The sequence below is a fragment of the Coloeus monedula genome (assembly GCF_965178545.1).
Source record: "Coloeus monedula genome assembly, chromosome: 37".
In the NCBI taxonomy this organism is placed as follows: Eukaryota; Metazoa; Chordata; class Aves; order Passeriformes; family Corvidae; genus Coloeus; species Coloeus monedula.
In genome coordinates this window covers 1,909,783-1,978,965 of record NC_138817.1, presented here as the reverse complement: position 1 = coordinate 1,978,965, position 69,183 = coordinate 1,909,783, and the positions used below count along the sequence as shown (strand labels likewise).

General features: G+C 61.1%; 2 protein-coding genes across 2 annotated transcripts in view; both read right to left on the bottom strand.

The window, feature by feature from the left end:
• The window catches only part of LOC309584186 (serine protease 53-like), a gene marked incomplete at both ends in the record, with an annotated part of 19,361 nt that extends 3,688 nt beyond the window's left edge, over positions 1 to 15,673 (bottom strand). Inside the window, 6 exons of the mRNA XM_082300130.1 lie at positions 2,321 to 2,471; positions 5,797 to 6,025; positions 6,902 to 7,068; positions 11,381 to 11,805; positions 13,182 to 13,350; positions 15,670 to 15,673. Of these exons, the coding sequence (XP_082156256.1) occupies positions 2,321 to 2,471; positions 5,797 to 6,025; positions 6,902 to 7,068; positions 11,381 to 11,805; positions 13,182 to 13,350; positions 15,670 to 15,673 (1,145 nt within the window). The remainder of the gene's footprint in view (positions 1 to 2,320; positions 2,472 to 5,796; positions 6,026 to 6,901; positions 7,069 to 11,380; positions 11,806 to 13,181; positions 13,351 to 15,669) is intronic.
• Positions 15,674 to 21,026: 5,353 nt separating this feature from the next.
• LOC309584197 (integrin alpha-X-like) lies at positions 21,027 to 68,683 on the bottom strand. Its single transcript, XM_082300142.1, has 30 exons — positions 68,615 to 68,683; positions 65,609 to 65,726; positions 65,409 to 65,512; positions 65,234 to 65,298; positions 64,797 to 64,911; positions 64,573 to 64,703; positions 62,201 to 62,346; positions 61,977 to 62,130; positions 60,341 to 60,491; positions 60,155 to 60,228; positions 59,289 to 59,436; positions 57,541 to 57,680; positions 56,156 to 56,293; positions 55,112 to 55,318; positions 52,305 to 52,435; positions 48,299 to 48,456; positions 44,407 to 44,561; positions 40,141 to 40,272; positions 38,093 to 38,166; positions 36,698 to 36,839; positions 34,048 to 34,155; positions 33,208 to 33,287; positions 32,994 to 33,071; positions 30,139 to 30,214; positions 29,923 to 30,030; positions 26,807 to 26,881; positions 25,880 to 25,993; positions 23,921 to 24,004; positions 22,235 to 22,345; positions 21,027 to 21,165 (listed from the first exon to the last, which is right to left on the bottom strand). The coding sequence occupies exons 1-30, from the start codon at positions 68,658 to 68,660 to the stop codon at positions 21,067 to 21,069; spliced, it is 3,462 nt and encodes a 1,153-aa protein (XP_082156268.1). The 5' UTR covers positions 68,661 to 68,683; the 3' UTR covers positions 21,027 to 21,066.
• Between the last annotated feature and the right edge of the window lie 500 nt (positions 68,684 to 69,183).

Genomic DNA, 69,183 nt, shown 5'->3' with positions numbered 1-69,183 from the left:
ATTTGGGGTTGATTTGGGGTTAATTTGGGGTTAATTTGGGGTTGATTTGGGGTTAATTTGGGGTTGATTTGGGGTTAATTTGGGGTTGATTTGGGGTTGATTTGGGGTTAATTTGGGGTTGATTTGGGGTTGATTTGGGGTTAATTTGGGGTTGATTTTGGGTTGATTTGGGGTTAATTTGGGGTTGATTTGGGGTTGATTTGGGGTTAATTTGGGGTTGATTTGGGGTTAATTTGGGGTTGATTTGGGGTTGATTTGGGGTTGATTTGGGGTTGATTTGGGGTTGATTTGGGGTTAATTTAGGGTTGATTTTGGGTTGATTTGGGGTTGATTTGGGGTTGATTTGGGGTTGATTTGGGGTTGATTTGGGGTTGATTTGGGGTTAATTTGGGGTTGATTTGGGGTTAATTTGGGGTTGATTTGGGGTTGATTTGGGGTTAATTTGGGGTTAATTTGGGGTTGATTTGGGGTTAATTTGGGGTTGATTTGGGGTTGATTTGGGGTTAATTTGGGGTTGATTTTGGGTTGATTTGGGGTTAATTTGGGGTTGATTTGGGGTTGATTTGGGGTTAATTTGGGGTTGATTTGGGGTTGATTTGGGGTTAATTTGGGGTTGATTTGGGGTTAATTTGGGGCTGATTTGGGGTTAATTTGGGGTTGATTTTGGGTTGATTTGGGGTTAATTTGGGGTTAATTTGGGGTTGATTTGGGGTTAATTTGGGGTTGATTTGGGGTTGATTTGGGGTTAATTTGGGGTTAATTTGGGGTTGATTTTGGGTTGATTTGGGGTTGATTTGGGGTTGATTTGGGGTTAATTTGGGGTTAATTTGGGGTTGATTTGGGGTTAATTTGGGGTTAATTTGGGGTTGATTTTGGGTTGATTTGGGGTTGATTTGGGGTTGATTTGGGGTTAATTTGGGTTGATTTGGGGTTAATTTGGGGTTGATTTGGGGTTGATTTGGGGTTGATTTGGGGTTAATTTGGGGTTGATTTGGGGTTAATTCGGGGTTAATTTTGGGTTGATTTCGGGCAGTTCCGGGTTAATTGGGGGTTAATTGGGGGGTCAGGGTTAATTAGGGGAGGGGTCTCGCTCACCCGATGAAGCAGAGGGGGGGTCAGGGTTGATTTTGGGTTGATTTCGGGTTGATTTTGGGTTAATTTTGGGTTGATTTCGGGGGTCTCAGGGTTAATTAGGGGGTCAGGGTTAATTGGGGGGGGTCTCGCTCACCCGATGACGCGGGGGGGGTCAGGGTTGATTTTGGGTTGATTTTGGGTTAATTTGGGGTTGATTTCGGGGGTCTCAGGGTTAATTAGGGGGTCAGGGTTAATTGGGGCGGGGGTCTCGCTCACCCGATGAAGCAGAGGAGGGTCAGGGTTGATTTTGGGTTAATTTCGGGTTAATTTTGGGTTGATTTCGGGCAGTTCCGGGTTAATTAGGGGTTAATTGGGGGTTAATTAGGGGGTCAGGGTTAATTAGGGGAGGGGTCTCGCTCACCCGATGAAGCAGAGGGGGGTCAGGGTTGATTTTGGGTTGATTTTGGGTTAATTTGGGGTTGATTTGGGGTTAATTTGGGGTTGATTTCGGGGGTCTCAGGGTTAATTGGGGGGTCAGGGTTAATTAGGGGAGGGGTCTCGCTCACCCGATGACGCGGGGGGGGCAGGGTTGATTTTGGGTTAATTTGGGGTTGATTTGGGGTTAATTTTGGGTTGATTTCGGGCAGTTCCGGGTTAATTAGGGGGTCAGGGTTAATTGGGGGTTAATTGGGGCGGGGGTCTCGCTCACCCGATGACACGGGGGGGATCAGGGTTGATTTTGGGTTGATTTCGGGTTGATTTGGGGTTGATTTCGGGGGTCTCCGGGTTAATTTGGGGGGGTCAGGGTTGATTTTGGGTTGATTTGGGGTTAATTCGGGGTTATTTTTGGGTTGATTTCGGGCAGTTCCGGGTTAATTAGGGGGTCAGGGTTAATTAGGGGGGGGGTCTCGCTCACCCGATGACGCGGGGGGGGTCAGAGTTAATTTTGGGTTGATTTCGGGTTAATTTCGGGTTAATTTGGGGTTAATTCGGGGTTAATTTGGGGTTGATTTCGGGGGTCTCAGGGTTAATTAGGGGGTCAGGGTTAATTAGGGGAGGGGTCTCGCTCACCCGATGAAGCAGAGGGGGGTCAGGGTTGATTTTGGGTTGATTTCGGGTTGATTTTGGGTTAATTTCGGGTTATTTCTGGGTTGATTTCGGGCAGTTCCGGGTTCATTAGGGGGTTAATTAGGGGGTCAGGGTTAATTGGGGGGTCAGGGTTAATTAGGGGAGGGGTCTCGCTCACCCGATGAAGCAGCGCGCGGCCGTCAGCACCCAGGCCCCGCCCACCAGGGCCCCCCCGCAGCGGCGCCGCCCCCCCCTCCTCAGGGAGACCCCCCAGGGCCAGGCGGGGCCCGCGGGGGGGGGCAGGGGGGGCCCCCCCATCATCCCGCAGCCTGGGGGGGGAGGGGAGGGGGCGTCAGGGCCGGGACCCCCCCCCTGAGGGGTCTGGGGGAGGGGGGGGAGGAGCCAGACCCTGATTTTGGGGGGGTTTTGGGGGGATTTTGGGGGGATTTTTGGGGATTTTGGGGGGATTTGGGGGGATTTTGGGGGATTTGGGGGGATTTTTGGGGATTTTGGGGGGATTTGGGGGGATTTTGGGGGCATTTGGGGGCTTTTGAGGGAATTTGGGGAGATTTGGGGGGGGGTTGGGGAGATTTTGGGCGGATTTGGGGGGGATTTTGGGAGATTTGGGGGGATTTTGGGGGAATTTTGGGGGATTTTTTGGGAATTCGGGGGGATTTGGGGGCGTTTGGGGAGATTTTGGGGCGTTTGGGGGGGATTTTTGGGGATTTGGGGTGGATTTGGGGGCTTTTTGGGGGATTCGGGGGGGGTTTGGGGGATTTGGGGAGATTTTGGGGGGATTTTTGGGGATTTGGGGGAGATTTTGGGGATTTTGGGGGCATTTGGGGGGATTTGGGGAATTCGGGGGGATTTTGGGGGGGTTTGGGGGGATTTTGGGAGATTTGGGGGGATTTGGGGGGGCATTTGGGGGCTTTTGAGGGAATTTGGGGAGATTTGGGGGGGGGTTGGGGAGATTTTGGGCGGATTTGGGGGGGATTTTGGGAGATTTGGGGGGATTTTGGGGGGGATTTTGGGGGCTTTTTGAGGAATTCGGGGGGATTTGGGAGGATCTGGGGAGATTTTGGGGCGTTTGGGGGGGATTTTTGGGGATTTGGGGTGGATTGGGGGGGATTTTGGGGCATTTTGGGGGATTTGGGGAGATTTTTGGGGATTTGGGGGGAATTTTAGGGGGTTTTGAGGGGGTTTGTGGGATTTGGGGAGATTTTGGGGGGTTTAGGGGGGATTTTGGGGCATTTTGGGGGATTTTGGGAGATTTTTGGGGATTTGGGGGGCATTTGGGGGCTTTTTGGGGGATTCGGGGGGGGTTTGGGGGATTTGGGGAGATTTTGGGGGGGATTTTGGGGGCATTTGGGGGGATTTGGGGAATTCGGGGGGATTTTGGGGATTTGGGGGGATTTTGGGAGATTTGGGGGGATTTTGGGGGATTTTGGGGGCATTCGGGGGCTTTTTTGGGAATTCTGGGGGATTTGGGGGGGTTTGGGGAGATTTTGGGGCGTTTGGGGGTGATTTTTGGGGATTTGGGGGGGATTGGGGGAGATTTTGGGGGGATTTGGGGGAAATTTTGGGGGATTTGAGGGGATTTGGGGGGATTTTGGGGGCATTTGGGGGCTTTTTGGGGATTTTGGGGAGATTTGGGAGAATTTGGGGGGGATTTGGGGGGGGTTTGGGGAGATTTTTGGGGATCTGGGGGCCTCGGGGGGTGGTCTGAGAGATTTGGGGGAATTTCGGTGGATTTTGGGTGAATTTCGAGGGGATTTCGGTGGATTTTGGGGACGGATTTGGGAGGATTTTGGGGCTCCCAGGGGAGGGGGTGCTTGAGGTGCCACCCACCCACATTTTGGGGTTCCCAGGGAGGATTTTGGGGTTCCCAGGGAGGATTTGGGGGTTCCCGGGGGGGAATTTTGGGGTCCCGGGGGGAATTTTGGGGTTCCCAGGGAAGATTTTGGGGTCCCGGGGGGAATTTTGGGTTCCCAGGGGGGATTTTGGGGTTCCCAAGGAGCATTTTGGGGTCCCAGGGAGGATTTTGGGGTTCCCAGGGAGGATTTTGGGGTCCCGGGGAGGATTTTGGGGTTCCCAGGGAGGATTTTGGGGTCCCGGGGGGAATTTTGGGGTCCCGGGGAGGATTTTGGGGTTCCCGGGGGGAATTTTGGGGTCCCGGGGAGCATTTTGGGGTCCCGGGGGGAATTTTGGGGTCCCGGGGAGGATTTTGGGGTTCCCAAGGAGCATTTTGGGGTTCCCGGGGGGAATTTTGGGTTCCCAGGGGGGATTTTGGGGTTCCCAGGGAAGATTTTGGGGTCCCGGGGGGGAATTTTGGGGTTCCCGGGGGGAATTTTGGGGTCCCGGGGAGGATTTTGGGGTCCCGGGGAGGATTTTGGGGTTCCCAGGGAGGATTTTGGGGTCCCGGGGGGAATTTTGGGGTTCCCAGGGAGGATTTTGGGGTCCCGGGGGGGAATTTTGGGGTTCCCGGGGAGGATTTTGGGGTTCCCAGGGAAGATTTTGGGGTCCCGGGGGGGAATTTTGGGTTCCCAGGGGGAATTTTGGGTTCCCAGGGAGCATTTTGGGGTTCCCAGGGGGAATTTTGGGGTCCCGGGGAGGATTTTGGGGTTCCCGGGGGGAATTTTGGGGTTCCCAGGGAGCATTTTGGGGTTCCCAGGGAGGATTTTGGGGTCCCAGGGAGCATTTTGGGGTTCCCGGGGGGAATTTTGGGTTCCCAGGGAGCATTTTGGGGTCCCGGGGAAGATTTTGGGTTCCCAGGGGGGAATTTTGGGTTCCCAGGGAGGATTTTGGGGTTCCCAGGGAAGATTTTGGGGTCCCGGGGGGAATTTTGGGGTTCCCAAGAAGCATTTTGGGGTTCCCAGGGAGGATTTTGGGGTCCCGGGGGGGATTTTGGGGTCCCAGGGGGGATTTTGGGGTTCCCGGGGGGAATTTTGGGGTCCCAGGGAGGATTTTGGGGTCCCGGGGGGAATTTTGGGTTCCCAGGGAGCATTTTGGGGTTCCCAGGGGGAATTTTGGGGTTCCCAAGGAGCATTTTGGGGTTCCCAGGGAGGATTTTGGGGTCCCGGGGGGGAATTTTGGGGTTCCCAAGGAGCATTTTGGGGTTCCCAGGGAGGATTTTGGGGTCCCGGGGGGAATTTTGGGGTCCCAGGGGGGATTTTGGGGTTCCCAGGGAGCATTTTGGGGTTCCCAGGGAGGATTTTGGGGTCCCAGGGGGAATTTTGGGGTCCCGGGGAGGATTTTGGGGTTCCCAGGGAGGATTTTGGGTTCCCGGGGGGAATTTTGGGGTCCCGGGGAGGATTTTGGGGTTCCCGGGGGGAATTTTGGGGTCCCAGGGGGGATTTTGGGGTTCCCAGGGGGGATTTTGGGGTTCCCAGGGAGGATTTTGGGGTTCCCAGGGAGGATTTTGGGTTCCCGGGGAGGATTTTGGGGTCCCGGGGAGGATTTTGGGGTTCCCGGGGGGAATTTTGGGGTCCCAGGGGGGATTTTGGGGTTCCCAGGGGGGATTTTGGGGTTCCCAGGGAGGATTCTGGGGTCCCGGGGGGAATTTTGGGTTCCCAGGGAGGATTTTGGGGTTCCCAGGGAGCATTTTGGGGTTCCCGGGGAGGGGGATTTTGGGGTCCCGGCGGGTGGGGGTCTCACCGAGGCACATCCCGAGCTCCAGGCCGGGTTTGGGGGGGGTCTCCGGGGGGGTCGCGAAGGCGCTGGGGGGGAGGCGGCGCTGGAGCCACCGCGAGTGGGACCCCCCGAGCCCCCCGGCCAGGGCGGGGCCGTTGGGGCGAGCGCAGCCCAGGGCGAAGCTCAGCACCCCAAACTGCACCCAGCGACCCCCGGGACCCCCCCCGCAGGCCACGGGACCCCCCGAGTCCGCCTGGGAAGGGGCGCGGGGAGGGTCGGCAACGAAAAACCCCAAAACTTCAAAAAAAAAACCCCGAAAAAGCGCCCTAAACCCGCCCCAGAAATGCCCGAAAAACAACCCCAAAACCGCCAAAAACCCGCCCCAAATCCCCCCAATTTCGCCCCAAACCCCCCCCGGGACCCCTCCCCAAATCACCGGGCAGGGGCTGCGCCCCCTCGGAGCCCCCCCAGTCCCGTTTTAGCCCCCAAATACCCCCAAATCCGCCCCAAATCCCCCCATAACCGCCCCAAATCCCCCCATAACCGCTCACAGTCGCCCCAAATTCCCCCGAATTCGCCCCAAAAACCCCCGAATTCTCCCCAAATCCCGCCGGGACCCTTCCCCAAATCACCTGGCAGGCGCCGCGGCCCCTCAGAGCCCCCCTGGTCCCGTTTTAGCCTCCAAATCCCCCCATAACCGCTCACAACCGCCCCAAATCCCCCCGAATTCGCCCCAAATCCCCCCCGGGACCCCTCCCCAAATCACCGGGCAGGTGCCACGCTCCCCTAGAGCCCCCCCCGGTGCCATTTTCGCCCCCAAATTTCCCCAAATCCGCCCCAAATTCCCCCATAACCGCCCCAAATCCCCCCATAACCGCTCACAGTCGCCCCAAATTCCCCCGAATTCGCCCCAAAAACCCCCGAATTCTCCCCAAATCCCGCCGGGACCCCTCCCCAAATCACCGGGCAGGTGCCACGCTCCCCTAGAGCCCCCCCCGGTGCCATTTTCGCCCCCAAATTTCCCCAAATTCCCCCATAACCGCCCCAAATCCCCCCATAACCGCTCACAACCGCCCCAAATCCCCCCGAATTCGCCCCAAATCCCCCCCGGGACCCCTCCCCAAATCACCTGGCAGGCGCCGCGGCCGCCCTCGGCCCCCCCCGCGCAGACCATGCCGGGCCGGGCGGGCCGGGCGAGCTCCGGGCGCCGCAGGTTCGAGTACAGGCAGTTACAGGTGCGCGGCGAGAGCAGCGCCAGCGGCGCCATCTGCAGCGGGGCCCCCGCGGGCAGCGACACTGCGGACCCCGGCCCGCCTGAGACCCCTCCCCAAAATCCCCCGGAGCCCTCCCCAAAATGCCCCGGAGCCGTCCCCAAAATCCCCCCGGACCCCTTCCCAAAATCCCCCCGGGACCTCTCCCAAAATCCCCTCGGAGCCATCCCCAAAAACCCCCGGACCCCTCCCCAAAATCCCCCGGAGCCATCCCCAAAATCCCCCGGGACCTCTCCCAAAATCCCCCCGGACTCCTCCCCAAAATCCCCCCGGACCCATCCCCAAAATCCCCCCGGGACCTCTCCCAAAAATCCCCCGGACCCATCCCCAAAATCCCCTCGGAGCCATCCCCAAAAACCCCCGGACCCCTCCCCAAAAATCCCCCGGAGCCATCCCCAAAATCCCCCGGGACCCCTCCCCAAAATCCCCCGGGACCCCTCCCCAAAAACCCCCGGACCCCTCCCCAAAATCCCCCCGGAGCCATCCCCAAAATCCCCTCGGACCCATCCCCAAAATCCCCCCGGACCCATCCCCAAAATCCCCGGACCCCTCCCCAAAATCCCCCCGGACCCATCCCCAAAATCCCCCCGGACCCCTCCCCAAAATCCCCCGGACCCCTCCCCAAAATCCCCTCGGAGCCATCCCCAAAATCCTCCCGGACCCCTCCCCAAAATCCCCCCGGGACCTCTCCCAAAATCCCCCGGACCCCTCCCCAAAATCCCCCCGGGACCTCTCCCCAAAATCCCCCCGGACCCCTCCCCAAAATCCCCCGGGACCCCTCCCCAAAATCCCCCCGGACCCCTCCCCAAAATCCCCCGGGACCTCTCCCAAAAATCCCCCGGACCCCTCCCCAAAATCCTCCCGGACCCCTCCCCAAAATCCCCCCGGACCCATCCCCAAAATCCCCGGACCCCTCCCCAAAATCCCCCCGGGACCTCTCCCAAAATCCCCCGGACCCCTCCCCAAAATCCCCCGGGACCTCTCCCAAAAATCCCCGGACCCCTCCCCAAAATCCCCCCGACCCCTCCCCAAAATCCCCCCGGGACCCCTCCCCAAAATCCCCCCGGGACCTCTCCCAAAATCCCCCCGGAGCCATCCCCAAAATCCCCCGGGACCCCTCCCCAAAATCCCCCCGGACCCCTCCCCAAAATCCCCCCGGACCTCTCCCCAAAATCCCCCGGAGCCCTCCCCAAAATGCCCCGGACCCCTCCCCAAAATCCCCCGGACCCCTCCCCAAAATCCTCCCGGACCCCTCCCCAAAATCCCCCCGGGACCCCTCCCCAAAATCCCCCCGGGACCTCTCCCAAAAATCCCCCGGACCCATCCCCAAAATCCCCTCGGAGCCATCCCCAAAAACCCCCGGACCCCTCCCCAAAAATCCCCCGGAGCCATCCCCAAAATCCCCCGGGACCCCTCCCCAAAATCCCCCGGGACCCCTCCCCAAAAACCCCCGGACCCCTCCCCAAAATCCCCCCGGAGCCATCCCCAAAATCCCCTCGGACCCATCCCCAAAATCCCCCCGGACCCATCCCCAAAATCCCCGGACCCCTCCCCAAAATCCCCCCGGACCCATCCCCAAAATCCCCCCGGACCCCTCCCCAAAATCCCCCGGACCCCTCCCCAAAATCCCCTCGGAGCCATCCCCAAAATCCTCCCGGACCCCTCCCCAAAATCCCCCCGGGACCTCTCCCAAAATCCCCCGGACCCCTCCCCAAAATCCCCCCGGGACCTCTCCCCAAAATCCCCTCGGACCCCTCCCCAAAATCCCCCGGGACCCCTCCCCAAAATCCCCCCGGACCCCTCCCCAAAATCCCCCGGGACCTCTCCCAAAAATCCCCCGGACCCCTCCCCAAAATCCTCCCGGACCCCTCCCCAAAATCCCCCCGGACCCATCCCCAAAATCCCCGGACCCCTCCCCAAAATCCCCCCGGGACCTCTCCCAAAATCCCCCGGACCCCTCCCCAAAATCCCCCGGGACCTCTCCCAAAAATCCCCGGACCCCTCCCCAAAATCCCCCCGACCCCTCCCCAAAATCCCCCCGGGACCCCTCCCCAAAATCCCCCCGGGACCTCTCCCAAAATCCCCCCGGAGCCATCCCCAAAATCCCCCGGGACCCCTCCCCAAAATCCCCCCGGACCCCTCCCCAAAATCCCCCCGACCTCTCCCCAAAATCCCCCCGGGACCCCTCCCCAAAATCCCCCCGGACCCATCCCCAAAATCCCCTCGGAGCCATCCCCAAAATCCTCCCGGACCCCTCCCCAAAATCCCCCCGGGACCTCTCCCAAAATACCCCGGACCCCTCCCCAAAATCCCCCCGGGACCTCTCCCAAAATCCCCCGGACCCCTCCCCAAAATCCCCCCGGACCCCTCCCCAAAATCCCCCGGACCCCTCCCCAAAATCCCCCCGGACCCCTCCCCAAAATCCCCCCGGGACCTCTCCCAAAAATCCCCCGGACCCCTCCCCAAAATCCCCTCGGAGCCATCCCCAAAATCCCCCGGACCCCTCCCCAAAATCCCCCCGGACCCATCCCCAAAATCCCCCGGACCTGTCCCCAAAATCCCCCGGGACCCCTCCCCAAAATCCCCCGGGACCTCTCCCCAATCACGGAGCCCCCAACCCACGGAGACCCCAATGGAGACCCCCCTGTCCCCCCTCTGTCCCCCACTGACCCCACTGACCCCACTGACCCCGCTGACCCCACTGACCCCATCCCCCCATCCCCCATCCCCCATCCCCCACTGACCCCCCCATCCCCCCACTGACCCCACTGACCCCACTGACCCCGCTGACCCCCATCCCCCATCCCCCCACTGACCCCATCCCCCCATCCCCCATGCCCCCACTGACCCCACTGACCCCACTGACCCCACTGACCCCATCCCCCATCCCCCCACTGACCCCACTGACCCCACTGACCCCACTGACCCCCCCATCCCCCCACTGACCCCACTGACCCCGCTGACCCCCACTGACCCCCACTGACCCCATCCCCCATCCCCCCACTGACCCCACTGACCCCACTGACCCCATCCCCCCATCCCCCCACTGACCCCCCCATCCCCCCACTGACCCCACTGACCCCACTGACCCCACTGACCCCATCCCCCATCCCCCCACTGACCCCACTGACCCCACTGACCCCATCCCCCCATCCCCCCACTGACCCCCCCATCCCCCCACTGACCCCACTGACCCCACTGACCCCGCTGACCCCACTGACCCCATCCCCCATCCCCCCACTGACCCCACTGACCCCGCTGACCCCCACTGACCCCCACTGACCCCATCCCCCCATCCCCCATCCCCCCACTGACCCCGCTGACCCCCCCATCCCCCCACTGACCCCACTGACCCCGCTGACCCCACTGACCCCCACTGACCCCATCCCCCCATCCCCCATCCCCCTGCTGACCCCGCTGACCCCACTGACCCCACTGACCCCGCTGACCCCACTGACCCCGCTGACCCCCACTGACCCCATCCCCCCATCCCCCCACTGACCCCACTGACCCCGCTGACCCCGCTGACCCCACTGACCCCACTGACCCCACTGACCCCGCTGACCCCGCTGACCCCACTGACCCCGCTGACCCCCACTGACCCCATCCCCCCATCCCCCCACTGACCCCACTGACCCCGCTGACCCCGCTGACCCCACTGACCCCCACTGACCCCATCCCCCCATCCCCCATCCCCCCGCTGACCCCACTGACCCCACTGACCCCGCTGACCCCGCTGACCCCACTGACCCCGCTGACCCCACTGACCCCATCCCCCCATCCCCCCACTGACCCCACTGACCCCACTGACCCCCCCATCCCCCCACTGACCCCACTGACCCCATCCCCCCATCCCCCATCCCCCCACTGACCCCGCTGACCCCATCCCCCCATCCCCCATCCCCCCACTGACCCCACTGACCCCATCCCCCCATCCCCCCACTGCCCCCGCTGACCCCACTGACCCCATTGACCCCACTGACCCCCCCATCCCCCCACTGACCCCACTGACCCCGCTGACCCCACTGACCCCCACTGACCCCATCCCCCCATCCCCCCATCCCCCCACTGACCCCCACTGACCCCATCCCCCCATCCCCCATCCCCCCACTGACCCCACTGACCCCCCCATCCCCCCATCCCCCCACTGACCCCACTGACCCCGCTGACCCCACTGACCCCACTGACCCCCCCATCCCCCCACTGACCCCGCTGACCCCACTGACCCCGCTGACCCCCCATCCCCCCATCCCCCCACTGACCCCCCCATCCCCCCACTGACCCCACTGACCCCCCCATCCCCCCACTGACCCCGCTGACCCCCAGCCCCCCCTCACCGTTCTCGGCCACGTGTCCCCAGCCGGTCACCCAGCACTGCTGGCCGAAGGGTGGTGGGTGCTGGGGGAGGGGCAGGCACAGGGTGCCCACCAGGGGTCCGAGGGTGGCCGGAGGCTCCAGCCGGACCAAGGCCAGGTCGTGACCACCCCGGATCCCCCGGAAGCGCTCGTGGACCACGAGCTCGGCCAGGGAGCGCTCCTGGCCCTCCTCGTGGCCATCCCGGTGGCCATCCCGGTGGCCATCCTCGTGTCCATCCTCGTGGCCATCCCGGTGGCCATCCCGGTGTCCATCCTCGTGGCCATCCCGGTGGCCATCCCGGTGGCCATCCCGGTGTCCATCCTCGTGGCCATCCCGCTGTTCCTGCAGCCGCAGCCGCCCCAGCACCGCCCGCCACGAGGCCAGGGGGGCTCGGGGACCCTCGGGGCTGGGGAGGGGGGGGCGGTGTCACCCCCAGGAACCCCCTCGGGACCCCCCCAAATCCCCCCCAAACCCCTCCCCAAATCCACCCCAAATCCATCCAGGAATCCCCTAAATTCCTCCAAACCCCGGCCAGGATGCTCCAAACACCCCCAAATCCCCCTCAGGAGCCCCAAATCCCCCTCAAATCCCCCCAAAACCCCTCCCAAATGATCCCGAATCGCCCCCAAATCCCCTCCAAATCCCCCCCCAGGAGCCCCAAATCCCCTGAAAACCCTTCCCAAAGGATCCCAAACACTCCCAAATCCCCCAAACCCCCTCCCAAAGATCCCAAACCGCCCCCAAATCCCCCAAACCCCGCCCAAACGATCCCAAATCCCCCCAAATCCCCCCAAGTCCCCCCAAATCCCCCCAAATCCCTCCCAAACGATCCCGAATCGCCCCCAAACCCCTCCCAGATGATCCCAAATCCCCCAAATCCCTCCCAAACGATCCCAAATCCCCTCCAAATCCCCCCAAATCCCTCCCAGACGATCCCAAATCCCCCAAATCCCCCCAAATCCCCCCAAATCCCTCCCAGACGATCCCAAATCCCCCCAAATCCCCCCAAACCCCTCCCCAACGATCCCAAATCCCCTCCAAATCCCCCCCAAATCCCCCCAAATGCCCCCCAAAATACCCCCCAAATCCCCCCAAATCCCTCCCAGACGATCCCAAATCCCCCCAAACCCCTCCTCAACGATCCCAAATCCCCCCCAAATCCCCCCAAATCCCTCCCAGACGATCCCAAATCCCCTCCAAATCCCCCCAAATCCCTCCCAGATGATCCCAAATCCCCCAAATCCCCCCAAACCCCTCCCCAACGATCCCAAATCCCCCCAAATCCCTCCCCAGCGATCCCAAATCCCCTCCAAATCCCCCCAAACCCCTCCCCAACGATCCCAAATCCCCCCAAATCCCTCCCCAACGATCCCAAATCCCCTCCAAATCCCCCCAAATCCCTCCCAGATGATTCCAAATCCCCCCAAATCCCCCCAAACCCCTCCCCAACGATCCCAAATCCCCCAAATCCCTCCCCAACGATCCCAAATCCCCTCCAAATCCCCCCCAAATCCCCCCAAATGCCCCCCAAAATCCCCCCCAAATCCCCCCAAATCCCCCCAAATCCCTCCCAGATGATCCCAAATCCCCCCAAACCCCCCCCCCCAAACGATCCCAAACCCCTCCAAATCCCCCCCAAACCCCCCCAAATCCCCCCAAACCCCTCCCCAACGATCCCAAATCCCCCCCAAATCCCCTCCAAATCCCCCCAAACCCCCCCCCAACCGATCCCAAACCCCTCCCAGTCGCCCCCAGTCGCCCGCAGTCGCCCGCCGGGCTCACCCCACGAAGCAGTGGGCAGCGGTCAGCACCCACTGGGGGGTGACCAGGGACCCCCCGCAGAAGTGCTCGCCCCGCAGCTGCAGACTGACCAGCCACGGCCACTGCCCCGCGCGCGCCGCCGAGCCCCCGACCACGCGGCCGCGGCCCCGCGAGCGCCCGCACTCGGCCCCTGCGGGATCGATCGGAGGGGATCGATCAAAGGGGAGCGATCGGGGGGGAGCGATCGGGGAGCGATCAAAGGGGAGCGATCAAAGGGGAGCGATCGGCGGGGATCGATCAAAGGGGAGCGATCAAAGGGGAGTGATCGGGGATCAATCGGGGATCAATCGGAGGGGAGCGATCAAAGGGGAGCGATCAAAGGGGAGCGATCGGCGGGGAGCGATCGGCGGGGAGCGATCGAAGGGGAGCGATCGGGGGGGAGCGATCGGGGATCGATCAAAGGGGAGCAATCAAAGGGGAGTGATCGGGGATCAATCGGGGATCGATCGGCGGGGAGCGATCGGGGATCGATCAAAGGGGAGCAATCAAAGGGGAGCGATCGGGGAGCGATCGGCGGGGAGCGATCGGGGGGCGATCAAAGGGGAGCGATCGGGGATCAATTGGAGGGGAGCGATCAAAGGGGAGTGATCAGGGATCAATCGGAGGGGATCGATCGGAGAGCGATCAAAGGGGAGTGATCGGGGGGGAGCGATCGGGGAGCGATCGGGGATCGATCAAAGGGGAGCAATCGGCGGGGATCGATCAAAGGGGAGTGATCAAAGGGGAGCGATCGGGGAGCGATCGGGGATCGATCGGAGGGGATCGATCGGGGCGGGGAGCGATCGGGGATCGATCAAAGGGGAGCGATCAAAGGGGAGCGATCGGGGGGGAGCGATCGGGGAGCGATCAAAGGGGAGCGATCAAAGGGGAGTGATCGGGAATCAATTGGAGGGGATCGATCAAAGGGGAGCGATCAAAGGGGAGCGATCGGGGGGGAGCGATCGGGGAGCGATCAAAGGGGAGCGATCAAAGGGGAGTGATCGGGGATCAATCGGGGAGCGATCGGGGGGCGATCAAAGGGAGCGATCGGGGAGCGATCAAAGGGGAGTGATCGGGGATCAATCGGGGATCAATCGGAGGGGAGCGATCGGGGAGCGATCAAAGGGGAGCGATCGGGGATCAATTGGAGGGGAGCGATCGGGGGGGAGCGATCGGCGGGGATTGATCAAAGGGGAGTGATCAGGGATCAATCGGAGGGGAGCGATCGGGGATCGATCAAAGGGGAGCGATCAAAGGGGAGTGATCGGGGATCAATCGGGGATCAATCGGAGGGGAGCGATCGGGGGGCGATCAAAGGGGAGCGATCGGGGATCAATTGGAGGGGAGCGATCGGGGGGGAGCGATCGGCGGGGATTGATCAAAGGGGAGTGATCAGGGATCAATCGGAGGGGAGCGATCGGGGATCGATCAAAGGGGAGCGATCAAAGGGGAGTGATCGGGGATCAATCAAAGGGGAGCGATCGGCGGGGATCAGTCGGAGGGGAGTGATCGGGGATCGATCAAAGGGGAGCGATCAAAGGGGAGTGATCGGGGATCGATCAAAGGGGAGTGATCAGGGATCAATCGGAGGGGATCGATCGGGGAGCGATCGGCGGGGAGCGATCGGGGATCGATCAAAGGGGAGCGATCGGGGATCAATCGGAGGGGAGCGATCGGGGATCGATCAAAGGGGAGTGATCGGGGGGGAGCGATCGGGGATCGATCGGAGGGGATTGATCAGGGAGCGATCGGGGATCGATCAAAGGGGAGCGATCGGCGGGGAGCGATCAAAGGGGAGTGATCGGGGATCAATCGGGGATCGATCGGCGGGGAGCGATCGGGGAGCAATTGGGGGGGAGCGATCAGCGGGGATTGATCAGCGGGGATTGATCAGCGGGGAGCGATCGGGGGGGATTGATCAGCTGGGATTGATCAGCTGGGATTGATCGGGGAGCGGGGATCGATCAGCGGGAATCGAGCGGGGAGAGGGGATCGATCAGCGGGGATGGATCAGCGGGGATTGATCAGCGGGGAGCGATCGGGGATTGATCAGGGATCTATCGGGGGCTCTGCCGGCGCTTCGGGGGGCTCTGGGGTCAGTTCTGGGGTCCTTGGGGGTCTCTGGGGTCATTTTGGGGTCCTTGGGGTCAGTTTTGGGGTCTTTGGTGTCTCTAGGGGTCATTTTGGGGTCTCTGGGGTCATTTTGGGGTCTCTGGGGTCACTTCTGGTGTCTCTGGGGTCACTTTTGGGGTCAGTTTTGGGGTCTTTGGGGTCTCTAGGGGTCATTTTGGGGTCAGTTTTGGGGTCTTTGGGGTCTCTAGGGGTCATTTTGGGGTCTCTGGGGTCACTTTTGGGGTCATTTTGGGGTCTCTGGGGTCACTTTCGGGGTCTCCGGGGCTCTTTCGGGGTGGTTTTGGGGTCTCTGGGCTGAGTTTTGGCCTCCCAGTTCCCATTTTTGGGTTTCCTTTGCCCATTTTTGGGGATCCCCGCGGTTTTGGGTTCCCCTCCCTCCCCCTCCCCCAAATTCCGGGGGGGTTGCGACAGCGAGGGGAGGGGGGAGGGGCGGCGGCAGCGATTTTGGGGTTCCGGTTCCCATTTTCGGGGTCTCCAGCCCCAATTTTGGGACTTTTGTTCCCATTTTCAGGGTCTTTTTGCCATTTTTTTGGGGGGGGGTTTTGTCCCCATTTTGGGATTTCCGTTCCCATTTCCGGGGTCTTTTTCCCCATTTTTGGGGTCCCCTGTCCCAATTTCGGGTTTTTTTTCCCCATTTCGGGTTTTTTTTTTTTGGGTCCCTTTTCCCCTTTTTGGGATCTTTTCGCCCTTTTTTGCGACTCCCCCCCCCCCCCCCCCGCCCCTCCCCTCATGAATATTCCCCGCCTCATTTGCATAACTCACAGTCTGCAGCATCCTCGGCCCCAATTCCGGCCCCTTTTTGGGGTGGGGGGAGGGGAGGGGGTCAGAATTTTGGGGTGAAGCCGCCGCCCCTCCCCCTCCCCGCCCCTCCCCCACCCCCCCGGGCTCATTTTTGGGGTTTTTTTGGGGCCGGTCCGACCGGTCCCAAAGCGGCTCCGCCCGACGCCGGGGACCCCCCCAAGGGCCCATCCCCCCGCACCCCCAAACCCCCCAAAATCGCCCCAAAAATAACCCCAAATCCCCCAAAAACCCCGACAGCCCCAAACCCCACCAAAACCGCCCCAAAAAGACCCCAAAACCCCCCCCCAAAAATCCCAACAGCCCCAAATCCAACAGAACCCTCCCAAAACCCCCCGAAAATCCCAAAACCCCCCCCAAAAAATCCCCAAAACCCCCCAAAAAACCCCAACCCTCCAAAAAGCAAAAAAACCCCCCCAAACCTCCAAAAAACCCCCAAAAAGACCCCAAAAACCCCCCCCAAAATCCCAACAGCCCCAATTCCAACAGAACCCTCCCAAAACCCCCCGAAAATCCCAAAACCCCCCAAAAAAAACCCCAAAACCCCCCCAAAAAACCCCCAAAAAACCCCAACCCTCCAAAAAGCCAAAAAAACCCCCAGAACCTCAAAAAAACCCCCAAAAAACCCCAAAAAATCCCCCAAAAATCCCCAAAAAACCCCAAAGCTCCCCCCCAAAAATCCCCAAAAAACCCCCAAAAAATCCCCAAAATCCCCCAAAACCCCCCCAAAAATCGCCAAAAACCCCAAACTCCCCCCAAAAACCCGCCCGGACTCACGGAGCAGCAGCAGCAGGAGGAGCACGAGCCCTGTCGGGACCTGTCGCGACATGGGGGGGACCCGGGGGGGTCTCCGAAGGTCCTGGAAGGTCCTTAAAGGGTCCTGGAAGGGTCCCTGAGGGTTTCTGGGGGTCCCAGAAGGTCCCAGAAGGTCCCAGAAGGTCCTTAAAGGGTCCTGGAAGGTCCCAGAAGGTCCTGGAAGGGTCCTGGGGAGTCCCTGGAAGGTCCTGGAAGGTCCCAGAAGGTCCTGGAAGGGTCCTGGGGAGTCCCTGGAAGGTCCTGGAAGGGTCCCAGAAGGTCCTGGAAGGTCCTTAAAGGGTCCTGGAAGGTCCTGGAAGGTCCTGGAAGGGTCCCTGAGGGTTTCTGGGGGTCCCAGAAAGTCCCAGAAGGTCCCAGAAGGTCCTTAAAGGGTCCTGGAAGGTCCTGGAAGGGTCCTGGGGAGTCCCTGGAAGGTCCTGGAAGGTCCCAGAAGGTCCTGGAAGGTCCCAGAAGGTCCTGGAAGGGTCCCTGAGGGTTCCTGGGGGTTCCAGAAGGTCCTGGAAGGTCCTGGAAGGCCCCAGAAGGTCCTTAAAGGGTCCTGGAAGGTCCTGGAAGGGTCCTGGGGAGTCCCTGGAAGGTCCTGGAAGGGTTCTGGAAGGTCCTGGAAGGTCCCAGAAGGTCCTGGAAGGGTCCCTGAGGGTCCTGGAAGGTCCCAGAAGGTCCTTAAAGGGTCCTGGAAGGTCCTGGAAGGGTCCCTGAGGGTTCCTGGGGGGTCCCAGAAGGTCCCAGAAGGTCCTTAAAGGGTCCTGGAAGGTGCTGGAAGGTCCTGGAAGGGTCCCTGAGGGTTCCTGGGGGTCCCAGAAGGTCCCAGAAGGTCCCAGAAGGTCCTGGAAGGTCCTGGAAGGTGCTGGAAGGTCCTGGAAGGGTCCCTGAGGGTTCCTGGGGGTCCCAGAAGGTCCTGGAAGGGTCCTGGAAGGTCCCAGAAGGTCCTTAAAGGGTCCTGGAAGGTGCTGGAAGGGTCCCTGAGGGTTTCTGGGGGGTCCCAGAAGGTCCCAGAAGGTGCTGGAAGGTGCTGGGAGGTGCTGGGAGGGTTCCAGAAGGTTCTTGGGGGGTCCCCGGGGTCCCCTCGGTGGCTCCCGGACTCTCCCGGGGGTTCCCCTTTTTTTTTTTGGGGTGAAGGGAGGGGCCCCAGCCCCGCCCCCTCCCCAGGCCCCGCCCCCTTCCCTAATTTGGGCTGGGGGCGATTTTGGGGCGAAATCCGGGATTTGGGGCGAAATCGGCGAGTCCGAGGCGGATTTTGGGGCGTTTCGGGTGGAATTTGGGGCGATTTTGGGGTTTTTTGGGTCCGTTCCGGGCGGGGTTTGGGTTTTTTTTAAATTTGCCCCGAATTTGGGACTTTTGGGGGGCTCTTTTTGTGCAAATTCCGGCATTTTCAGCCCCCCCCCCCCCCCCCCAATCCCCCCCCAAAATCCCAAAAATTCCCAGAAAATCCTCCCCAAAAATCCCCCAAAAGTCCCCCAAAAATCCCCAAATTCCCCCCAAATTCCCCAAAAATTCCCCAAAAATTCCCAGAAAATCCCCCCAAAAATCCTTAAAATCCAAAAAAAAAATCCCCCAAATTCCCCTAAAAATCTCCCCAAAATCCCCAAATTCCCCCCAAAATCCCCCCAAAAATCCTCAAATTTCCCCAAAATGCTCAAAAAATTCCCCCAATCCCCCAACAATCCCTAAAATCCCCCCCAAAAATCCCCCAAAAATGCCCCAAATCCCAAAAAAATCCCCCAAAATCCCCAAAATCCCCAAAAAACTCCACCAAACCCCGCAAAAATCCTTAAAATCCCCCCAAAATCCTTAAAATCCAAAAACATTCCCCAGACCCCTCAAAATCTCCCCCAAAATCCCCAAAATTCCCAAAAAACTCCCCCAAATCCCAAAAAAAATCCTTAAAATCCCCAAAAAATTCCCCCAAATCCCCCAAAATTTTCCCCAAATCCCCAAGGTTCCCCCCAAAATCCCCAAAAATTCCCAAAAAATTCCCAAACCTCCCCCTCTCCCCAAAATCCCCCCAAAAATTCCCCAAATTCCCCTAAATTACCCCAAAATCCCCCCCAAAAAAACCGAAAAAATTCCCAAAAAATTCCCCAACCCCCCCCAAACTCCCGCAAATCCCCCAAATTCCCCCCAAATCCCCCTAAATGACCCCCAAAAAACCCCAAAAAATTCCAAAAAAATTCCCAAACCTCCCCCTCCCCCCAACCCCCCCAAAACCCCCCAAAATCCCCCCAAAATCCCCAAAAGATCCCCAAAAAATCCCCTAAATCCCCCTAAATCCCCCTAAATGACCCCCAAAAAACCCCGAAAAATTCCCAAAAAATTCCCAAAAAATTCCCAAACCTCCCCAAACTCCCCCCAAACCCCCCCAAATCCCCCCCAAATCCCCCCAAAAATCCCCAAAAGATCCCCAAAAAATCCCCCAAATCCCCCTAAATGACCCCCAAAAATTCCCAAAAAATTCCCAAACCCCCCAAAATCCCCCCAAAATCCCCAAAAGATCCCCAAAAATCCCCCAAATCCCCCCAAATCCCCCTAAATGACCCCCAAAAAACCCCGAAAAATTCCCAAAAAATTCCCCAAAAATTCCCAAACCTCCCCAAACCCCCCAAAACCCCCCAAACTCCCCCAAAACCCCCCAAAATCCCCCCAAAATCCCCAAAAAATCCCCCAAAAATTCCCCAAATCCCCCCAAATCCCCCTAAATGACCCCCAAAAAACCCCGAAAAATTCCCAAAAAATTCCCAAACCTCCCCAAACCCCCTCAAAACCCCTCAAAATCCCCAAAAAATCCCCAAAAAAATCCCCCAAATCCCCCCAAATCCCCCTAAATGACCCCCAAAAAACCCCGAAAAATTCCCAAAAAATTCCCAAACCTCCCCAAACCCCCCAAACTCCCCCAAAACCCCCCAAACCCCCCAAAATCCCCCCAAAATCCCCAAAAAATCCCCCAAAAATCCCCCAAATCCCCCTAAATGACCCCCAAAAAACCCCGAAAAATTCCCAAAAAATTCCCCAAAAATTCCCAAACCTCCCCAAACCCCCCAAAACCCCCCAAACTCCCCCAAAACCCCCCAAAATCCCCCCAAAATCCCCAAAAAATCCCCCAAAAATTCCCCAAATCCCCCCAAATCCCCCTAAATGACCCCCAAAAAACCCCGAAAAATTCCCAAAAAATTCCCAAAAAATTCCCAAACCCCCCCAAACCTCCCCAAATCCCCCCAACCCCCCAAACCCCCCAAAATCCTCCCAAAATCCCCAAAAAATCCCCCAAAAATCCCCCAAATCCCCGTATATGACCCCCAAAAAAACCCAAAAAATTCCAAAAAAAATCCCAAAAAATTCCCAAACCTCCCCAAACCCCCCCAAACCTCCCCAAACCCCCCCAAAACCCCCCAAAATCCCCAAAAAATCCCCCAAAAATCCCCCAAATCCCCCCAAATCCCCCTAAATGACCCCCAAAAAACCCCGAAAAATTCCCAAAAAATTCCCAAAAAATTCCCAAACCTCCCCAAACCCCCCAAACCCCCCCAAAACCCCCCAAAACCCCCCCAAATCCCCCAAAAAATCCCCAAAAAATTCCCAAAAAATTCCCAAACCCCCCAAAACCCCCCAAAATCCCCCCAAAATCCCCAAAAAATCCCCAAAAAATCCCCAAAAAATCCCCCAAATCCCCCCAAATCCCCCTAAATGACCCCCAAAAAACCCCGAAAAATTCCCAAAAAATTCCCAAACCTCCCCAAACCCCCCAAACTCCCCCAAAACCCCCCAAAATCCCCCAAAAATCCCCCAAAAATCCCCAAAAAATCCCAAAAAAATCCCCCAAATCCCCCTAAATGACCCCCAAAAAACCCCGAAAAATTCCCAAAAAATTCCCCAAAAATTCCCAAACCTCCCAAAACCCCCCAAACTCCCCCAAAACCCCCCCAAAATCCCCCCAAAACCCCCCAAAATCCCCCCAAAAATAAAACCCACACGGACACCGCGGCTGCTTCGCCCCCAGCGGGGATTTAATTTGGGGGGGGGGGGAGGGGCCCCCCCCGAGCCCCCCCCGAGCCCCCCCCGAACCCCCCCCCCCCCCGGACCCCCCGCAGCTTTTGGGGTCCCCCCGACCCCCCCCGAGCCCCCCTCAGTTTTTGGGGTCCCCCTGGGGGTCCTCGGGGGGCTCCGCGGGGGGGTCCCCGGGGGTCTCCATCATGTCCTTGTAGCGCCGCTTGAAGAACCCCACCTGGGGGGGGAGGGGAATTTGGGGAGGGGGCGGCACCCCCGGGACACCCCCGGACCCCACCCCCGCTTTGGGGACCCCTCCCCCATTTTTTGGGGACCCCTCCCCCATTTTTGGGACCCTCCCCCATTTTTTGGGACCCCTCCCCCATTTTTTGGGAACCCCCCCATTTTTGGGGACCCCCCCCCATTTTTGGGGACCCCCGGATCCCTTCCCAGTTTTGGGAGCCCCTCCCCCATTTTTGGGGGACCCTCCCCCATTTTTGGGACCCTCCCCCATTTTTTGGGACCCCCTCCCCATTTTTGGGACCCCTCCCCCATTTTTTGGGAACCCCCCCATTTTTGGGACCCTCCCCCATTTTTTGGGGACCCCTCCCCCATTTTTGGGACCCTCCCCCATTTTTTGGGACCCCTCCCCCATTTTTTGGGAACCCCCCCATTTTTGGGGACCCCCCCCCATTTTTGGGGACCCCCGGATCCCTTCCCAGTTTTGGGAACCCCTCCCCCATTTTGGGGACCCCTCCCCCAGTTTTGGGGACCCCTCCCCCATTTTTGGGACCCCTCCCCCAGTTTTGGGGACCCCTCCCGCAGTTCTGGGACCCCCCCCCCGTTTTGGGACCCCCTCCCCATTTTTTTGGGACCCTCTCCCATTTTTGGGAGCCCCTCCCCCATTTTTTTGGGAACCCCCCAGTTTCTGGGACCCCCCCTCCCTTTTTGGGAACCCCCCCATTTTTGGGGACCCCTCCCCATTTTTGGGAGCCCCTCCCCATTTTTTTGGGACCCTCCCCCATTTTTGGGGGACCCTCCCCCATTTTTGGGACCCTCCCCCATTTTTTTGGGAACCCCCCAGTTTCTGGGACCCCCCCTCCCTTTTTGGGGACCCCTCCCCCATTTTTTGGGACCCCCTCCCCATTTTTGGGACCCCTCCCCCATTTTTTGGGGACCCTCTCCCATTTTTTGGGAACCCCTCCCCCATTTTGGGAACCCCTCCCCCATTTTGGGGATCCCCTTCAGTTTTGGGACCCCCCCCCCATTTTTGGGGACCCCCCTCATTTTTGGGGACCCCCCCTCACCTTGTAGAGCCCCAGGGCCACGAGCCCCAGCAGGAGGAGCCCCCCCAGGGACGCCCCCAAAATCAGGGGGAGGGGGTTGGGGGTCTCCACCCGCTCCAGCTCCGTCTGCACCTGGAAAGGGGGAGGGGCACAGGTGGGGGACCCCCAAAAAACAGAGGGGGGACCCCAAAAACGGGGGGGGAACCCAAAAACGGGGGGGGGGGAACCCCAAAAATGGGGGGGGGGAACCCAAAAACCGGGGGAAAACCCCAAAACCGGGGGGGAAACCCCAAAAACGAGGAGGGAACCCAAAAACGTGGAGGGGGAACTCCAAAAATGGGGAGGGGGAACCCCAGAACCGGGGGGAGCCCCAAAAAAAGATGGGAACCCCAAAAATCAGGTGGGGAACCCCAAAAAACCAGAGGGGGAACCCAAAAAACCAGAGGGGGAACCCCAAAAACGGGGGGAAACCCCAAAAAACAGAGGGGGAACCCCAAAAATAGGTGGGAGACCCCAAAAAATCCAGAGGGGGAACCCCAAGAACAGGTGGGGAACCCTAAAAAAGGTGAGAAACGCCAAAAATAGGTGGGGAACCCCCCCAAAAAAATGGGAACCCCAAAAATCGGGTGGGGAACCCCAAAACGGGGAGGGGGAACCCCAAAACGGGGAGGGGGAACCCCAAAAATGGGGAGGGGGAACCCCAAAACCGGGGGGAGCCCCAAAAAAGAGATGGGAACCCCAAAAATCAGGTGGGGAACGCCAAAAATAGGTGGGGAACCCCCCCAAAAATATGGGAACCCCAAAAATCGGGTGGAAACCCCAAAAAAAGGTGGGGAACCCCAAAAGGGGGTGAGAAATCCCCGAAAGCGGGGGGGGACCCCCAAATCAGGGGGGGGAACCCCAGAGTCAGGTGGGGAACCCCCAAAAAAATGGGAACCCCAAAAATCAGGTGGGGAACCCCAAAAATCAGGTGGGGATCCCTAAAAAAGGTGAGAAACCCCAAAAAATATGGGAACCCCAAAAACCGGGTGGGGACCCCCAAAAGGGGGTGGGGACCCCAAAAAGGGGGTGCGGGACCCCCCAAAGTGGGTGTGGACCCCCCCAAAAGGGGGTGTGGGGACCCCAAAAGGGGGCGGGGACCCCCCAAAAATGGGTGTGGACCCCCAAAAGGGGGTGGGGTACCCCAAAAAGGGGGTGCGGGACCCCCCAAAGGGGGCGGGACCCCCCCAAAGGGGGTGTGGGACCCCCCAAAATTGGGTGTGGATCCCCAAAGGGGGCGGGACCCCCCCAAAGGGGGTGCGGGACCCCCAAAAGGGGGTGCGGGACCCCCCAAAATTGGGTGTGGACCCCCCCAAAGTGGGTGTGGACCCCCAAAAGGGGGTGGGGTACCCCAAAAAGGGGGTGCGGGACCCCAAAAGGGGGCGGGACCCCCCAAAAGGGTGTGGACCCCCAAAAGGGGGTGTGGGGACCCCAAAAGGGGGCGGGGAACCCCCAAAGGGGGTGCGGGACCCCCCAAAAATGGGTGTGGACCCCCCAAAAATGGGTGTGGACCCCCCAAAGTGGGTGGGGTACCCCAAAAAGGGGGTGCGGGACCCCCCAAAATTGGGTGTGGACCCCCCAAAAATGGGTGCGGGACCCCCAAAAGGGGGTGGGGTACCCCAAAAAGGGGGTGCGGGCCCCCCGCCCCCCGCGCCCCTCCCCCCTCACCTGCAGCTCGGTGCCCCCCCAGGAGTTCCGGAAGCGGCTCCGGTCGTAGGAAACGCGCGCGGAGCTGAGCAGGAGCAGCTTGGGCTGGACACGGACAGACGGACACACGGACACACGGACGGACAGAGGGACAGACGGACACGGACAGAGGGACAGACGGACACACGGACAGAGGGACAGACGGACACACGGACACACGGACACACGGACACACGGACGGACACACGGACACGGACAGAGGGACAGACGGACACACGGACAGAGGGACACACGGACACACGGACGGACAGAGGGACAGACGGACACACGGACACACGGACGGACAGAGGGACAGACGGACACACGGACACACGGACGGACACACGGACACACGGACGGACACACGGACACGGACGGACAGACGGACATGGATGGACAGAGGGACACACGGACACACGGACACGGACGGACAGACGGACACGGACACACGGACGGACACACGGACACGGACAGAGGGACACGGACGGACACACGGACACGGACGGACACACGGACAGACGGACAGACGGACAGAGGGACAGAGGGACACGGACGGACACACGGACACGGACGGACACACGGACACGGACGGACAGAGGGACAGACGGACACGGACGGACAGACGGACACGGACGGACACACGGACACGGACGGACAGACGGACACACGGACACGGACGGACAGACGGACACGGACGGACACACGGACACGGACGGACAGACGGACAGACGGACACACGGACAGAGGGACAGAGGGACAGAGGGACAGACGGACAGACGGACACACGGACACGGACGGACACGGACGGACAGAGGGACAGAGGGACAGAGGGATGGACACACGGACACGGATGGACAGACGGACATGGATGGACAGAGGGACACACGGACACACGGACACGGACGGACAGACGGACACGGATGGACAGACGGACAGACGGACAGAGGGACAGAGGGATGGACAGAGGGACAGAGGGACAGAGGGACAGAGCGGCAGAGGGACGGACGGACACACGGACACACGGACAGAGGGACACACGGACACGGATGGACAGACGGACATGGATGGACAGAGGGACACACGGACAGAGGGACGGACGGACAGAGGGACACGGATGGACAGACGGACAGACAGACAGATGGACACGGATGGACAGAGGGACACACGGACAGAGGGACACGGATGGACAGACGGACAGAGGGGCAGAGGGACAGGTGAGGGCGGATTTGGGGGAATTCGGGGAAATTGGGGTGAATTTGTGGAATTTGGGGTGGATTTGGGGTGATTTCGGGCGGATTTGGGGGGGATTTGGGGTGGATTTGGGTGAATTCGGGCGGATTTGGGGTGAATTCGGGGTGAATTTGTGGAATTTGGAGCGGATTTGGGGTGAATTCGGGCGGATTTGGGGCGGATTTGGGGTGGATTTGGGGCGGATTTGGGGTGAATTTGGGGTGAATTTGGGGTGAATTTGTGGAATTTGGGGTGATTTCGGGCGGATTTGGGGCGGATTTGGGGGGGATTTGTGGAATTTGGGGTGGATTTGGGTGAATTCGGGCGGATTTGGGGTGAATTTGGGGTGAATTCGGGCGGATTTGGGGTGAATTTGGGGTGAATTCGGGGTGAATTTGTGGAATTTGGAGCGGATTTGGGGTGAATTCGGGTGGATTTGGGGCGGATTTGGGGTGGATTTGGGGCGGATTTCGGGCGGATTTGGGGTGAATTTGGGGTGAATTTGTGGAATTTGGGGTGATTTCGGGCGGATTTGGGGTGAATTTTGGGGTGAATTTGGCGTGGATTTGGGGCGGATTTGGGGTGATTTCGGGCGGATTTGGGGTGAATTTTGGGGTGAATTTGGGGTGATTTCGGGCGGATTTGGCGTGGATTTGGGGTGAATTTTGGGGTGAATTCGGGCAGATTTGGGTCCCCCGCCCCCCTCCTCACCTGGCCCATCCCGTGCAGCCGCAGCCGCCCCCCGACCCGGAACCCCCAAATTTGGGGGGGGTCCCTGGGGGGCACCCGGCAGCGGAACTCCCGGCAGGGGCTCCGGGGGCACTCCTGGGGGGCAGAAATGGGGCGAATTGCGGCGATTTCGGGAAAATCGGCACAAACGGCGCCGGCGGCCGAAAGTTCCCAGGGAAACGTCGGGATTTTGGGGGGAATCGTCGGGATTTTGGGGAATTGTCGGAATTTTGGGGGGAGAATCGTCCGGATTTTGGGGGAATTGTCGGAATTTTGGGGAGAATTGTCAGAATTTTTGGGGGAATTGTCGGAATTTTGGGGAGAATTGTCGGAATTTTGGGGGAATTGTCCCGATTTTGGGGGAAATTTGGGGAAAATCGTCAGAATTTTTGGGGGAATTGCTGGAATTTTGGGGAAATTGTCGGAATTTTGGAGAGAATTGCTGGAATTTTGGGGAAATTGTCAGAGTTTTGGGGAGAATTGTCCTGATTTTGGGGGGAAATTGTCAGAATTTTGGGAGAATCGTCGGAATTTTGGGGGGAATTGTCGGGATTTTGGGGGAATTGTCGGAATTTTGGGGTAATTGTCGGAATTTTGGGGGAATTGTCGGGATTTTGGGGGGAATTGTCGGGATTTTGGGGGGAATTGTCGGGATTTTGGGGAATTGTCGGGATTTTGTGGGGAATTGTCGGGATTTTGGGGGGAATTGTCAGGATTTTGGGGGGAATTGTCGGGATTTTGTGGAACTGTCGGGATTTTGGGGGGAATTGTCGGGATTTTGGGGAATTGTCGGGATTTTGGGGGGAATTGTCGGGATTTTGTGGAATTGTCGGGATTTTGGGGGGAATTGTCGGGATTTTGTGGAACTGTCGGGATTTTGGGGGGAATTGTCGGGATTTTGGCACTCACCAGCCGGGGGCTCTCGCCGGGGGGTCCCGAGGGGTCCCCGCTGTGCTCGGGACCCTCCTGGCACTGGGGCAGCTCCTGGGGGAGGGGACAGCGCTGGGGCCACTCGGGGACATTTGGGGCCATTTTGGGGCATTTGGGGTCACTTTGAGGCCATTTTGAGGCCATTTTGAGGCCACTTTGGGGGCCACTTTGGGGCCATTTTGGGGCCATTTTGGGGGTCACTTTGGGGCCATTTTGGGGCCATTTTGGGGGTCACTTTGGGGCCATTTTGGGGTCACTTTGGGGTCACTTTGGGGGTCACTTTGGGGCCACTTATGCGGGTCACTTTGGGGCCACTTTGGGGTCACTTTGGGGTCACTTTGGGGGTCACTTTGAGGCCACTTTGAGGCCACTTTGGGGGTCACTTTGGGGCCACTTTGAGGCCACTTTGGGGTCACTTTGAGGCCATCTCGGGGCCACTTTGGGGCCACCTTGGGGCCACTTTGGGGGTCACTTTGGGGCCACTTATGCGGGTCACTTTGGGGCCACTTTGGGGTCACTTTGAGGCCACTTTGGGGGTCACTTTGGGGCCACTTTGAGGCCACTTTGGGGGTCACTTTGGGGCCACTTTGAGGCCACTTTGGGGTCACTTTGAGGCCATCTCGGGGCCACTTTGGGGCCACCTTGGGGCCACTTTGGGGGTCACTTTGAGGCCACTTTGGGGTCACTTTGGGGGTCACTTTGAGGCCACTTTGGGGCCACTTTTGAGGGTCACTTTGGGGCCACTTTTGAGGCCACTTCGGGGCCAACTTGGGGTCACTTTGGGGTCACTTCGAGGCCACTTCGAGGCCACTTTGGTGCCACTTTTGAGGCCACTTAGGGGCCAACTTGGGGCCACTTTTGAGGCCATTTTGGGCCAACTTGGGGCCACTTTTGAGGCCACTTTGGGGCCATTTTGGGCCACTTTGGGGCCACTTTGGGGCCACTTTGGGGTCACTTTGGGGCCACTTTTGAGGCCACTTTGGGGCCAACTTGGGGCCACTTTTGAGGCCACTTTGGGGACATTTTTGAGACCACCTTGGGGCCACTTCGAGTCCAATTTGGGGGTCACTTTTGAGGCCACTTTGGGGCCAACTTGGGGCCACTTTTGAGGCCACTTTGGGGCCATTTTGGGCCACTTTGGGGCCACTTCGAGGCCACTTTTGAGGCCACTTTGGGGCCAACTTGGGGCCACTTTTGAGGCCACTTTGGGGACATTTTTGAGACCACCTTGGGGCCACTTCGAGTCCAATTTGGGGGTCACTTTTGAGGCCACTTTTGAGGCCACTTTGGGGACATTTTTGAGGCCACCTCGGGGCCACTTCGAGGCCACTTTGAGGGTCACTTTTGAGGCCACTTTGAGGCCACTTTGGGGCCACTTTTGAGGGTCACTTTGGGGCCACTTTTGAGGCCACTTCGGGGCCAACTTGGGGTCACTTTGGGGTCACTTCGAGGCCACTTCGAGGCCACTTCGAGGCCACTTTGGTGCCACTTTTGAGGCCACTTAGGGGCCAACTTGGGGCCACTTTTGAGGCCATTTTGGGCCAACTTGGGGCCACTTTTGAGGCCACTTTGGGGACATTTTGGGCCACTTTGGGGTCACTTTGGGGCCACTTTTGAGGCCACTTTGGGGCCAACTTGGGGCCACTTTTGAGGCCACTTTGGGGACATTTTTGAGACCACCTTGGGGCCACTTCGAGTCCAATTTGGGGGTCACTTTTGAGGCCACTTTTGAGGCCACTTTGGGGCCAACTTGGGGCCACTTTTGAGGTCACTTTGGGGCCATTTTGGGCCACTTTGAGGCCACTTTGGTGCCACTTTTGAGGCCACTTTGGGGACATTTTTGAGGCCACCTCGGGGCCACTTCGAGGCCACTTTGGGGGTCACTTTTGAGGCCACTTTGGGGCCAACTTGGGGCCACTTTTGAGGCCACTTTGGGGCCATTTTGGGGCACTTTGAGGCCACTTCGAGGCCACTTTGGGGCCACTTTTGAGGCCACTTAGGGGCCAACTTGGGGCCACTTTTGAGGCCATTTTGGGCCAACTTGGGGCCACTTTTGAGGCCACTTTGGGGCCATTTTGGGCCACTTTGGGGCCACTTTGGGGCCACTTTGGGGTCACTTTGGGGCCACTTTTGAGGCCACTTTGGGGACATTTTTGAGGCCACTTTGGGGCCAACTTGGGGCCACTTTTGAGGTCACTTTGGGGCCATTTTGGGCCACTTTGGTGCCACTTTTGAGGCCACTTTGGGGACATTTTTGAGGCCACCTTGGGGCCACTTCGAGGCCACTTTGGGGGTCACTTTTGAGGCCACTTTGGGGCCAACTTGGGGCCACTTTTGAGGCCACTTTGGTGCCACTTTTGAGGCCACTTTGGGGCCACTTTGGGGCCACTTTGGGGCCACTTTTGAGGCCACTTAGGGGCCAACTTGGGGCCACTTTTGAGGCCATTTTGGGCCAACTTGGGGCCACTTTTGAGGCCACTTTGGGGCCATTTTGGGCCACTTTGGGGCCACTTTGGGGCCAACTTGGGGTCACTTTGGTGCCACTTTTGAGGCCACTTTGGGGACATTTTTGAGACCACCTTGGGGCCACTTCGAGTCCAATTTGGGGGTCACTTTTGAGGCCACTTTTGAGGCCACTTTGGGGCCAACTTGGGGCCACTTTTGAGGCCACTTTGGGGCCATTTTGGGCCACTTTGAGGCCAACTTGGGGTCACTTTGGGGTCACTTCGAGGCCACTTCGAGGCCACTTTGGTGCCACTTTTGAGGCCACTTTGGGGACATTTTTGAGGCCACCTTGGGGCCACTTTGGGGGTCACTTTGAGACCACCTCGGGGCCACTTCGAGGCCACTTTGGGGCCACTTTTGAGGCCACTTTGGGGACATTTTTGAGGCCACTTTTGAGGCCACTTTGGGGGTCACTTTGAGACCACCTCGAGGCCACTTCGAGGCCACTTTGGTGCCACTTTTGAGGCCACTTTGGGGACATTTTTGAGGCCACCTTGGGGCCACTTTGGGGGTCACTTTGTGACCACCTCGGGGCCACTTCGAGGCCACTTTGGGGGTCACTCTTGTGGCCACCTCGGGGCGGCCGTTACCTGCTCGGGGGTGACCTCCAGGCTCTCCCAGAGCTCGCCGCCGCCGAGGCGCGAGGGCACCCGGAAGGTGACGTTGGCCTCGAGCCCGCGCCGGCCCAGCACCTGCAGCTGGGGACACCCAGGGGACACCCAGGGCTGGGGGAGGGGCGGCCCCGGCACAGGGACCCCTCCCCCACCCCCTCCCAGGCCGCCCCTCCCCCCCCCCCCCCCCCTCACCTGGTAGCCGTGGGTGACCGGCAGCGCCGGAGCCGCGCCGGCCGTGACGTTCAGGTAACGCGTGGAGTCGGGGGCGCTGCGGGGATTTGGGGGGGTTTGGGGGGATTTGGGGGGGATTTGGGGAGGTTTGGGGGGATTTGGGGAGGTTTGGGGGGGTTTGGGGGGATTTGGGGGGGTTTGGGGGAGATTTGGGGGGATTTTTGGGGGATTTGGGGGAGATTTGGGGGGATTTTTGGGGGATTTTTGGGGGATTTGGGGGAGATTTGGGGGGATTTTTGGGGGGTTTGGGGGGATTTGGGGGGATTTGGGGAGGTTTGGGGAGGATTTGGGGAGGTTTGGGGGGATTTGGGGGATTTTGGGGAGGTTTAGAGGGGATTTGGGGGGGATTTGGGGAGGATTTTGGGGGATTTTGGGGAGGCTTGGGGGGGTTTGGGGGGGATTTTGGGGGGATTTTTGGGGGATTTTTGGGGGATTTTGGGGGATTTGGGGGGATTTTGGGGAGATTTGGGGGGATTTGGGGAGGATTTGGGGGAGATTTGGGGAGGATTTTGCGGGGGATTTTGGGGGTTTGGGGGATTTTGGGGGGATTTGGGGGGGATTTGGGGAGGATTTGGGGGGATTTGGGGAGGTTTGGGGAGGTTTGGGGGGATTTTTGGGGGATTTGGGGGGATTTTGGGGAGATTTGGGGGGATTTGGGGAGGTTTGGGGAGGTTTGGGGGGATTTTTGGGGGTTTGGGGGATTTTGGGGGGATTTTTGGGGGATTTTTGGGGGGTTTGGGGGGATTTGGGGGAGGATTTTGCGGGGGATTTGGGGGGATTTGGGGAGGTTTGGGGGGATCTGGGGGGATTTGGGGAGGATTTTGGAGGGTTTGGGGAGGATTTGGGGGGATTTTGGGGAGGTTTAGAGGGGATTTGGGGGGATTTGGGGAGGTTTGGGGGGGATTTGGGGGGGTTTGGGGGGATTTGGGGGGATTTGGGGAGGTTTGGGGAGGATTTGGGGGATTTTGGGGGGATTTGGGGGGGATTTGGGGGGTTTGGGGGGTTTGGGGGGATTTGGGGAGGTTTGGGGAGGTTTAGAGGGGATTTGGGGGGATTTTGGGGGGATTTGGGGGAGATTTTGGGGATTTTGGGGGATTTTGGGGGGATTTGGGGGGGATTTGGGGGGTTTGGGGGGTTTGGGGGGATTTGGGGACATTTTTGGGCCTTTTGGGAGATTTTGGGGACATCTGGGGACACTTGGGTGACCCCAGCTGACCCCACTGACCCCACTGACCCCAGGGTGACCCCAGCTGACCCCACTGACCCCACTGACCCCAGGGTGACCCCAGCTGACCCCAGCTGACCCCACTGACCCCACTGACCCCAGGGTGACCCCAGCTGACCCCACTGACCCCACTGACCCCACTGACCCCACTGACCCCAGGGTGACCCCACCTGACCCCAGCTGACCCCACTGACCCCGCTGACCCCACTGACCCCAGGGTGACCCCACTGACCCCGCTGACCCCAGCTGACCCCGCTGACCCCACTGACCCCAGCTGACCCCACTGACCCCAGGATGACCCCACTGACCCCAGCTGACCCCAGCTGACCCCACTGACCGCACTGACCCCACTGACCCCAGGGTGACCCCAGCTGACCCCACTGACCCCAGCTGACCCCAGCTGACCCCAGGGTGACCCCACTGACCCCACTGACCCCAGCTGACCCCAGCTGACCCCACTGACCGCACTGACCCCACTGACCCCAGGGTGACCCCAGCTGACCCCGCTGACCCCACTGACCCCAGCTGACCCCACTGACCCCAGCTGACCCCAGCTGACCCCAGGGTGACCCCACTGACCCCACTGACCCCACTGACCCCAGCTGACCCCACTGACCCCACTGACCCCAGGGTGACCCCAGCTGACCCCACTGACCCCAGGTGACCCCAGCTGACCCCACTGACCCCACTGACCCCAGGGTGACCCCACTGACCCCACTGACCCCACTGACCCCAGCTGACCCCAGCTGACCCCACTGACCCCAGGGTGACCCCAGCTGACCCCACTGACCCCACTGACCCCAGCTGACCCCAGCTGACCCCACTGACCCCAGGGTGACCTCAGCTGACCCCACTGACCCCACTGACCCCGCTGACCCCAGCTGACCCCACTGACCCCAGCTGACCCCAGGGTGACCCCACTGACCCCAGCTGACCCCACTGACCCCACTGACCGCACTGACCCCACTGACCCCACTGACCCCAGCTGACCCCAGCTGACCCCAGCTGACCCCACTGACCCCACTGACCCCACTGACCCCAGCTGACCCAGCTGACCCCACTGACCCCACTGACCCCAGCTGACCCCACTGACCCCACTGACCCCGCTGACCCCAGCTGACCCCACTGACCCCACTGACCCCACTGACCCCAGCTGACCCCAGCTGACCCCACTGACCCCAGCTGACCCCACTGACCCCAGGGTGACCCCAGCTGACCCCAGCTGACCCCACTGACCCCACTGACCCCAGCTGACCCCAGCTGACCCCACTGACCCCAGGGTGACCCCAGCTGACCCCACTGACCCCACTGACCCCGCTGACCCCAGCTGACCCCAGCTGACCCCAGCTGACCCCACTGACCCCACTGACCGCACTGACCCCAGCTGACCCCACTGACCCCAGGGTGACCCCAGCTGACCCCACTGACCCCAGCTGACCCCAGCTGACCCCACTGACCCCAGGGTGACCTCAGCTGACCCCACTGACCCCACTGACCCCACTGACTCCAGCTGACCCCACTGACCCCAGCTGACCCCAGGGTGACCCCAGCTGACCCCAGCTGACCCCCGGGGGCCACCGCCGTCCCTCACCTGGCCAGCACCAGCAGCACCCGGTACCTCACGGCCACCTCGGCGCTCTGGGCACTCCCGGCCACGCCGCCGTTGTCACTGTCCGGCACCGGGGGGGGGGAGGGGAGGGGAGGGGGCACGGCCGTCACCGCCCGGCCCGGGGGGGGGTCCCGGGGGGGTCCCGGGGGGTCCCTGAGGGGGTGCCGGGGCTCCCCTCCCCCCGCTGGCCCCTCACCTGGTGGCGTTGGCCACCAGCCGCAGCGAGCGGCCGAGCTCCGCGTCCGGGGGCACGTCCAGGGTGAGGCGGAAGGTCAGCTGGGGGGAGGGGCGGGGCACGGGGGGGGGAGGGGGCTGAGGTGACCCCCAGGGTGACCCCCAGGGTGACCTCAGGTGACCCCCAAGTGACCCCAGCGTGACCTCAGCGTGACTCAAGATGGCCTCACATGACCCCAGGTGACCCCAGGTGACCCCCAAGTGACCCCAGATGACGCCAGGGTGACCCCCAAGTAACCCCAGGGTGACCCTTGGGTGACCCCAACGTGACCTCAGGTGACCCCCAAGTGACCCCAGATGACCCCAGGTGACCCCAGGTGCCCCAGATGCCCCCAGGTGCCCCCAGGTGCCCCCAGATGACCCCAGGTGCCCCCATTTGACCCCGAGATGACCCCAGGTGACCCCAGATGACCCCAGGTGCCCCCAGGTGACCCCAGGTGCCCCAGATGACCCCAGGTGCCCCCAGGTGCCCCCAGGTGACCCCAGGTGCCCCAGATGACCCCAGGTGACCCCAAGTGACCCCAGGTGCCCCCAGGTGACCCCAGGTGCCCCCAGGTGACCCCAGATGACCCCAGGTGACCCCGAGATGACCCCAGGTGACCCCAGGTGACCCCAGGTGACCCCGAGATGACCCCAGGTGCCCCCAGGTGACCCCAAGATGACCCCGAGATGACTCCATTTGACCCCGAGATGACCCCAGGTGACCCCAGGTGACCCCAGGTGACCCCGAGATGACCCCAGGTGACCCCAGCGTGACCCCAGATGACCCCAGGTGCCCCCAGGTGACCCCGCTGCCGCTCACCTGCGCCCCCGCCCGCAGCACCGGGGGGTGCACCTGGCACAGCGTCCGCCGGGCCCGGCCCTCGGGGGGCTCCGAGTGGCACCGCACGGACCCCGCACGGCGGGAGGACTGGGGAGGCACTGGGATGGACTGGGAGGCACTGGGAGGGGATTGGGGGGGACTGGGAGGGGACTGGGAGGGGATTGGGGGGGACTGGGAGGGACTGGGAGGGGATTGGGGGGGACTGGGAGGGACTGGGAGGGGATTGGGGGGCACTGGGAGGGGATTGGGGGGGACTGGGGGGGGATTGGGGGGACTGGGAGGGACTGGGAGGGGATTGGGAGGGACTGGGAGGGACTGGGAGGGACTGGGAGGGACTGGGAGGGGATTGGGGGGGACTGGGAGGGACTGGGAGGGGATTGGGGGGCACTGGGAGGGGATTGGGGGGGACTGGGAGGGGACTGGGAGGGACTGGGAGGGATTGGGAGGGACTGGGAGGGGATTGGGAGGGACTGGGATGGACTGGGAGGGGATTGGGGGCATTTGGGTGGAATTTGGGGGTGGTTTGGGGCATTTTGGGGTGGTTTGGGGGCCTTGGGGTACTTTGGGCCGGTTTTTGGGGTATTTTGTGCCGTTCCGGGGTATTTTGGGGTACTTTGGGGTACTTTGGGCCGGTTTTTGGGGTATTTCGGCCCGTTCTGGGGTATTTTGGGGTACTTTGGGCCGGTTTTTTGGGGTACTTTGGGCCGGTTTTTGGGGTATTTTGGGCCGTTCTAGGGTATTTTGGGGTATTTCGGGCCGTTCTGGGGTATTTTGGGGTACTTTGGGCCGGTTTTTGGGGTATTTTGTGCCGTTCCGGGGTATTTTGGGGTACTTTGGGCCAGTTTTTGGGGTATTTCGGGCCGTTTTGGGCTGTTTTCGGCCCGTTCTGGGGTATTTTGGGGTACTTTGGGGTACTTTGGGCCGGTTTTTGGGGTATTTCGGGCCGTTCCGGGGTATTTTGGGGTACTTTGGGCCGTTCCGGGGTATTTTGGGGTACTTTGGGCCGGTTTTTGGGGTATTTCGGGCCGTTTTGGGCTGTTTTCGGGCTGTTCCGGGGTATTTTGGGGTACTTTGGGCCGGTTTTTGGGGTATTTCGGGCCGTTCCGGGGTATTTTGGGGTACTTTGGGCCGGTTTTTGGGGTATTTCGGGCCGTTCCGGGGTATTTTGGGGTACTTTGGGCCGGTTTTTGGGGTATTTCGGGCCGTTTTGGGCTGTTTTCGGCCCGTTCTGGGGTATTTTGGGGTACTTTGGGGTACTTTGGGCCGGTTTTTGGGGTATTTCGGGCCGTTCCGGGGTATTTTGGGGTACTTTGGGCCGGTTTTTGGGGTATTTTGGGCCGTTCTAGGGTATTTTGGGGTATTTCGGGCCGTTCTGGGGTATTTTGGGGTACTTTGGGCCGGTTTTTGGGGTATTTTGTGCCGTTCCGGGGTATTTTGGGGTACTTTGGGCCAGTTTTTGGGGTATTTCGGGCCGTTTTGGGCTGTTTTCGGCCCGTTCTGGGGTATTTTGGGGTACTTTGGGGTACTTTGGGCCGGTTTTTGGGGTATTTCGGGCCGTTCCGGGGTATTTTGGGGTACTTTGGGCCGTTCCGGGGTATTTTGGGGTACTTTGGGCCGGTTTTTGGGGTATTTCGGGCCGTTTTGGGCTGTTTTCGGGCTGTTCCGGGGTATTTTGGGGTACTTTGGGCCGGTTTTTGGGGTATTTCGGGCCGTTCCGGGGTATTTTGGGGTACTTTGGGCCGGTTTTTGGGGTATTTCGGGCCGTTCCGGGGTATTTTGGGGTACTTTGGGCCGGTTTTTGGGGTATTTCGGGCCGTTTTGGGCTGTTTTCGGCCCGTTCTGGGGTATTTTGGGGTACTTTGGGGTACTTTGGGCCGGTTTTTGGGGTATTTCGGGCCGTTCCGGGGTATTTTGGGGTACTTTGGGCCGTTCCGGGGTATTTTGGGGTACTTTGGGCCGGTTTTTGGGGTATTTCGGGCCGTTTTGGGCTGTTTTCGGGCTGTTCCGGGGTATTTTGGGGTACTTTGGGCCGGTTTTTGGGGTATTTCGGGCCGTTCCGGGGTATTTTGGGGTACTTTGGGCCGGTTTTTGGGGTATTTCGGGCCGTTCCGGGGTATTTTGGGGTACTTTGGGCCGGTTTTGGGGTATTTCGGGCCGTTCCGGGGTATTTTGGGGTACTTTGGGCCGGTTTTTGGGGTATTTCGGGCCGTTTTGGGCTGTTTTCGGGCTGTTCTGGGGTATTTTGGGGTACTTTGGGGTACTTTGGGCCGGTTTTTGGGGTATTTCGGCCTGTTCTGGGGTATTTTGGGGTACTTTGGGCCGGTTTTTGAAGTATTTTGGGCCATTCCGGGGTATTTTGGGGTACTTTGGGGCGGTTTTGGGGTATTTCGGGCCGTTCCAGGGTATTTTGGGGTACTTTGGGCCGGTTTTTGGGGTATTTCGGGCCGTTCCGGGGTATTTTGGGGTACTTTGGGCCGGTTTTGGGGGTATTTCGGCCCGTTCCGGGGTATTTTGGGGTACTTTGGGCCGGTTTTTGGGGTATTTCGGCCCGTTCCGGGGTATTTTGGGGTACTTTGGGCCGGTTTTGGGGCCGTTTCGGGCCGTTTCGGGGCCGTTCCGGGGCGCGCACCTGCAGCACGGTGACTTTGCGGTAGGACAGGCTCGCCGGGTGCTGCAGCAGCGCCGCGGCCCCGAAGGAGCTCTCGCCGAGGTTCCGCAGGGTCAGCGCCACCTCCAGCGCGTCCCTCTCGCCCACCACGAGGGTCTCCAGCCTGGGGGGGGGTCCTGGGGGGCTCAGAGGGGGTTTGGGGGTCCCGGAGGGGGAGATTTGGGGGGTCCTGGGGGGGGATTTGGGGGTCCCGGGGGGGGGGTTTTGGGGGGTCCTGGGGGTTTTTGGGGGTCCTGGGGGGATTTGAGGGTCCCAGGGGGGTTTTTGGGGGGGTCCTGGGGGGTTTGGGGAGGGGTCCGGGGGGGATTTGGGGTCCTGGGTGGGATTTGGGGAGGGGTCCCAGGGGGATTTGGGGGTCCCGGGGGGGGTTTTGGGGAGGGGTCCGGGCGGGATTTGGGGGTTCTGGGGGGGGGATTTGGGGGTCCCGGGCGGGGTTTGGGGGGATCCTGGGGGGATTTGAGGGTCCCAGGGGGGTTTTTGGGGGGTCCCGGGGGGATTTGGGGGTTCTGGGGGGGATTTGGGTGTCCCGGGGGTTTTTGGGGGTCCTGGGGGGGGATTTGGGGGTCCCGGGGGTTTTTGGGGGGTCCCGGGGGGGGTTTTGGGGAGGGGTCCGGGGCGGATTTGGGGGTTCTGGAGGGGTTTTGGGGGGATCCTGGGGGTTTTTGGGGGTCCTGGGGGGATTTGAGGGTCCCAGGGGGGTTTTTGGGGGGTCCTGGGGGGTTTGGGGAGGGGTCCGGGGGGGATTTGGGGTCCTGGGTGGGATTTGGGGAGGGGTCCCAGGGGGTTTTGGGGTCCCGGGGGGGGGTTGGGGAGGGGTCCGGGCGGGATTTGGGGGTTCTGGGGGGGGGATTTGGGGGTCCCGGGGGGGTTTTTGGGGGGTCCCGGGGGGGATTTGGGGAGGGGTCCGGGGCAGATTTGGGGGTTCTGGAGGGGTTTTGGGGGGATCCTGGGGGTTTTTGGGGGTCCTGGGGGGATTTGAGGGTCCCAGGGGGGTTTTTGGGGGGTCCTGGGGGGTTTGGGGAGGGGTCCCGGGGGGGTTTTTGGGGGTTCTGGGGGAGGGATTTGGGGATTCTGGGGGGGATTTGGAGATTCGAGGGGGATTTGGGTGTCCCGGGGGTTTTTGGGGGGTCCTGGGGGGGATTTGAGGGTCCCAGGGGGGTTTTTGGGGGGTCCTGGGGGGTTTGGGGAGGGGTCCGGGGGGGATTTGGGGGTTCTGGAGGGGGATTTGGGGTCCTGGGGGGGGATTTGGGCGTTTTGGGGTTGGATTTGGGGGTTCCGGGGGGGTTTTTGGGGGTCCCTGGGGGGTTTTTGGGGGTCCCGGGGGGGTTTGGGGCCGCTCCCGGGGGTCCCACGCACCCCGAGAAGTTGAAGGAGAGGCGCAGATCGTCCTGGCAGACGTTGTCGGGGCCGCAGTCGTTCTCGAAGGGCAGCTGGGGAGGGGGGGGGACACCCCAGATGGGACCCCAGACCCACACCTCGGAGTGCCCCCCCCCTCCCCCCACCTCCCCCCCAAAATCTGGGCGGGACCTGCCCGAAAATCCACCTCAAATACGGGCAAAATCCACGTCAAATGCCCCCAAAAAATCCACATGAAATCCCCCCAAAAAACCACCCCAAGTCCACCCCAAAATCCACGTCAAATGACCCCAAAAATCCACATCGAATCCCCTCCAAATCCCCCCAAAAAAATCCACTTCAACTCCCCCCCAAAATCCCCCCAAATCCCCCCAAATCCACCAACCTCCCCCCAAAACCCCCCAAAATCCCCCCAAAAATCCCCAAAAGATCCCCAAAAATTCCCCCAAAATCCCCACAAAATCCCCCCAAAATCCCCCCAAAATCCCCCAAATCCTCCTAAATCCCCCCAAAATCCCCCCAAAACCCCCCAAATCCCCCCCAAAATCCCCCCAAATCCCCCCAAATCCCCCAAAATCCCCCCAAAAATTCCCCAAATCCCCCCCAAATCCCCCAAATCCCCCAAATCCCCCCAAATCCCCCCAAATTCCCCCCAAAATCCCCTCAAATCCCCCCAAATCCCCCCAAATCCCCCCCATATCCCCCCAAAATCCCCAAAATCCCCCCAAAATCCCCCAAATCCCCCCAAAATCCCCTAAAATCCCCCAAAATCCCCAAAAATCCCCCCAAATCCCCCCAAATCCCCTCAAATCCTCCCAAAATCCCCCCAAATCCCCCCAAATCCACCCAAAATCCCCTCAAATCCCCCCAAATCCCCCCAAATCCCCCCAAAATCCCCCCCAAAATCCCCCCAAATCCCCCCAAATCCCCCCCATATCCCCCCAAATCCCCTCAAATCCCCCCAAATCCCCTCAAATCCCCCCAAAATCCCCAAAATCCCCCCAAAATCCCCCAAATCCCCCAAATCCCCCCAAATCCCCCCCAAGATCCCCTCAAATCCTCCCAAATCCCCCCAAATCCCCCCAAATCCCCCCAAAATCCCCAAAATCCCCCCCAAAATCCCCCAAATCCCCCCAAAATCCCCTAAAATCCCCCAAAATCCCCCCAAAATCCCCCAAAATCCCCCCAAAACCCCCCAAATCCCCCCCAAAATCCCCCAAAATCCCCCAAAATCCCCCTAAATCCCCCCAAAATCCCCCCCAAAATCCCCCCAAATCCCCTCAAATCCCCCAAAATTCCCCGAAAATCCCCCCAAATCCCCCCAAATCCCCCCAAATTCCCCCCAAATCCCCCCAAATCCCCTCAAATCCCCCCAAATCCCCCCAAAATCCCCCCCAAATCCCCCTAAATCCCCCCAAATCCCCCAAAATTCCCCGAAAATCCCCCCAAATCCCCCCAAAATCCCCTCAAATCCCCCAAAATCCCCCCAAAATCCCCCCAAAATCCCCCAAAATCCCCCAAAATCCCCCCAAAATCCCCTCAAATCCCCCCAAATCCCCCCAAAATCCCCCCAAAATCCCCCCAAATCCCCTCAAATCCCCCCAAAATCCCCAAAATCCCCCCAAAATCCCCCAATATCCCCCCCAAAATCCCCCCAAAATCCCCCCAAATCCCCTCAAATCCCCCAAAATTCCCCGAAAATCCCCCCAAATCCCCCCAAATTCCCCCCAAAATCCCCCAAAATCCCCAAAATCCCCCCCAAATCCCCCCAAAATCCCCCCAAATCCCCCCAAATTCCCCCCAAAATCCCCCCAAAATCCCCTCAAATCCCCCAAAATTCCCCGAAAATCCCCCAAAATCCCCCCAAAATCCCCTCAAATCCCCCAAAATCCCCCCAAAATCCCCCCAAATCCCCTCAAATCCCCCAAAATCCCCCCAAATCCCCCCAAAACCCCCTCAAATCCCCCAAAATCCCCCCCAAAATCCCCCCAAATCCCCCCAAATCCCCCCAAAATCCCCCCAAATCCCCCCAAAATCCCGCCCGGTACCGTGGCCGTGAGCGCCGTGGCCGAGTCGGGGCTCAGCGCTGTCCGGAGCCCTCCGGCCACGTCCAGGGGGTCCCCGCGGCCCTCGAGGGTCACCCGGAGCCCCAGGGGGGTCAGCGTGTCCCGGGGGCACTCCTGGGACCCCCCCCCAAAATCGGAGCGGCGTCAGAACCCCGGATTTACCCCAAATTGGGACCCCCGGGACCCCTCCCCAAAATGGAACTGCGTGAAAATCCCGGATTTACCCCAAATTGGGACCCCCAAAACCTGAGACCCCTCCCCAAAATGGAACTGCGTGAAAATCCCGGATTTACCCCAAATTGGGACCCCCGGGACCCCCCCCAAAATGGAACTGCGTGAAAATCCCGGATTTACCCCAAATTGGGACCCCCGGGACCCCTCCCCAAAATGGAACTGCGTGAAAACCCCGGATTTACCCCAAATTGGGACCCCCAAAACCTGAGACCCCTCCCCAAAATGGAACTGCGTGAAAATCCCGGATTTACCCCAAATTGGGACCCCCGGGACCCCTCCCCAAAATGGAACTGCGTGAAAATCCCGGATTTACCCCAAATTGGGACCCCCAAAACCCGGGACCCCTCCCCAAAATGGAACTGCGTGAAAACCCCGGGTTCACCCCAAATTGGGACCCCCGGGACCCCTCCCCAAAATGGAACTGCGTGAAAATCCCGGATTTACCCCAAATTGGGACCCCCGGGACCCCTCCCCAAAATGGAACTGCGTGAAAACCCCGGGTTTACCCCAAATTGGGACCCCCGGGACCCCCCCCAAAATGGAACTGCGTGAAAATCCCGGATTTACCCCAAATTGGGACCCCTAAAACCCGGGACCCCTCCCCAAAATGGAACTGCGTGAAAATCCCGGATTTACCCCAAATTGGGACCCCCGGGACCCCTCCCCAAAATGGAACTGCGTGAAAACCCCGGATTTACCCCAAATTGGGACCCCCGGGACCCCTCCCCAAAATGGAACTGCGTGAAAATCCCGGATTTACCCCAAATTGGGACCCCCAAAACCTGGGACCCCTCCCCAAAATGGAACTGCGTGAAAACCCCGGATTTACCCCAAATTGGGACCCCCGGGACCCCCCCCAAAATGGAACTGCGTGAAAATCCCGGATTTACCCCAAATTGGGACCCCCAAAACCCGGGACCCCTCCCCAAAATGGAACTGCGTGAAAACCCCGGATTTACCCCAAATTGAGACCCCCAAAACCCGGGACCCCTCCCCAAAATGGAACTGCGTGAAAATCCCGGATTTACCCCAAATTGGGACCCCTAAAACCCGGGACCCCTCCCCAAAATGGAACTGCGTGAAAATCCCGGATTTACCCCAAATTGGGACCCCCAAAACCCGGGACCCCTCCCCAAAATAGAGCAGCGTGAAAATCCCGGATTCACCCCAAATTGGGACCCCCGGGACCCCTCCCCAAAATGGAACTGCGTGAAAACCCCGGGTTTACCCCAAATTGGGACCCCCGGGACCCCTCCCCAAAATGGAACTGCGTGAAAATCCCGGATTTACCCCAAATTGGGACCCCCGGGACCCCTCCCCAAAATGGAACTGCGTGAAAATCCCGGATTTACCCCAAATTGGGACCCCCAAAACCCGGGACCCCTCCCCAAAATGGAACTGCGTGAAAACCCCGGGTTCACCCCAAATTGGGACCCCCGGGACCCCTCCCCAAAATGGAACTGCGTGAAAATCCCGGATTTACCCCAAATTGGGACCCCCGGGACCCCTCCCCAAAATGGAACTGCGTGAAAACCCCGGGTTTACCCCAAATTGGGACCCCCGGGACCCCCCCCAAAATGGAACTGCGTGAAAATCCCGGATTTACCCCAAATTGGGACCCCTAAAACCCGGGACCCCTCCCCAAAATGGAACTGCGTGAAAATCCCGGATTTACCCCAAATTGGGACCCCCGGGACCCCTCCCCAAAATGGAACTGCGTGAAAACCCCGGATTTACCCCAAATTGGGACCCCCGGGACCCCTCCCCAAAATGGAACTGCGTGAAAATCCCGGATTTACCCCAAATTGGGACCCCCAAAACCTGGGACCCCTCCCCAAAATGGAACTGCGTGAAAACCCCGGATTTACCCCAAATTGGGACCCCCGGGACCCCCCCCAAAATGGAACTGCGTGAAAATCCCGGATTTACCCCAAATTGGGACCCCCAAAACCCGGGACCCCTCCCCAAAATGGAACTGCGTGAAAACCCCGGATTTACCCCAAATTGAGACCCCCAAAACCCGGGACCCCTCCCCAAAATGGAACTGCGTGAAAATCCCGGATTTACCCCAAATTGGGACCCCTAAAACCCGGGACCCCTCCCCAAAATGGAACTGCGTGAAAATCCCGGATTTACCCCAAATTGGGACCCCCAAAACCCGGGACCCCTCCCCAAAATAGAGCAGCGTGAAAATCCCGGATTCACCCCAAATTGGGACCCCCGGGACCCCTCCCCAAAATGGAACTGCGTGAAAACCCCGGGTTTACCCCAAATTGGGACCCCCGGGACCCCTCCCCAAAATGGAACTGCGTGAAAATCCCGGATTTACCCCAAATTGGGACCCCCGGGACCCCTCCCCAAAATGGAACTGCGTGAAAACCCCGGATTTACCCCAAATTGGGACCCCCGGGACCCCCCCCAAAATGGAACTGCGTGAAAATCCCGGGTTTACCCCAAATTGGGACCCCCGGGACCCCCCCCAAAATGGAACTGCGTGAAAATCCCGGATTTACCCCAAATTGGGACCCCCGGGACCCCCCCCAAAATGGAACTGCGTGAAAACCCCGGATTTACCCCAAATTGGGACCCCCAAAACCCGGATTTACCCCCCCAAAATGGAACTGCGTGAAAATCCCGGATTTACCCCAAATTGGGACCCCCAAAACCTGGGACCCCTCCCCAAATTGAGACCCCCGTGAATCCTCCCCAGTCCGGGACCCCTCCCCAAATTCCCCCCCGGGACCCCCAATTTCCCCCCAGGCCTCCCCAAAAACAACCTCAGGACCCCCCAAATCCCTCCCCAGGACCCCCAAACCCCTCCCGGGACCCCCCAAACCCCCCCAGGACCCCCCAAAAACCCCCTCAGAACCCCCCAACCCCCCCCCAGGACCCCCAAATCCCCCCCTAGGACCCCCAAAACCCCCTGGGGACCCCCCAAACCCCCTCAGGACCCCCCAAAAACCCCCCCAGGACCCCCAAACCCCTCCCGGGACCCCCAAACCCCCTCAGAACCCCCAAACCCCCCCCAGGACCCCCAAATCCCCCCCCAGGACCCCCAAAACCCCCTGGGGACCCCCCAAAAACCCCCTCAGAACCCCCAAACCCCCCCCAGGACCCCCAAACCCCCCCCAGGACCCCCAAAACCCCCTGGGGACCCCCCAAATCCCCCCCCAGGACCCCCCAAATCCCCCCCAGGACCCCCAAAACCCCCTGGGGACCCCCCAAATCCCCCCCCAGGACCCCCAAACCCCTCCAGGACCCCCAAACCCCCTCAGAACCCCCCAAACCCCCCCCCAGCACCCCCAATTTCCCCTGGGGACCCCCCAAAAACCCCCCAAAAACCCCCCAAAAACCCCCAATTTCCCCCAGCCCGGGACCCCCAAATCCACCTGGGGACCCCCCAAAAACCCCCTCAGGACCCCCCAAATCCCCCCCAGGACCCCCAAACCCCTCCCGGGACCCCCAAATCCCCCTGGGGACCCCCCAAAAACCCCCTCAGGACCCCCAAATCCCTCCCCAGGACCCCCAACCCCCCCCCCAGGACCCCCAAATCACCCCCCAGGACCCCCAAATCCCCCTGGGGACCCCCCAAACCCCCCCAGGACCCCCAAATTCCCTCAGCCCGGGACCCCCAAAACCCCCTGGGGACCCCCAAATCCCCCCCCAGGACCCCCAAAACCACCTGGGGACCCCCCAAAACCCCCCCAGGACCCCCAAATCCCTCCCCAGGACCCCCAAATCCCCCTGGGGACCCCCCAAACCCCCCCAGGACCCCCAAATTCCCTCAGCCCGGGACCCCCAAAACCCCCTGGGGACCCCCAAATCCCCCCCCAGGACCCCCAAAACCACCTGGGGACCCCCCAAAACCCCCCCAGGACCCCCAAATCCCTCCCCAGGACCCCCAAATCCCCCTGGGGACCCCCCAAACCCCCCCAGGACCCCCAAATCCCCCCTGGGGATCCCCCAAAAACCCCCTGGGGACCCCTCCCCACGCCCCCCTCGCCCCCCGCCCACCTTGAAGCGGATCCCGAGGCTCTCGCAGCTCCGCCCCACCCCCACCCGAGCGGTCCCGTTCCGGGCGGCGCCGCCGGAGGCGAAAACCCCGCGGGGGCGGAGGCGGCCCGGGTCGAGCTCGGCTCGGAAGCGGAGCGAGGCCGAGATTTGGGAGCCTGGGGGGGATTTGGGGGGATTTTGGGGAATTTTGGGGGATTTGGGGGGATTTTGGGGGGATTTTGGGGGGATTTTGGGGTCGAGCTCGGCTCGGAAGCGGAGGGAGGCCGAGATTTGGGAGCCTGGGGGGGATTTGGGGGGATTTTGGGGAATTTTGGGGGATTTGGGGGGATTTTGGGGGGATTTTGGGGGGATTTTGGGGTCGAGCTCGGCTCGGAAGCGGAGGGAGGCCGAGATTTGGGAGCCTGGGGGGGATTTGGGGGGATTTTGGGGGGATTTTGGGGGGATTTGAGGGGATTTTGGGGGGATTTGAGGGGATTTTGGGGGATTTTGGGGGGATTTGGGAGGATTTTGGGGGATTTTGGGGGAATTTTGGGGGATTTGGGGGGATTTTGGGGGGATTTGGGGGGATTTTGGGGAATTTTGGGGGGATTTTGGGGGATTTGGGGGGATTTGGGGGGATTTTGGGGGGATTTGGGAGGATTTTGGGGGGATTTTGGGGAATTTTGGGGGGATTTTGGGGGATTTGGGGGGATTTTGGGGGGATTTTGGGGTCGAGCTCGGCTCGGAAGCGGAGCGAGGCCGAGATTTGGGAGCCTGGGGGGGATTTGGGGGGATTTTGGGGGGATTTTGGGGGATTTGGGGGGATTTGGGGGGATTTTGGGGGGATTTGGGGGGATTTGGGGGGATTTGGGGGGATTTTGGGGGGATTTGGGGGGATTTTGGGGGATTTTGGGGGGATTTTGGGGTCGAGCTCGGCTCGGAAGCGGAGCGAGGCCGAGATTTGGGAGCCTGGGGGGGATTTGGGGGGATTTTGGGGGGATTTTGGGGGATTTGGGGGGATTTTGGGGGGATTTGGGGGGATTTGGGGGGATTTGGGGGGATTTTGGGGGGATTTGGGGGGATTTGGGGGGATTTTGGGGTCGAGCTCGGCTCGGAAGCGGAGCGAGGCCGAGATTTGGGAGCCTGGGGGGGATTTGGGGGGATTTTGGGGGGATTTTGGGGGGATTTTAGGGGATTTTGGGGGGATTTTGGGGGATTTTGGGGGATGTTGGGGGGATTTGGGGGGATTTGGGAGGATTTTGGGGGATTTTGGGGGGATTTTGGGGGGATTTTGGGGGGATTTGGGGGGATTTTGGGGGGATTTTAGGGGATTTTGGGGGGATTTTGGGGGATTTGGGGGGATTTTGGGGGGATTTTGGGGTCCAGCTCGGCTCGGAAGCGGAGCGAGGCCGAGATTTGGGAGCCTGGGGGGGATTTGGGGGGATTTTGGGGATTTTGGGGGATTTTGGGGGGATTTGGGGGGATTTTGGGGGATTTTGGGGGGATTTGGGGGATTTTGGGGGATTTTGGGGGGATTTGGGGGGATTTTGGGGGGATTTGGGGGGATTTTGGGGGGATTTTGGGGGGATTTGGGGGGATTTTGGGGGATTTTGGGAGGATTTTGGGGGATTTTGGGGGGATTTTGGGGGATTTGGGGGGATTTTGGGGGGATTTGGGGGGATTTTGGGGGATGTTGGGGGATTTGGGGGGATTTGGGGGGATTTGGGGGGGATTTTGGGGGGATTTTGGGGTCCAGCTCGGCTCGGAAGCGGAGCGAGGCCGAGATTTGGGAGCCTGGGGGGGATTTGGGGGGATTTTGGGGGGATTTGGGGGGATTTGGGGGGGATTTTGGGGGATTTGGGGGGATTTGAGGGGATTTTGGGGGGATTTTGGGGGGATTTGGGAGGATTTGGGGGGGATTTTGGGGTCGAGCTCGGCTCGGAAGCGGAGCGAGGCCGAGATTTGGGAGCCTGGAGGGGATTTTGGGGGGATTTTGCGGGATTTGGGGGGATTTTGGGGGATTTGGGGGGATTTGGGGGGGATTTTGGGGGGATTTTGGGGGATGTTGGGGGGATTTTGGGGGGATTTGGGGGGATTTTAGGGGATTTTGGGGGGATTTTGGGGGATTTGGGGGGATTTTGGGGGGATTTGGGGGGATTTTGGGGGGATTTGGGGGATTTGAGGGGATTTTGGGGGGATTTTGGGGGATTTGGGGGATTTTGGGGGGATTTGGGGGGATTTTGGGGGGATTTTGGGGGATTTGGGAGGATTTTGGGGGATTTGGGGGGATTTTGGGGGGATTTGGGAGGATTTTGGGGGGGATTTTGGGGTCCAGCTCGGCTCGGAAGCGGAGGGAGGCCGAGATTTGGGAGCCTGGGGGGGATTTGGGGGGATTTTGGGGGATTTGGGGGTGGATTTGGGGGGATTTGGGGGGATTTTGGGGGATTTTGGGGGATTTGGGGGGGATTTGGGGGGATTTTGGGGGGATTTGGGAGGATTTTGGGGGATTTTGGGGGGATTTTGGGGGATTTGGGGGGATTTTGGGGGATTTGGGGGGATTTTGGGGGGATTTGGGAGGATTTTGGGGGGATTTTGGGGTCGAGCTCGGCTCGGAAGCGGAGCGAGGCCGAGATTTGGGAGCCTGGGGGGGATTTGGGGGGATTTTGGGGGGATTTGGGGGGATTTTGGGGGGATTTTGGGGGATTTTGGGGGATGTTGGGGGGATTTGGGGGGATTTGGGGGATTTTGGCGGGATTTTGGCGGGATTTTGGGAGGATTTGGGGGGATTTTGGGGGATTTTGGGGGGATTTTGGGGGATTTGGGGGGATTTTGGGGGGATTTGGGGGGATTTTGGGGGATTTGGGGGGATTTTAGGGGATTTGGGGGGATGTTGGGGGATTTTGGGGGGATTTTGGGGGATTTTGGGGGGATTTTGGGGGGATTTGGGGGGATTTTGGGGGGATGTTGGGGGGATTTGGGAGGATTTTGGGGGGATTTGGGGGGATTTTGGGGGATTTTGGGGGGATGTTGGGGGGATTTTGGGGGGATTTTGGGGTCGAGCTCGGCTCGGAAGCGGAGCGAGGCCGAGATTTGGGAGCCTGGGAGGGATTTGGGGGGATTTGGGGGGATGTTGGGGGGATTTTGGGGGGATTTGGGGGGATTTTGGGGGGATTTGGGGGGATTTGGGGGGATTTTGGGGTCCAGCTCGGCTCGGAAGCGGAGCGAGGCCGAGATTTGGGAGCCTGGGAGGGATTTGGGGGGATTTTGGGGGGATTTGGGGGGATTTTGGGGGATGTTGGGGGGATTTGGGGGGATTTTGGGGGGATGTTGGGGGGATTTGGGAGGATTTTGGGGGGATGTTGGGGGGATTTTGGGGGGATGTTGGGGGGATTTGGGGGAATTTTGGGGGGATTTGGGGGGATTTGGGGGAGATTTGGGGGGATTTGGGGGGATTTTGGGGGATGTTGGGGGGATTTTGGGGGATTTTGGGGGGATTTTGGGGGGATTTGGGGGGATTTGGGGGGATTTGGGAGGATTTTGGGGGGATTTTGGGGTCGAGCTCGGCTCGGAAGTGGAGCGAGGCCGAGATTTGGGAGCCTGGAGGGGATTTTGGGGGGATTTTGGGGGATTTTGGGGGATGTTGGGGGGATTTTGGGGGATTTTGGGGGGATTTGGGGGGATTTGGGGGGGATTTGGGGGTGGATTTGAGGGGATTTTGGGGGATTTGGGGTGGATTTCGGCGCCCAGGTGGGATTTGGGGTCATTCTGGGTGGATTTTGGGGTCATTTTGGGCGGATTTCGGGGCGCCCGGCTGTGGCTTTACTGGGTCCCGCCGGGACCCGGGGGTTCGAGGTGGAATTTGGGATTTTCGGGGCTCCCCGGGTGGATTTTGGGGGGTTCCGGGGGCTCTCACCGAAGCTGTCCGGGGTCTTTTTGGCCCCCACGAAGCAGATCTGGGCCGTGGCCAGCGGCCCCTGCAGCTCCTCGCCCTCGGGGCACTCGAAGGCGCTGGCCGGGACCACCCGGGGATCGAACGTCACGGCCACGGTGACCTTCAGCAGCGGCTGCGACCTGGGGGGGTTTGGGGTCACCTGGGGGGGTTTGGGGTCACCTGAGGGGGGTTTGGGGTCACCTGAGGGGGTTTGGGGTGGCCTGAGAGGGGTTTGGGGTGGCCTGAGAGGGGTTTGGGGTCACCTGAGGGGGGTTTGGGGTCACCTGAGGGGGTTTGGGGTGGCCTGAGAGGGGTTTGGGGTGACCTGAGAGGGGTTTGGGGTGGCCTGAGAGGGGTTTGGGGTCACCTGAGGGGGGTTTGGGGTCACCTGAGGGGGTTTGGGGTGGCCTGAGAGGGGTTTGGGGTCACCTGGGGGGGTTTGGGGTGGCCTGAGGGGGTTTGGGGTCACCTGAGAGGGGTTTGGGGCCACCTGAGGGGGGTTTGGGGTCACCTGAGGGGGTTTGGGGTCACCTGAGAGGGGTTTGGGGTGGCCTGAGGGGGGTTTGGGGTCACCTGAGGGGGTTTGGGGTGACCTGAGGGGGGTTTGGGGTGACCTGAGAGGGGTTTGGGGTCACCTGAGGGGGTTTGGGGTGACCTGAGGGGGTTTGGGGTCACCTGAGGGGGGTTTGGGGTCACCTGAGAGGGGTTTGGGGTGGCCTGAGAGGGGTTTGGGGTGGCCTGAGGGGGTTTGGGGTGGCCTGAGGGGGTTTGGGGTCACCTGAGAGGGGTTTGGGGGGTTTGGGGTGACCTGAGGGGGGTTTGGGGCCACCTGAGTGGGCTTGGGGTCACCTGAGGGGGGTTTGGGGTCACCTGAGAGGGGTTTGGGGTGGCCTGAGGGGGTTTGGGGTCACCTGAGGGGGGTTTGGGGTCACCTGAGGGGGTTTGGGGTCACCTGGGGGGGTTTGGGGTGGCCTGAGAGGGGTTTGGGGTCACCTGAGGGGGGTTTGGGGGGTTTGGGGTGGCCTGAGGGGGGTTTGGGGTCACCTGAGTGGGCTTGGGGTCACCTGAGGGGGGTTTGGGGTCACCTGAGAGGGGTTTGGGGTGACCTGAGGGGGTTTGGGGTGACCTGAGGGGGTTTGGGGTCACCTGAGAGGGGTTTGGGGTGGCCTGAGGGGGTTTGGGGTCACCTGAGGGGGGTTTGGGGTCACCTGAGGGGGTTTGGGGTCACCTGGGGGGGTTTGGGGTGGCCTGAGAGGGGTTTGGGGTCACCTGAGGGGGTTTGGGGTGGCCTGAGAGGGGTTTGGGGTGGCCTGAGGGGGTTTGGGGTCACCTGAGGGGGGTTTGGGGTGACCTGAGGGGGTTTGGGGTCACCTGAGGGGGGTTTGGGGTCACCTGAGGGGGTTTGGGGTCACCTAAGAGGGGTTTGGGGGGTTTGGGGTGACCTGAGGGGGGTTGGGGTGGCCTGAGGGGGATTTGGGGTCACCTGAGGGGGTTTGGGGTCACCTGAGAGGGGTTTGGGGTGACCTGAGGGGGTTTGGGGTCACCTGAGGGGGGTTTGGGGGGTTTGGGGTCACCTGAGAGGGGTTTGGGGTCACCTGAGGGGGGTTTGGGGTGACCTGAGAGGGGTTTGGGGTCACCTGAGGGGGGTTTGGGGTGGCCTGAGGGGGGTTTGGGGTCACCTGAGAGGGGTTTGGGGTGGCCTGAGGGGGTTTGGGGTCACCTGAGAGGGGTTTGGGGTCACCTGAGAGGGGTTTGGGGTGACCTGAGAGGGGTTTGGGGTCACCTGAGGGGGGTTTGGGGTCACCCGAGGGGGGTTTGGGGTGACCTGAGAGGGGTTTGGGGTGGCCTGAGAGGGGTTTGGGGTCACCTGAGAGGGGTTTGGGGTGGCCTGAGAGGGGTTTGGGGTCACCTGAGAGGGGTTTGGGGTGGCCTGAGGGGGTTTGGGGTCACCTGAGGGGGGTTTGGGGTCACCTGAGGGGGGTTTGGGGTCACCTGAGAGGGGTTTGGGGTGACCTGAGGGGGGTTTGGGGTCACCTGAGGGGGGTTTGGGGTGGCCTGAGGGGGTTTGGGGTCACCTGAGAGGGGTTTGGGGTGACCTGAGGGGGGTTTGGGGTGACCTGAGAGGGGTTTGGGGTCACCTGAGAGGGGTTTGGGGTCACCTGAGGGGGGTTTGGGGTCACCTGAGGGGGGTTTGGGGTGACCTGAGAGGGGTTTGGGGTCACCTGAGAGGGGTTTGGGGTGGCCTGAGAGGGGTTTGGGGTCACCTGAGAGGGGTTTGGGGTGGCCTGAGAGGGGTTTGGGGTCACCTTAGAGGGGTTTGGGGTGGCCTGAAAGGGGTTTGGGGTCACCTGAGGGGGGTTTGGGGTCACCTGAGAGGGGTTTGGGGTGGCCTGAGAGGGGTTTGGGGTCACCTGAGGGGGGTTTGGGGTCACCTGAGGGGGTTTGGGGTGACCTGAGAGGGGTTTGGGGTGACCTGAGGGGGGTTTGGGGTGACCTGAGAGGGGTTTGGGGTCACCTGAGAGGGGTTTGGGGTGGCCTGAGAGGGGTTTGGGGTCACCTGAGAGGGGTTTGGGGTGGCCTGAGAGGGGTTTGGGGTCACCTTAGAGGGGTTTGGGGTGGCCTGAGAGGGGTTTGGGGTCACCTGAGGGGGGTTTGGGGTCACCTGAGAGGGGTTTGGGGTGGCCTGAGAGGGGTTTGGGGTCACCTGAGGGGGGTTTGGGGTCACCTGAGGGGGTTTGGGGTGACCTGAGAGGGGTTTGGGGTGACCTGAGGGGGGTTTGGGGTGACCTGAGAGGGGTTTGGGGTCACCTGAGAGGGGTTTGGGGTGGCCTGAGAGGGGTTTGGGGTCACCTGAGGGGGGTTTGGGGTGGCCTGAGAGGGGTTTGGGGTGGCCTGAGAGGGGTTTGGGGTCACCTGAGGGGGGTTTGGGGTCACCCGAGGGGGGTTTGGGGTGACCTGAGAGGGGTTTGGGGTGGCCTGAGAGGGGTTTGGGGTGGCCTGAGAGGGGTTTGGGGTCACCTGAGGGGGGTTTGGGGTCACCTGAGAGGGGTTTGGGGTGGCCTGAGGGGGTTTGGGGTCACCTGAGAGGGGTTTGGGGTCACCTGAGAGGGGTTTGGGGTGGCCTGAGGGGGGTTTGGGGTCACCTGAGAGGGGTTTGGGGTGACCTGAGGGGGGTTTGGGGTGGCCTGAGGGGGGTTTGGGGTGGCCTGAGAGGGGTTTGGGGTCACCTGAGGGGGGTTTGGGGTGGCCTGAGAGGGGTTTGGGGTGGCCTGAGGGGGTTTGGGGTCACCTGAGGGGGGTTTGGGGTGGCCTGAGGGGGGTTTGGGGTCACCTGATGGGGGTTTGGGGTGGCCTGAGGGGGTTTGGGGTCACCTGAGGGGGGTTTGGGGTGGCCTGAGGGGGTTTGGGGTCACCCGAGGGGGGTTTGGGGTGGCCTGAGAGGGGTTTGGGGTCACCTGAGGGGGGTTTGGGGTGGCCTGAGAGGGGTTTGGGGTGGCCTGAGGGGGTTTGGGGTCACCTGAGAGGGGTTTGGGGTGGCCTGGGTGGGTTTGGGGGGTTTGGGGTGACCTGAGGGGGGTTTGGGGCCACCTGGGAGAGGTTTGGGGTCACCTGAGGGGGTTTGGGGTGGCCTGAGAGGGGTTTGGGGGGGTTTGGGGTGGATTTTGGGGTGGTTTTTGGGGTTTCCTGGGTGTTTTTTGGGGGTTCCGGGGTGGATTTGGGGTGTTTTTTGGGGGTTTTGGGGTGTTTTTTGGGGGTTCCGGGGTGGTTTTGGGGTGGCTTTGGGGGTTCCTGGGTGTTTTTTGGAGGTTCCGGGGTGGTTTTTGGAGGTTCCGGGGTGGTTTTGGGGTGTTTTTTGGGGGTTCCGGGGTGGGTTTGGGGTGGTTTTGGGGGGTTCCTGGGTGTTTTTTGGAGGTTCCGGGGTGGTTTTGGGGTGGTTTTTGGTGTTTTTGGGGTGTTTTTTTGGGGGTTTGGGGTCACCTGGGCTCACCTGAGCAGCAGCACCTGGCCCTGCGCCCCCACGGCCACGTCCGGCAGCCGATCCCCGCTCAGGTCCCGGCCCCCGCTCAGGGCTTGGCCGAAGAAACGCGGCCGGGACGGGAACGCCGAGCCCGGGATGCGCTGGGGGCGGGGCAGGGGCGGAGGGGACAGGTGAGCGCCGTGCCCAGGTGTGCCCAGGTGTGCCCAGGTGTGCCCAGGTGATGCCCAGGTGTGCCCACGTGTGCCCAGGTGATGCCCAGGTGTGCCCAGGTGTGCCCCGTGCCCAGGTGTTCCCAGGTGTGCCCAGGTGTGCCCAGGTGATGCCCAGGTGTGCCCAGGTGTGCCCCATGCCCAGGTGTGCCCAGGTGTGCCCAGGTGATGCCCAGGTGTGCCCAGGTGTGCCCCATGCCCAGGTGTGCCCAGGTGAGGCCCGTGCCCAGGAGATGCCCAGGTGTGCCCAGGTGATGCCCAGGTGTGCCCAGGTGAGCCCCGTGCCCAGGTGAGCCCAGGTGTGCCCAGGTGATGCCCAGGTGTGCCCAGGTGTGCCCAGGTGAGCCCCGTGCCCAGATGAGCCCCATGCCCAGGTGAGCCCCGTGCCCAGGTGTGCCCAGGTGAGCCCCATGCCCAGGTGATGCCCAGGTGAGGCCCGTGCCCAGGAGATGCCCAGGTGTGCCCAGGTGATGCCCAGGTGTGCCCAGGTGAGCCCCGTGCCCAGGTGAGCCCAGGTGTGCCCAGGTGATGCCCAGGTGTGCCCAGGTGTGCCCAGGTGAGCCCCGTGCCCAGATGAGCCCCATGCCCAGGTGAGCCCCGTGCCCAGGTGATGCCCAGGTGAGCCCTGTGCCCAGGTGATGCCCAGGTGTGCCCAGGTGTGCCCAGGTGAGCCCCGTGCCCAGATGAGCCCCATGCCCAGGTGAGCCCTGTGCCCAGGTGATGCCCAGGTGAGCCCAGGTGATGCCCAGGTGAGCCCCGTGCCCAGGTGAGCCCCATGCCCAGGTGAGCCCCATGCCCAGGTGAGCCCCATGCCCAGGTGATGCCCAGGTGAGCCCAGGTGATGCCCAGGTGAGCCCCGTGCCCAGGTGAGCTCCCATGCCCAGGTGAGCTCCCATGCCCAGGTTAGCCCCGTGCCCAGGTGTGCCCAGGTGTGCCCAGGTGAGCCCCGTGCCCAGATGAGCCCCATGCCCAGGTGAGCCCCATGCCCAGGTGTGCCCAGGTGAGCCCCGTGCCCAGGAGATGCCCAGGTGAGCCCCATGCCCAGGTGAGGCCCATGCCCAGGTGAGGCCCGTGCCCAGGAGATGCCCAGGTGTGCCCAGGTGTGCCCAGGTGATGCCCAGGTGTGCCCAGATGAGCCCCCATGCCCAGGTGATGCCCAGGTGAGCCCAGGTGTGCCCAGGTGTGCCCAGGTGAGCCCCGTGCCCAGGTGAGCCCCATGCCCAGGAGATGCCCAGGTGAGCCCAGGTGAGCCCCGTGCCCAGGTGATGCCCAGGTGTGCCCAGGTGAGTCCCCATGCCCAGGTGAGCCTCCGTGCCCAGGAGATGCCCAGGTGATGCCCAGGTGATGCCCAGGTGAGCCCCATGCCCAGGTGAGCCCCATGCCCAGGTGAGCCCTGTGCCCAGGTGATGCCCAGGTGTGCCCAGGTGTGCCCAGGTGTGCCCAGGTGTGCCCAGGTGAGCCCCGTGCCCAGGTGAGCCCCGTGCCCAGGTGATGCCCAGGTGAGCCCAGGTGATGCCCAGGTGAGCCCCGTGCCCAGGTGATGCCCAGGTGATGCCCAGGTGAGTCCCATGCCCAGGTGATGCCCAGGTGTGCCCAGGTGAGCTCCCATGCCCAGGTGAGCCCCGTGCCCAGGTGAGCCCAGGTGAGCCCAGGTGATGCCCAGGTGAGCCCCGTGCCCAGGTGAGCCCCATGCCCAGGTGATGCCCAGGTGTGCCCAGGTGATGCCCAGGTGAGCCCCGTGCCCAGGTGAGGCCCATGCCCAGGTGAGCCCCGTGCCCAGGAGATGCCCAGGTGAGCCCCGTGCCCAGGTGAGGCCCATGCCCAGGTGAGCCCCGTGCCCAGGAGATGCCCAGGTGAGGCCCGTGCCCAGGAGATGCCCAGGTGTGCCCAGGTGTGCCCAGGTGATGCCCAGGTGAGCCCCCGTGCCCAGGTGAGCCCCGTGCCCAGCTGTGCCCAGGTGAGCCCCGTGCCCAGGTGATGCCCAGGTGAGTCCCCATGCCCAGGTGAGCCTCCGTGCCCAGGAGATGCCCAGGTGAGCCCCATGCCCAGGTGAGCCCCATGCCCAGGTGAGCCCCGTGCCCAGGTGAGCCCAGGTGTGCCCAGGTGATGCCCAGGTGAGTCCCCATGCCCAGGTGAGCCCCGTGCCCAGGTGAGCCCAGGTGTGCCCAGGTGATGCCCAGGTGAGCCCCATGCCCAGGTGAGCCCCGTGCCCAGGAGATGCCCAGGTGTGCCCAGGTGATGCCCAGGAGATGCCCAGGTGATGCCCAACTGTGCCCAGCTGTGCCCAGGTGATGCCCAGGTGATGCCCAGGTGAGCCCCGTGCCCAGGTGTGCCCAGGTGATGCCCAGGTGAGCCCCATGCCCAGGTGAGCCCCGTGCCCAGGAGATGCCCAGGTGTGCCCAGGTGATGCCCAGGAGATGCCCAGGTGATGCCCAACTGTGCCCAGCTGTGCCCAGGTGATGCCCAGGTGATGCCCAGGTGAGCCCCCGTGCCCAGGTGTGCCCAGGTGATGCCCAGGTGAGCCCCCGTGCCCAGGTGAGTCCCCATGCCCAGGAGATGCCCAGGTGATGCCCAGCTGTGCCCAGCTGTGCCCAGGTGAGGCCTCACCTGCCCGTCGCGGCCGCTGACCCCCGTGCGGGAGCCCCGGAACAGGTACACGGCCCCCCGGCCCTCGTCCTCCAGGGGCGCCCCCACGGCCACCTCGGCCCAGCCGTCCCCGTCCAGGTCGCCCAGGTGAGCCAGGCTGGCCCCGAAGCGCCCCAGGGGGTGCCCGGCGTGGCCCCGCAGCGTCTGGCGGCACCGCAGGTGACGGCCCTGGCACAGGTGAGACGGGCGGGGTCAGGCAGCTGTGCCCAGCTGTGTGCCCAGGTGTGCTCAGGTGTGCCCAGGTGAGTGCCCAGGTGTGCCCAGGTGTGTCCCAGGTATGTCCCAGGTGTGTCCCAGCTGTGCCCAGGTGTGCCCAGGTGTGTGCCCAGGTGTGCCCAGGTGTGTGCCCAGGTGCCCCCAGGTGTGGCCCAGCTGTGCCCAGGTGAGTGCCCAGGTGAGTGCCCAGCTGTGTCCCAGGTGTGCCCAGGTGTGCCCAGGTGTGCCCAGGTGTGCTCAGGTGCCCCCAGGTGCCCCCAGATGCCCCCAGGTTTGCCCAGGTGTGCCCAGGTGTGCTCAGGTGTGTCCCAGCTGTGCCCAGGTGTGCTCAGGTGTCCCCAGGTGTACCCAGGTGTGGCCAGGTGAGTTCCTAGGTGCCCCCAGGTGTGCCCAGGTGTGCCCAGGTGTGCCCAGCTGTGGCCAGGTGAGTTCCTAGGTGTGCCCAGCTGTGCCCAGGTGTGGCCAGGTGAGTTCCTAGGTGTGCCCAGGTGTGCCCAGGTGTGGCCAGGTGAGTTCCTAGGTGTGCCCAGGTGTGTGCCCAGGTGTGCCCAGGTGTGCTCAGGTGGCCCCAGGTGTACCCAGGTGTGGCCAGGTGAGTTCCTAGGTGCCCCCAGGTGTGCCCAGGTGTGCCCAGCTGTGCCCAGCTGTGCCCAGGTGAGTTCCTAGGTGCCCCCAGGTGTGCCCAGGTGCCCCCAGGTGTGCCCAGCTGTGCCCAGCTGTGCCCAGGTGTGGCCAGGTGAGTTCCTAGGTGTGCCCAGCTGTGCCCAGCTGTGCCCAGCTGTGCCTCACCTTCCCGCTGACCTCGCAGACGTCCACGCGGCCGCCGCCGCCCCCCCCGTAGAACAGCGGGGCCCCCACGAGCAGCGCCGGGGCCGCCCCCGGGCGGGGCTGCAGCGGCAACAGCGCGGCCCCGAAATAGGAACCCACCTGGGGGGAGGGGAGGGGTGAGACCCCCCAGAACCCCCCCAGGACCCCCCCAGAACCCCTCAAAACCCCCCCAGGACCCCCAGGACCTCCCCAGGACCCCCCAGGATCCCCCAGGACCCCCCACAACCCCCCATGACCCCCCAAGTGCCCCCCACGACCCCCCAGGACCCCCCCATGACCCCCCCAGGTGCCCCCAGGACCCCCCAGAACCCCCCAGGTGCCCCCCCAGAAGCCCCGAGGACCCCCCCAGGACACCCCAAAACCCCTCCAGGACCCCCCAGGTGCCCCCAGGACCCCCCTGGACCCCCCAGGACCCCCCAGGTGCCCCCAGGACCCCCCAAACCCCCCCCAAACCCCCCCAGGACCCCCCAGGTGCCCCCAGGACCCCCCCAGGACCCCCTCAAAACCCCCCCAGGACCCCGCCCGAACCCCCCCGGACCCCCCAGGTGCCCCCCCAAACCCCCCCAGGACCCCCCAGGTGCCCCCAGGACCCCCCCAGAACCCCCCAAAAATCCCCCCAGGACCCCCCAGGTGCCCCCAGGACCCCCCAGGACCCCCCCAAACCTCCCCAGGACCCCCCAAAACCCCCCCAGGACCCCCCCCGACCCCCCCCGGACCCCCCCAGGACCCCCCAAGTGCCCCCAGGACCCCCCCATGACCCCCCTGGACCCCCCCAAACCCCCCCAGGACCCCCCCAGGACCCCCCCAGGTGCCCCCAGGACCCCCCAGGAGCCCCCCAGAACCCCCCAGGTGCCCCCAGGACCCCCCCAAACCCCCCCAGGACCCCCGCAGGACCCCCCCAAACCCCCCCAGGACCCCCCAGGTGCCCCCAGAACCCCCCCAGGACCCCCCCAAAACCCCCCCAGGACCCCCCAGGACCCCCCAGAACCCCCCAGGTGCCGCCAGGACCCCCCCAGGACCCCCCAGGACCCCCCAGGACCCCCCCAAACCCCCCCCGGACCCCCCCAGGTGCCCCCAGGACCCCCCCAGGACCCCCCAGAATCCCCCCAGGACCCCCCAGAACCCCCCAAGTGCCCCCCCAGAACCCCCCCAGAATCCCCCACGTGCCCCCAGGTGCCCCCAGGACCCCCCCAGGACCCCCCAGGACCCCCCAGGATCCCCCAGAACCCCCCAAAACCCCCCCAGAACCCCCCAGGTGCCCCCAGAATCTCCCCAGGACCCCCCCAGGTGCCCCCAGGACCCCCCCAAAACCCCCCCAGGACCCCCCAGGACCCCCCCGCGCTCACCTGGGGCCCGGTGGCCTCGGCCAGGAGCTTCCAGGTGGCCCCGGGGGCGAAGACGAGGACGCGGCCGAGGTGGCGGAACCGGGGGGCTCCCAGGGCCAGGCCCCGCGAGCCCCCGAGGGCCACGGAGGCAACCGAGTAACCTGGGGGGGGCACGGGTGGGGTTTGGGGGGGTCCGGGGGGGATTTTGGGGTATTTGGGGTGGATTTTGGGGTCCAGGAGGGGTTTGGGGTGGATTTTGGGGGGTTTTGGGGTGGATTTGGGAGGGGTTCGGGGTGGATTTTGGGGTCTAGGTGGGATTTTGGGGGATTTGGTGTGGATTTTGGGGGGATTTGGGCTGGATTTTGGGGTCCAGGAGGGGTTTGGGGGGGAATTTGGGGGGGTTTTGGGGGGATTTTGGGGGGTTTGGGGTGAATTTCAGGGTCTAGGTGTGTTTTGGGGGGATTTTGGGGGGTTTTGAGGTGGATTTTGGGAGGTTTGAGGTGAATTTTGGGGGCTTTTGGGGTGAATCTCGGGGGGATTTTGGGGTGAATTTGGGGGGGTTTGGGGTGGATTTGGGATGGATTTGGGGGAATTTGAGGTGAATTTCAGGGGCTTTTGGGGTGAATTTCGGGGGGATTTTGAGGTGAATTTTGGGGGGATTTTGGGGTGAATTTTGGGGGCTTTGGGGTGAATTTCGGGGGGATTTCGAGGTGAATTTTGGGGGGATTTTGGGGTGAATTTTGGGGGTTTTGGGTTGAATTTTGGGGGGATTTGTGCTGAATTTGGGGGGGATTTGCGCTGAATTTCGGGGGATTTGCGCTGAATTTGGGGGGGATTTGTGCTGAATTTGGGGGGATTTGTGCTGAATTTGGGGGGATTTGCGCTGAATTTGGGGGGGATTTGCGCTGAATTTCGGGGGGGATTTGTGCTGAATTTGGGGGGGATTTGCGCTGAATTTTGGGGGGGATTTGTGCTGAATTTGGGGGGGATTTGCGCTGAATTTCGGGGGATTTGTGCTGAATTTGGGGGGATTTGTGCTGAATTTCGGGGGATTTGCGCTGAATTTTGGGGGGGATTTGCGCTGAATTTGGGGGGATTTGTGCTGAATTTTGGGGGGGATTTGTGCTGAATTTCGGGGGGATTTGTGCTGAATTTGGGGGGATTTGCGCTGAATTTGGGGGGGATTTGCGCTGAATTTGGGGGGGATTTGCGCTGAATTTCGGGGGGATTTGCGCTGAATTTCGGGGGATTTGCGCTGAATTTGGGGGGGGATTTGCGCTGAATTTGGGGGGGATTTGTGCTGAATTTTGGGGGGGATTTGCGCTGAATTTTGGGGGGATTTGCGCTGAATTTGGGGGGGATTTGCGCTGAATTTGGGGGGGATTTGCGCTGAATTTCAGGGGGGATTTGCGCTGAATTTCGGGGGGGATTTGTGCTGAATTTCGGGGGGATTTGCGCTGAATTTTGGGGGGATTTGCGCTGAATTTCGGGGGGATTTGCGCTGAATTTGGGGGGGATTTGCGCTGAATTTTGGGGGGATTTACGCTGAATTTGGGGGGATTTGCGCTGAATTTGGGGGGGATTTGTGCTGAATTTGGGGGGGATTTGTGCTGAATTTGGGGGGATTTGCGCTGAATTTGGGGGGATTTGTGCTGAATTTCGGGGAGGATTTGCGCTGAATTTGGGGGGGATTTGTGCTGAATTTTGGGGGGATTTGTGCTGAATTTTGGGGGGATTTGTGCTGAAACCCCAGCGCTCCCCAGCCGTACCCAGGTAGGCGTCGTTCATGTCCCCGAGGTCACCGAGGTCGCCGAGGTCTCGGGACACGTTGACGAAGGTGGGCGCCCCTCCCCCGCCATAGACGAAGGCCCCCCCGGACCAGTCGTAGGCGCCCACAGCTCCCAGTACGGGCCCGTCCTGCACCAGTAAGGGATGGGGGATGGGGGATGGGGGATGGGGATGGGGGGGGACAGCGGTCAGGGAGCGTCCTGGGGACATTGGGACCCTCTTGGGGACCCTCCTGGGGACATTGGGACCCTCTTGAGGACCCTCACGGGGACATCGGGACCCTCCTGGGGACACCAGGACTGTCCTGGGGACACCCCTGGGGCCATTGGGACCTTCATGGGGACACTCCTGGGGACACCAGGACCCTCCTGGGGACATCGGGACCCTCCTGGGGACACCCCTGGGAACATTGGGACCCTCTTGGGGACATCAGGATCCTCCTGAGGACACTGTGACCCTCTTGGGGACACCGGGACCTTCATGGGGACATTGGGACCCTCCCGGGGACATTGGGACCCTCCTGAGGACATTGGGACCCTCATGGGGACATTGGGACCCTCCCGGGGACATTGGGACCCTCCTGAGGACATCGGGACCCTCTTGGGGGCATTGGGACCCTCATGGGGACATCGGGACCTTCATGGGAACATTGGGACCCTCCTGAGAACATTGGGACCCTCCTGGGGACATTGGGACCCTCCTGAGGACATCGGGACCCTCTTGGGGACATTGGGACCCTCCCGGGGACATTGGGACCTTCATGGGAACATTGGGACCCTCCTGAGGACATCGGGACCCTCCCAGGGACCCCCCCCCGGGCCCCCCAAGGCCAGCAGGGGACACCTACGGGCGTCACCAGGGCGCTGAAGCCCTCCTGGGCCATCTCCAGCTGGAAGGAGCTGCTGTGGGCGCTCTGGGTGCCTGCGGGAGGGGCCGGCGGCCTGGTCACCTCCTGGCCACCTCCTGGTCACTTCCTGGCCACCTCCTGGTCACTTCCTGGTCACCAGGAGGTGCAGCCCCCCTCCCCCGGTACCCTCGATGGCGAAGATCTTCTCCTGCAGCTGGTTCTGGATGTCCCCCAGCGCGTCGAAGTTGTCCACGCGGAAGACGTGGTCGCGGCCGGGGCTGGAGGCGATCTCGAGGAGCTCGGCCTGGGCGTCGGGCGTCTGGAAGGCGCTGCCCACCTGCGGGGGATGGGTGGGATGGACGGGGGGACGGGCGGATGGACGGACAGGTGGATGATGGATGGATGGATGGACAGGTGGGATGGATGGATGGACAGGTGGGATGGATGGATGGATGGGTGATGGATGGATGGATGATGGATGGATGGATGGATGATGGATGGATGGACAGGTGGATGATGGATGGATGGGTGGATGGATGATGGATGGATGGATGATGGATGGATGGATGATGGATGATGGATGGATGGATGATGGATGGATGATGGATGGATGATGGATGGATGATGGATGATGGATGGATGGATGATGGATGGATGATGGATGGATGATGGATGGATGATGGATGATGGATGGATGGATGATGGATGGATGGATGATGGATGGATGGATGGATGGATGATGGATGGATGATGGATGGATGGATGATGGATGGATGGACAGGTGGATGATGGATGGATGGATGGATGGATGGATGATGGATGGATGGATGATGGATGGATGGATGGATGGATGGACAGGTGGATGATGGATGGATGGATGGATGGATGATGGATGGATGGATGGATGGATGGACAGGTGGATGATGGATGGATGGGTGGATGGATGATGGATGGATGGATGATGGATGGATGATGGATGATGGATGATGGATGATGGATGATGGATGGATGATGGATGATGGATGATGGATGATGGATGGATGGATGATGGATGGATGGATGATGGAGGGATGATGGATGGATGGATGATGGAGGGATGATGGATGGATGGATGGATGGATGGATGATGGATGATGGATGATGGATGGATGGATGATGGATGATGGATGGATGGATGATGGATGATGGATGGATGGATGATGGATGGACAGGTGGACGGATGGACAGATGGACAGGTGGGATGGATGGGTGGGATCGACATATGGACAGATGGACAGGTGGGATGGATGGACAGAGAGACAGGTGGACAGGTGGGATGGATGGATGGATGGATGGACAGATGGACAGGTGGGATGGACAGACAGGTGGGATGGACGGATGGATGGACGGATGGACAGACAGACAGGTGGGATGGACAGATGGATGGACGGATGGACAGACAGGTGGGATGGACGGATGGATGGACGGATGGACAGACGGACAGATGGACAGGTGGGATGGACGGACAGACAGGTGGGATGGATGGATGGACGGATGGACAGACGGACAGATGGACAGGTGGGATGGACGGACAGACAGGTGGGATGGACAGACAGACAGGTGGGATGGACGGATGGACAGGTGGGATGGACAGACGGACAGGTGGGATGGACAGATGGACAGGTGGGATGGACGGACAGACAGGTGGGATGGACGGATGGATGGACAGATGGACAGACAGACAGGTGGGATGGATGGATGGACGGATGGACAGACAGACAGGTGGGATGGACAGACAGGCAGAGCCATCGACCGGCCCGAGCCGCCAGGCGCGGCGCCTCACCCCGATGGCGTAGCGAGTGACCGCCATGCTCTCGGCCAGCGGGATGACGTCCGAGTAGTCGAGCTTGTCGTCGACCTTCTCCCCGTCCGTGACCACGATCAGGATCCGCCGGGCGCCGGCCCGCGCGCCCCGGCCGGGGACGAACATGTGCCGCCTGCCGGGCGAGCGGTCAGCGGGGCTGGGCGCGGCCGCGGCGGGGCCGGGAGGGGCCGCGGGGCACTCACAGGACGTGCTGGATGGCCGTGGCCGTGTAGGTGAGGCCATGGAGCTGCTGGACTCTCCTCAGCAGCACCGCCGGGTTCGGAAAGTGCCGGAAGGTGCGGAAGTCGAAGTGGTCGTGCAGGAGGTGGGAGAACTGGGTGAGGGAGAACTGGCCGGGGGGACAGCGGCGTGAGCGGCGGTGACCGGGGCTGACCGGCAGAAAGGTCACCCCGGAGCCCCCGAGATGGGCAAGGGGCATCGGGTGGTCAAAGGTGAGCACCAAGAGAGCTGAGTGACCCAGGATGGCCAATGGCCATGGAGGGGTCACCACTCGATGTCAACGGAGCTGAGTGACCCAAGATGACCGATGGCCATGGAGGGGTCACCACTCGATGTCAACAGAGCTGAGTGACCCAGAATGACCAATGGCCATGGAGAGGTCACCACTCGATGTCAACGGAGCTGAGTGACCCAGGATGGCCAAAGGCCATGGAGGGGTCACCACTCAACATCAACAGAGCTGAGTGACCCAGGATGACCAATGGCCATGGAGGGGTCACCACTCGATGTCAACAGAGCTGAGTGACCCAGGATGACCAATGGCCATGGAGGGGTCACCACTCGATGTCAACGGAGCTGAGTGACCCAGGATGACCAATGGCCATGGAGGGGTCACCACTCGATGTCAATGGAGCTCTGAATGACCCAAGATGACCAAAGGCCATGGAGGGGTCACCACTCAACATCAACGGAGCTGAATGACCCAAGATGACCAATGGCCATGGAGGGGTCATCACTCGATGTCAATGGAGCTCTGAATGACCCAGGATGGCCAACGGCCATGGAGGGGTCACCACTCAACATCAACGGAGCTGAGTGACCCAAGATGACCAATGGCCATGGAGGGGTCACCACTCGATGTCAACAGAGCTGAGTGACCCAGGATGACCAATGGCCATGGAGGGGTCACCACTCAATGTCAACAGAGCTGAATGACCCAGGATGACCAATGGCCATGGAGAGGTCACCACTCGATGTCAACGGAGCTGAGTGACCCAAGATGACCAATGGCCATGGAGGGGTCACCACTCAACATCAACGGAGCTGAGTGACCCAAGATGACCAATGGCCATGGAGGGGTCACCACTCGATGTCAACAGAGCTGAGTGACCCAGGATGACCAATGGCCATGGAGGGGTCACCACTCGATGTCAATGGAGCTGAATGACCCAGGATGGCCAATGGCCATGGAGGGGTCACCACTCGATGTCAACAGAGCTGAATGACCCAGGATGACCAATGGCCATGGAGGGGTCACCACTCGATGTCAATGGAGCTCTGAATGACCCAGGATGACCAATGGCCATGGAGGGGTCACCACTCGATGTCAATGGAGCTCTGAATGACCCAAGATGACCAAAGGCCATGGAGGGGTCACCACTCGATGTCAACGGAGCTGAGTGACCCAAGATGACCAATGGCCATGGAGGGGTCACCACTCGATGTCAATGGAGCTCTGAATGACCCAAGATGACCAAAGGCCATGGAGGGGTCACCACTCGATGTCAATGGAGCTCTGAATGACCCAGGATGACCAATGGCCATGGAGGGGTCACCACTCGATGTCAATGGAGCTCTGAATGACCCAGGATGACCAAAGGCCATGGAGGGGTCACCACTCGATGTCAACAGAGCTGAGTGACCCAGGATGACCAATGGCCATGGAGGGGTCACCACTCGATGTCAATGGAGTTGAATGACCCAAGATGACCAAAGGCCATGGAGGGGTCACCACTCAACATCAACAGAGCTGAATGACCCAAGATGACCAATGGCCATGGAGGGGTCACCACTCGATGTCAATGGAGCTGAATGACCCAAGATGACCAAAGGCCATGGAGGGGTCACCACTCGATGTCAACGGAGCTGAGTGACCCAGAATGACCAATGGCCATGGAGAGGTCACCACTCGATGTCAACGGAGCTGAGTGACCCAGAATGACCAATGGCCATGGAGGGGTCACCACTCGATGTCAACAGAGCTGAATGACCCAGGATGACCAATGGCCATGGAGAGGTCACCACTCGATGTCAACGGAGCTGAGTGACCCAGGATGGCCAAAGGCCATGGAGGGGTCACCACTCAACATCAACAGAGCTGAGTGACCCAGGATGACCAATGGCCATGGAGGGGTCACCACTCGATGTCAACAGAGCTGAGTGACCCAAGATGACCAAAGGCCATGGAGGGGTCACCACTCGATGTCAATGGAGCTCTGAATGACCCAAGATGACCAATGGCCATGGAGGGGTCACCACTCGATGTCAACGGATCTGAGTGACCCAAGATGACCGATGACCACTGGGGGCTCGCGGCCGGCGCCCGGGCCATTACCTGGACGTCGGCGCCCTGGAAGCGCTTCATGACCTCCACGATGAACGTCTTCATGGTGTTGAACTCATGGGCGGCGATGCTGCCCGAGCCGTCGATGAGGAACGCGATGTCCATGGAGCTCTTGGGACACTCTGGCCGGACAGAGGTGGGGTGGACACGGCCCCAAGGTCAGGCGGGACCGGGGGGTCCCCGGCGCGGCCGCCCCCGGGGTCACCCCCCCGTACCTGGGAAGGCGTCCGGGAGGCGCCGGAGCGGCTGCAGGGCCGAGTCCAGGTGGACGCAGAAGCCGTTGAGGTGGACATTGACCCCGCAGGCCTGGGGGGAGGTGGGGCCGCAGGCCTGGCGGGGTGGAGGGGGGGAGGGGGAGGGACAAGCCACATTTTGGGGGGTCACCGGCCTCGATTTCGCCTCGAAAAGACCCAATTCCAGGGCAAAACCCCCCGCGAAGTCCCTCGGGAACATCGATTTGGGGGTCCGAGCTCCAAAGAAACCACCGAAAACCCCCGATTTTGGGGGCGGAACCTCCCGGGGGGAAAAAAAAAAAAAAAAAAAAACAAAAACCAACCCCCAAAACCACACCGCGAATTTGGGGTTCAGCGCCCTCGATTTCACCCCAAACCCGCTCCCAGTTCCCCAAACCAGTTTGGGGGTCGCCCCTCACCAGCACCCCGCCGTCTCCGGCCGCCAGCGCCAGCCCCAGGGATGAGTTGACCGCTCCGGGAGGTCCTGGAAGGCCACGGGATGAGACCCCCCCCACCCCACCACCACCCCTTCTCCTTGGGGTTTTTGGGGGGTGGGAGGAGAGGGTGTCGATTTTTGGGGAGGGGGTCTCTCACCGGTGACCGGAACCTTCTGGCACTTTCCCGACTGGAAGCGGCAGCGATAAATGGCCCCGGTCTCGTTGGCACCGCCGCGCTCCAGGGGGGCTCCCACCAGGACCCTTGGGGTGGGCAACGGGGGTGGGTGGGGGGGCTGGTTTGGGGTAGGGGGGGTCGGGGACCCCCTCCCCATGCCAGGGACCCCCTCCCCGCTTTACCAGCCGTCGTCACTGGTGCCAAACTGGGCCACGCTGGTGCCGAAAGCGCCGGCGGGGTCGCCGTGGAAAACCAGCGGGGTCTCCACGTCCAGCCCGGAGCCGCCACAGGAGAGCAGGACTGGGGGGAGGGGGCACAAAAAAAAAGGGGGGGGGGACGGTTCAGGGGGACCCCTCCCCACCCCAAATTGGTGCCTCGTGAGCTCCATCCCCACCCCGAGGCCCAAAATGTCGCCCGGACCTCAAAATTCACAGCTGGGGCCCAAAATCCACCTCAAATGGTCCAAAATCCACCTCAAAACCACTCCAAACCCACCCGGACCCCAAAACTCACCCAAAACCACCTCAAAATTCCTCAAAACCCCCAAATCCAACTCAAAACCACTCCAAACCCACCCAAAACCACCTCAAAATTCCTCAAAACCCCAAAATCCAACTCAAAACCACTCCAAACCCACCCAAAACCACTCCAAACTCCACCCGGACCCCAAAACCCACCCAAAACCACCTCAAAATTCCTCAAAACCCCAAAATATAACTCAAAACTACTCCAAAACCACTCCAAACTCCACCCGGACCCCAAAACTCACCCAAAACCACCTCAAAATTCCTCAAAACCCCAAAATCCAACTCAAAACCACTCCAAACCCACCCAAAACCACCTCAAAATTCCTCAAAACCCCAACATCCAACTCAAAACCACTCCAAACCCACCCAAAACCACTCCAAACTCCACCCGGACCCCAAAACCCACCCAAAACCACCTCAAAATTCCTCAAAACCCCAAAATCCACCTCAAAACCACTCCAAACCCACCCAAAACCACTCCAAACTCCACCCGGACCCCAAAACCCACCCAAAACCACCTCAAAATTCCTCAAAACCCCAAAATCCAACTCAAACCCACCCAAAACCACTCCAAACTCCACCCGGACCCCAAAACCCACCCAAAACCACCTCAAAATTCCTCAAAACCCCAAAATCCAACTCAAAACCACTCCAAACCCACCCAAAACCACTCCAAACTCCACCCGGACCCTAAAACCCACCCAAAACCACCTCAAAATTCCTCAAAACCCCAAAATCCAACTCAAAACCACTCCAAACCCACCCAAAACCACTCCAAACTCCACCCGGACCCCAAAACCCACCCAAAACCACCTCAAAATTCCTCAAAACCCCAAAATCCAACTCAAATCCAACTCAAACCCACCCCAAACCACTCCAAACTCCACCCGGACCCCAAAACCCACCCAAAACCACCTCAAAATTCCTCAAAACCCCAAAATCCAACTCAAAACCACTCCAAACCCACCCAAAAGCACTCCAAACTCCACCCGGACCCCAAAACCCACCCAAAACCACCTCAAAATTCCTCAAAACCCCAAAATCCAACTCAAAACCACCCAAAACCACTCCAAACTCCACCCGGACCCCAAAACCCACCCAAAACCACCTCAAAATTCCTCAAAACCCCCAAATCCAACTCAAAACCACTCCAAACCCACCCAAAACCACTCCAAACTCCACCCGGACCCCAAAACCCACCCAAAACCACCTCAAAATTCCTCAAAACCCTAAAATCCAACTCAAAGCCACCCCAAACCCACCCAAACTCACCTCAAAGCCCCCCCAAACCCACCCAAAACCCCCCAAATCCACCCCAAACTCGCCTCAAACCCACCCAAACCCCACCTGGATCCCAAATCCCACCTCAGTCCCCCCAAAATCCACCCCAAACCCACCTCGAAACCTCTCAAAGCCCCCAAAATCTCACCTGGACCCCAAAATCCACCTCAGACCCACCCAAAACCACCTCAAAGGCCCCAAAATTTGACCTGGACCCCAAAATCCACCCCAAAAACACCTCAAACCCACCCAAAACCCCACCCCAAGCCCACCTGGACCCCAAATCCCACCTCAAAGCCCCCAAAATCCACCTCAAAGTCCCCCCAAATCCACCCAAATCCACCCAAAACCCCGCCAAACCCACCTCAAACCCACCCAAAATCCACCCAAATCCACCCAAAGCCCACCTGGACCCCAAATCCCACTTCAAAGCCCCCAAAATCCAACTCAAAGCCCCCAAAATCCACCCCAAACTCACCTCAAAGTCCCCCCAAACCCACCCAAAACCCCCCAAATCCACCCAAAATCCACCCCAAATCCACCCAAAACCACCTCAAACCCCCCAAAACCCCACCCAAACCCCCCAAACTCACCTCGAAGTCCCCCCAAACCCACCCAAAACCCCCAAAATCCACCCAAAACCCCCAAAATCCACCTCAAACCCACCCAAACCCCCCAAACTCACCTCAAAGACCCCCCCAAACCCACCCAGAACCCCCAAAATCCACCCCAAACCCACCCAAAATCCACCCAAATCCACCCAAAACCCCACCCAAAGCCCCCAAACTCACCTCAAAGTCCCCCCAAACTCACCCAAAATCCACCCAAACCCACCTCAAACCCACCCAAACTCACCTCGAAGTCCCCCCAAACCCACCCAAAACCCCCAAAATCCACCCCAAATCCACCCCAAACCACCTCCAACCCCCCCCAAAGCACCCCAAAACCCCCAAAATCCACCCCAAATCCACCCCAAACCCACCCAAAACCCACCCAAAATCCACCCAAACCCCCCAAACTCACCTCGAAGTCCCCCCAAACCCACCCCAAACCCCCAAAATCCACCCAAAATCCACCCCAAACTCACCCAAAATCCACCCAAACCCCCCAAACTCACCCAAAATCCACCCAAACCCCCCAAAATCCACCCAAACCCACCCAAACTCACCCAAAATCCACCCAAAGTCCCCCCAAACTCACCTCAAAGTCCCCCCAAACCCACCCAAAACCCCCAAAATCCACCCCAAATCCACCCCAAACCCACCCAAACTCACCTCAAAGTCCCCCCAAATCCACCCCAAACCCACCCAAACCCACCCCAAAACCCAACCCCCCCCCCAGCCCCCCCCGAGCCCCCCTGGCCCGGGGGTCGCCCCCCACCCGTGGCCAGCAGCCCCAGGGCGAGCGGCAGCGCCCGCGGGGCCATCGCGGCTCCGAAGCAGAAGTTGGGGGGTGCGGGGGGAGGGGCAGGAAGGTGAGGGTGGGGGAGGGGCGCGGGAGGGGGGGTGGGGGAGGGGTGTGAAGTTTTTGGGAAGAAGCGGCCCCGAAAGCGGCGCTGGGGGTGGGGGAGGGGCAGTTTGGGGTGCTCCCCCCTCCCCCCCCTCCGGCCACGCCCTTGTGGTCACCGCGGTGACGTCATCGGCGGAGTCACCCCTCTCCCCTCCCCCCCCCCCCCCTCGGGGCGGAAGGAGCCACATCCCGTGGGGGGATGGGCCGGGCGGGGGGGGGGGGGCAGCGGGGGAGGGGTCAGCTGTCCATCGGGCTGGCTGTGTGTCCGTCTGTCCGTCCGTCCGTCCCTGCTGTCCGTCTGTCCGTCTGTCCATCCGTCCGTCTGTCCGTCCCTGCTGTCCACTTGTCCATCCGTCCGTCCCTGCTGTCCATCTGTCCACCTGTCCATCCATCCACCTATCCGTCTGTCCACCTGTCCACCTGTCCGTCTGTCCGTCCCT

Coding starts and splice junctions, on each gene's coding strand:
- LOC309584197 (XM_082300142.1), bottom strand. CDS start 68,660: ATGGCCCCGCGGGCGCTGCCGCTCGCCCTGGGGCTGCTGGCCACGG. Junction 33,288..34,047: donor TGCTGCGGGCGGGGGCGCAG/GTGAGCGGCAGC, acceptor CCCTCCCCCCAG/CTGACCTTCCGCCTCACCCT. Junction 24,005..25,879: donor GGCTGCACGGGATGGGCCAG/GTGAGGAGGGGG, acceptor GTCCGTGTCCAG/CCCAAGCTGCTCCTGCTCAG.